A 70,527-nucleotide genomic window follows, 5' to 3' on the forward strand; every position below is an offset into this window, starting at 1 on the left:
GCGCGAGGCGGCGCGGCGGCGACAGCGGCAGTGCGAGCGCAGCGAGGAGCGGCGGCGGGAGCTGGCCGAGCGCCAGGGCCTGCTGCGGCGGGAGCGGGCGGAGCGCGCGGCCAGGGAGGACCGACTGCGCAAGCTGCAGCAGGAGCAGAACCTGAAGCAGCGGGAGGAGGGCCTGCAAGAAGGGCGCGAGCGGGCCGAGCAGGTCCGCAGGGAGCGCGCCCAGCGCGCCGTCCGCACGAAGCAGCAGCAGGAGGGCCAGCTGCAGCGGGAGAAGCGGGAGCTGAGCCGGGCCGAGCGGGCGCGCCACGACGCGCTGCTGCAAGGCCGGGCCCGGCAGGAGCACGAGGAGCGAGAGGGCCTGCGGAGCTCCCTGGAGGCCAGTTTGGGCCGCGCGCAGGAGAACTACGAGCAGTTGGTGGAGCAGCGCACTCGGGAGCTGCGGGAGCGGGCCCGGCGGGAGGAGCTGCAGGGTCGGCGGGCCAAGGCGGCGGCCGAGCGCAAAGAGCGGGAGCATCAGGCGCACCTGGAGGCGCTAGCTCGGGCCGGAGAGCGGCGGCTGCAGCACGCGGCGCAGGCGGCCGAGGAGGCGGTGCTGCAGAAGGCGCGGCGCGTGGGCCAGAGCCGATTGGAGAAGGAGCGGGCACAGCGCGCCAACAAGGAGAAGGTGGAGAGGGACGAAGACTGCCGCCGGCGGGAGCTGCTCCAAGCCATCGGGCGCAAGCTGGAGCGCAGCGAGCAGCTGACCCGGGAGCGGCGTAGCGCACTGGAGAGCGCCCGCTCCACTGCCCGGGCCTCCTTCCACGTGCGCGAGAAGGTGCGAGAAGAGACCAACACGCGCTCCTTCGACCGCATGGTGCGGGAGGCCCAGCTGCACGCCAGCCTGGATCGAAAATGACCGCCGCTCTGCGCTGGCCAGACTACCATTCTCAGCCCCCAGGGGCCTCCCTTACCCACTTTGACCAGACTGTGGGAGTCCCCCGTCGGGGCACAGCGCCTGGCCTCACCAGACTTCTGACCAATGAGGCATCGAGAGGATAGACGTTCGAGACCTGTCAGTGCGCCACCTTTGTTTTTAAAAACTGACTTCGTTTGGAGATGACATAGCTCAATCTGACCACGTCCACTCCTGGTGGTTCCCGCAGCGGCCCTTGCCAAGCTTTCCTGTGTGTCTTTTGTGTTGGAACAGAAAAGAGCTGGGAGAAAGGGGCTGGGTCTGGACTGGGGGGAGGGCCCCCCTCGGAGAGAGAGTAGAGGTGATTGCCCCCTTCTGCTGGGGTCACCCCAGACGCCTTTCACATATTGGTGTCTGAGACGACCCGGTCACTGCAGCTCCGGAGGCATCTCCCTGGCTCACCTCCGTCTCTTACAATATGGCAAGTTGCACAAAGCTCGGAGGCCTCGCAGAAAAGCACAGCCCTTCCAAGATGTTAGGCCACACCCAAGTGACCCGAAAAGCTATTGATTTTTGTACGCTTGGCTTTTGATCTGCCACTTGAGCAAATTCCGGTCTTAGGTCTGATAGTTTTTCAGTTGGTTCCCCTAGGTTTTCTGGTTAGACAATCACCTGCAAATAATGATCAATTTGTCTTTCTTCTCCCTCCTTATTCTCCCAAGTGACCCAAGAAATCGGTTGGTTTGGTGATGCTGTTTAGCTTGAGTGGAAGCCCCCAGCCCCTGGGGGAGGCGAGTCCCTTAGGCAGCAGTGTTCCACCCGATTACACTTTCTTACAGGGTAGTTTCAGGGGAGGTGGTGTCTGATGCCCACCTCCCAGTGTGGAGCCCGCTTCTCGCAGACAGCAGCCATGCCTTAAGCAGCAGGGCTACCTTATGTGCCTGCCCAGGCCAAGCCTGCCTGCATCTCCAGCCCTGGATGCTGTCCCGAGGGTGGGCCCTGGAGAGTTTGGAGTGTAGGATTCCCTCTGTGAAGGAATCATCACGACTGCTCTGAGGGCGATTTACTGTGAGGACTGAAGAGCTGGAATGGCCTCTTTGCTGTTGAGAGATGTGCTCCTTATTGTAGGTAGTGTAGCTTCTCCTCCTCCCTTCCCCCACGTGAGGAAAAAGAGAGTCTCCCCCTTGCATTCCTGGTTCCCTCTCACCTATGACTGAGAGGATTCAACCGGTCTGTCCATGCCTCACCTTTCCCATTGGCCGGGTGGGGCCATCAGTACTCTTCTCCTCAAGGTCTCCCAAATCCAAAGCTCCATCTCAGTATTATTTGTTGGTCTTCTTTGTGCCTTTCTTGACCTGGAGTTGGGAGGCAGGAGGGCTGCTGTTGGCCTACTTTGTTTCTGGGAATATGGATTCCTGGCGTTGGAAGGGTCAATGCGTCATGGACAGATGGTCATTTAGCCTCTGGGGGAAAATACTTGCAATACCAGGCCACTCCCTGGTCTAGAAAGTTCCATTTGGTTGTCTTCAGGCAACTTTAACCCTTAGAGTGCTTCCCTTCCGTGAAGCCGAAATCAGCCCCCAGCCGTATCCACGCACTGACTCTGCCTCAGCAGGGAAGGTGGGAAGTAAGACATTACTTTTTATATTAAACCAGGATCAGGAAATAAAAGTTACCAAAAAAAAAAAAAGAAAGAATCAGGGTAGAGAGCTACTATAGTAGACATATTTCATGTATATTCTGCTGGGCAGAATTGTCCCTAGAATGTTTGGTATTACACGCACACACACACACATTCCATCAGCACCCCCACTTCCCAATTACATGCCAGCAGGTACAGGCGTAGTGTGTAGAAAGAAACAGTGCCTAGGTGTCACACTTCAGATGTTTGTGAAACCGCGAAGGAGCTATGCCAAGGTTTATTTCTTGAATGGGTAAATTTTTCTCTCAAAATTTCTTCTTGTTGGTAACCAGGTTGTCAGTGAGCTGTAATAATTGGCATTGTCTGTGGGTCAGGGGCATTTAACTAAAAGGTTAATGTGATCCTGGTTCTTACCTTGTGGTTCCTGATTTGCTAAAGGGCTTTTGAAATCTGAATAGAAAGTTCCACCGAAAGCTACTTCCAAAGTATGTGCGTTCATTTGAGAACGACACAATCTGGTTTTCTGGATCAGGTGCTGAAAGGTACATAGGTAATCTTCCCTGGTTCTCTGTTCAGTTTGTTTTCTGACTTCCTGAGTGACTTTGGGTAGATCACCTCTCTGGGCCTTGGTTTCCCCACCTGTAGAATGGGGATCATGAGCTCTACCCTCCCCCTCACACAAACACTGTGAGGATGAATCAGAACCAAAGTGGTGCTCCCAGTTCCCTGACTTTGGAACTGCAGGTGCAATGGCTATAAACAGAAAGCACCATGTGACTGTACTCTGCCCAGAGAGTGTAACGTACTATCGTGACCTAACGCAGAAAGGAATGGTCTCAATAAGCACGTTGCAGGGCTGGCCCCCTGGCTTAGCGGTTAAGTGCACGCGCTCCGCTGCTGGCAGCCCGGGTTCGGATCCCGGGCGCTCACCGCTTCTCCGGCTATGCTGGGGCCGCGTCCCACATACAGCAACTGGAAGGATGTGCAGCTATGACATACAACTATCTACTGGGGCTTTGGGGGGAAAAAATTAAATAAATAAAATCTTTAAAAAAAAAAAAAGCACGTTGCAGATCATAGTGTCACATGTAATGCAAAGGTCTAGGTCTGAATGTCACCAAATTAGAGGTTTGCACTTAGAGAACAGCACTATGTAAAGTCAAAAACTTTTGGATTCTTAAAAAAATCCATATAGCTAAGTAGAATTGAAGGAAAAACAGAAGCCAAACCTAGTAATAGTAAAGAATGGTTTCTCCAAATTTCAGACCATCCTCTAGAATAGAGACCCATCTCTATACTCTAGGATAAGTGATCATGTTGCTTGTTGAGGAGGAGCAATTTCCAGAATCCTTTATTGGGCCCATTATTTATATTCTTCTCTTCAAAGTGATGCCAGAGAGGAAAAGTGTTTCTTATTCTGAAATGCAGCAGAGAAAGTTGGAGGGTAGGGGGCTGTGGGGACGATGAGTGGAGAAAGGCTTACTTCTTCCGATGTGAACATTCTAACAAGTGCCCAGAATTTGCCTCTGAGCACCAGGCTGGAAGTTTTCTTGCCATCCGGGAAATTGCAGCCTTGAAATGGCCACAGACCTTCACATTTGCCCTCTTGGAATGTTGCTCAGAAAAGAGAGAACCTGAAGTAGGGTGAGGAGGAATCGGAAGGGTTGGAAGAAGCTTTAGTTTGGTTCATTACCAAGGAAACAAGCAGGACAAAACCATTTCAGGTGGAATCATCAGTGATGCTGTTCCTGTGTCCTGCTCAAGCAATGACCAGTGCCTACACCACATCTGGACTGGAAGATGGAAGTTTCCTTTTGGAAGCACACAGACTGAGTCTTCAATGGGAGCAGTAAGTAGGACTGGCCAAAGACGAAGAGTCTGTGGGGTAGTGAAGGCATATGAGAATGCAATGTGTGTTCAGGCCATTCTGTGAAGCCCACCACTTATCATTCCCTCTCCTTTAAAAAGTCCTTTGAAACAGGGGTGACTGACTCTACGTAAGAGGCTCTATCTTGTTCACCATTAAATCTCCTGTAGCCCATGGTTTAGCACCTGACATATGGTAAGCACATGAATACTGAATGGAGAGAGGGATAGATGATGGATGGATGATGGACAAATCAATGGTGACCAGAGGAAATCTGTACAGAATAGATTAGGTGGGCACGCCTTCATTCATTTGACAGATTTGTATCGAGCATCTGCTCTGTGCCAGGCACTGCTCTTGGTACTGAGGAGACACTCTCTCTGATCATTGACCCTGGGGACCAGTTATGCTGCCATGTCATGAGCAGACACCTTTATTTCCCCATTGGGCTTAACTACCTTCCCACCCTGGTTTTCATCCACATGCAGACCTAATGGTCCTTCAAACACAAACTTCAAGACTTTTCGGTTTCCTAGAAACACACCATCCTCCAACCAACCATCATCTAGTCATGCTGTTAGCTTTCGCTCAGAGGAGCCTTGATTAATCAGGTCAAATTCATAAGGTCATGTACTTAATCAGCTTTAAATTACAGTAAAAAGAGAGACAGATTAATTACCTCCAAGGGCATTATTTGTCATGCCTTTAATGGAAGCAGCATAAATAATAATTGTTGACCTAGAGAACTGAGCCTTAGGCCGTGCAGAGTCCCAGATCACCAAAACGGTACCCACTCCATCATTTGACTGTTCTTGCCGAGACAAGAAACTCAACATTTCTGAAGCATTTCTGGTTTTAAAGTTGCAGCAAAAAGAGATTTCTGATCGATCCTAACTTGATGAGAACGTTTAGTGAACCAGGATATCCCACTTCTTAAGACCTCCAGGTGATTGAGGTCACCCACAGGTTGCTATGTAGAATTGCCTTTTCTCCACTGTGTGACTGCATCTCCGCCCTGTACATCCCAGGGAAACGTTTGGCAGAGGAACATAGGAAACGTGGCGTTTCTTGACACAGCCTGGAGAGGGGCATCAGGGACGTGGCAGATAACTCACAGTTCTGGGAATGTTGTTCCGGCCTTATATGTGACACATTGGCTTTGGGTGTCTGATGCAGCACCTGCAGTATTACACCTGATCACGTGACTCTTTACAGACGAGCAATTCGTCTGCTCACGTATGTGCTCTGTTCCGTGGAGTTCTGGTACTCTCTCTCATGCACCTCCCCCCAGCCCCGTGCAGACCCCCACACGCCCCAGCCCTTCATACTGTCCCTGGTGCTACTTTGGCTTCACGTCGGTCAGGGCTGGGACAGAGGGTGGTGTTGGTAGCTGTTAGGACACAGATGTTAGGATATAGACGGGGGATGTAGTTTGTCTCTGAGGAACACCGGTTGTCGTTGTTTGCAGTGTTGTTACTTCCTGATTTATCAAATACTGTCATGTCCCACATGAGCACAAAAACCTAGTCTGAAGTGATTTTTTTTTTTTAAAGATTTTGTTTATTTTATTTTTCCCCCCAAAGCCCCAGTGGATAGTTGTGTGTCGTAGCTGCACATCCTTCTAGTTGCTGTATGTGGGACTCGGCCTCAGGATGAACAGAGAAGTGGTGCCTCGATGCACACCCGGGATCCGAACCCGGGCCACCAGCATCGCAACGCGCGCACTTAACCGCCAAGCCACAGGGCCGGCCCCTGAAGTGATTTTTAAATTAGCTGCTATTTTGAAGTGTTCATGCCTTTCTTCCTCTCCACCAGTATAGTACTGATGGCATGTTTTTGTGTCAGACGCTTGCACAATTCACAAGACTGTCAGAAAGATGATCCATATCTACTCCTGTGTTTGAGTGTGCGTGTGCATATGCACACACATACACACACATTCCTACCAATCCCAGCATCAGTGTTCTAGCAGAGGGAGGGAAACTGTAGCCATCTTATTCTTCCAGGGAAGGGTAAGTTCTGGGAAAATTGAGCTGCCCTTTGATGGGGGTCCATGATTCCACCTACCTCCAGCGCCAAGGCAACTTCAGGCTCTAGCCTGAAAGCCTGGTGTCCATATTTCCCAAATCGGTCATTGAGCGACGTGGGTGACAAAGGATTTTTGTGTTGCCACTACACTTCTCCCCCCTACTTTGTAAGAGACTGATGGGAAATGGAATTTGGATGCCAAAATGTTGACATTCAGAACATTTCAGTGTGACAGAATGACTGATATCTACAAAGTTCTGAAAATCCAGTCCATGCAGTTACCATACCTTCAAGGCAAAGCATTTGGCAAAGGAGCAAGTGTCTTGACTTATTCAAACTATTACCCACTGTCCCACATGCCCCCTTGTCATCTGTAAAATAGGGACAATAAATCATACTTCGTGGGGAGTTGTTACATGAGTTAATGCTTGGAAAACAATGCAGTCCCTGGCACATAGCACTCAGTTTGTGGATACTGTGATTCTGAACTCGGGATGGTGGTAAAGGAGGGAATGGGGTAGTTGAACTTCAGCCAGGTGGTCCTGGTGGGCACCAGGCTTGGATGGCAGCCCTTTGTGGTTGTCTGTGTTCCTTGCTGTGCAGCAATCCCCCAACCGTTACAAAGGGAGGGGCTCTGGAATTATGGTTCACTAGGAATGTGAAGTCGTCTGGGGTTGGGAGAGGGGAAGGGATTACCTTGTTTACCAAATGTTCGGCAATAAAATTGACATCTGATGATAATCTTTGAAATTTTATTTTAAGACTTCCTAAATGATGACTAAAACGACAGAATGCTTTAAAATTTGTATATCTTTCTTGGGGAAAAGGGGGTGTGTTTCTGTCCTGGTGAGACCTAAATTCTATGGTAGCATCTTTAGCAGAACCAAGTAGGTGAGGTTGTGGGAGAACCACTGTTCTGGGGTGCTGTGGTACTGCACGACGTGGCACCTGGCAGGAATTCTGGGACCTGCAACCATCTCTGCTATGACCACTTGGGAATGAAGAAGAGAATCTGAGACAAGCCCAATGTGGGGGAGAGCTGATGGGCTCACTATAGGAGCAGATTTTGGAGCAGGAAGGAGAGAGGAGGGTGTGCATTCCATCGCTTCATCCTCAACAAATGACTTTCTCCGAAAAGGCTCAGAAAATGTCCCAATCTCCTTTCCTGCCCCCTGGCCCTGCAGACAGCTGCATGGAGGTTAGCTGGGTTTGTAGAAGCCCATTCCCCTCTCTGGACATATATCAATGCACAGAGGTGCTGAGCAGGCCAACCGGCAGTGCTCGTCCCGCTGTGCATCGGGAAGTGAGGATGAAGAGGGTGGCAAGCTGCTGAGAGGTCTCTTGCTTTGTCACTTTTCTTCTGCCCTTGGATATCCTACAGGGAGGCCCCAGGGGATGTTAGAGGCCTCCTGAGCCCTCACAAGATAGTAGAGTAGGCAGAGTGTGCCTCCCAGGAACATTTGCTTGTTTGAAGAGAACCCACAGGGTGACCAAGATGCATAGCCAAAGGGAACAATTTGCTAATACTGGGATTGCAGGGGAAATGACAGCTAATGCCCACTAAGCACTGACACCGTGCAGCTGACTGTCTTAAGCACGTAATCCTCACAGGATCTATGAGGTAGCTACTATTATTGTTCCCATTTTACAGATGATAAAATTGAGGCACCAAGTTTAGGTCACTTGCCCAAGGTCACACAGCTAGTATTGGGCAGAACTGGGCTTGGACTCAGTTATCTGGCTGTCTAGCAAATCCTTGTAACTAGTATGTTCTGTTGCTTCTTGAGAATCGGTGGGAAAGATATTTTTTGACAAAGTGGCCGTCCTGGAGCCTCCCCATGCCAGCCATTTGAATCACTGCTGCTATGCCCATGTGTTAGGCCTGCAGGGAGAAAGCTCACACCTCATCTGGACCAAGTGGGTCCTGCTGGCACTAAGGGTGATCTTGAGGCTCACTGCCCAGAGAAAAGATGAGGGACTCTTGTGCTAACCCTACAGCTTCCCCCAGCTGGGGTGGTGCATGTTCTAGAGCAGAGGTTCTCCAAAGGTGGTCCTGGGCCAGCAGGATCAGCATCAGATATTCTGGGGGTGGAACCCTGCAATCTGTGTTTTAACAAGCCGTCCAGGTGAGTCTGATGTCCTCTTCGGTTTGAGAACTACTGCTCTAGAACTGTGCTTTCCAATTCAGTAGTCACTAACCACATATGCCTATTTAAATTTAAATTAGTCAAATTTAAATAAAACTAAAAATTCGGCTCCTCGTTTACACTAGCCACATTTCAAGTGTTCAACAGCCACATGTGGCTGGCGGCCACCGTATTGGACAGCACAGATGTAGAACATGTCCATCATCACAGGAAGTTCTATTGAGTTGTACTGTTCTAGAACCTTGCTACACCAGCGTGTGGTCCACAGACCAGCAGCGTTGACATCATCTGGGGTGTGGCTAGACACGAAGAACTCAGGACCCACCCCAGACCTTCTGATTCGGAGTCTGCTTTTTGCAAAGTCCTCAGGTGATTCATGCTGCCCTTTAAAGTTTGAGAACCACTGCTCTAGAAGGCAAGCCCAAGTCAAGTTCATGTTGCATGTGTGATTAACTCCTATTAGTAGATTCTCCCTACCACCTTACCTCCTTGTTCCTTGGCAATGCTTTCCTTCCTGGCAACTGTGTATCATTTGGGACTAGGCTTCCACTTCCTAGGCCACTAGATCACAATGTTTTAGAGCTCAAAGGAAAGTTAGGCACCATCTGTCCCTCTGTCCACTTGAAATGATATGAATAAGTCCCCTCTCCTGGCCAGAAACTGTGCTAAGGGTTTCCACTCTAGACACTCACTCATTCTGATCTTTTTTGGAGGGGGGTTGCAGGTGTCAAGGACTTGGCTTCCCAACTCTTCCTAAGTATGTGGTTTTCTGGAAGACTACATCTTGCTGAAGGCAGGAAAAAAAAGCCACCCATTAGAGCAGTGTAACAAAAATCTCCCCTTTGCCGTCTCCATCTCTGGGTTATCAGCTGCCTGTGTTGTTTTCTGGGTGTTGCCTGTGCTCAGTTTTGCCAGTTATAACTGGCTACTCCTTCCTCAGACATAGGTTAAGTGCTTGTTGTCATTATCACATGAAGCCAAGGGTTCGAGTGAGAAAGTCTAGTGGTTCGCCTGCTTCCTTCCTGCAAAGGGCGATCCAGTAGGGTGGACTTAACCTCACCTGATACACACGTGTCATTTACCAGACCAGTATCCTGCTTGAGATTCACAACAAAAGGCTATTAGGAGTGAAGCAGTTTAATTGTTTGGTATGGGCCCAGCCAAAAGCTCTGGCCTTCCATTTCATAGTCTGCCTATGTTGCCAGAGGCAGGTCAAGAATTCTGCCTGGGCTCTCACTTCCACTAAAAGAAGTGGAAACAAATGACAGGGACGGGGGTAAGTAAGCTTCTTTGGGAAGAGAAACAGTTGATTTACGGAGGGTTATTAAAACAAGGAAAAGCATCATTATGTTCAAGAAAAAATAAAATGCAGTGACAGCATAGAAGTAAAGGAAGGGAATAAAAAGAGAGAGAGTCTGGGGAATACTAGGCTGAAGCCATAGACATAAAAATTCAGGCGCGATATATATCTTGTGAGTCTGAGCGTGGCTACATAAGTTGCCTCAAGAGAGGAAGAAGAGGCCCCTCACTGGAGGAGCCATCTTAAGGCAGCTGGAGCAAGATCCAGGGCGAAGAAAGGAGAGACCAGGTGTCTTAGAAACTGATAGTTGCTATTTAGGTCCCGACTCAAAATATGTTCATAGTCTATAGATGTCAGATCTACATAGACAAGGGGAGGCAAGCTGACTCGAAGGGGCTTTCCAAAAGTTGCCAAAACTTCTAGCAAAAAGAATGTACAAGTAATGAAAACATACAGTTACTTGTGTTGTGATTAAACCAATTAACAAACTGTTGGAATCCATTAGAAGATAGCTATTTTGTGATATCTCTTCTCTCTGTGGGAACTAGAAGAGATCTAGTTTCTACCTAAAGTAGCAGAAAAAGTACACAAAGCTGAGGGGAAAGGCACCATGATTTGTAACTCTGAGAACATAACTGGTAGCAGGTATATCATTTGGAAGGTGAAGACTTGAAACGTACAAGAGTGCTAGAATTTAGAATGATTTAGAAGGTAATAGATTATATTTATTGGGCAAGAGAAAATATTTATTACTGATTTTCTTTAATGTTTTTATCGTCTAATCCTGAAGTAAGGCACCAGATTGCCCTGAAGCTTTCAATTAGGCTGAACAATATGAAATTGTTGATATTCAACTGTCTTTTGACCTATAAAGCACCAGACAACAAGGTGAATAGTGCCCTACATGGGCTGTCTGAAGCCCTTGAAGGAACTGGGGGTGAGGGTAGGATGGAGTTGCCCAGATGGCTGAGCATCCAGGTCTCATGTGGAAAGAGATGTCCCTTAAGGAGCTGGCACAGACAGGTCAAGGGCAGCCTGCTGGCACACATGGGCAAAGGGCAGCTTTTCTACCTGCATGAAGCATAAATTTACGTCAGTGCATCTAAGTGGGAGCCCGCTTGCTCTCCCCACATAGATTGGGCTGCACAGCATTTCATTACCCTAGAATCTGCAAACTTTTCTGCAGAGGCCGCGGCCTTCTGTCTGATGCACGCTCCCAGGAGTCCTGCAGCAAGCAAGTTGATCAGCACACTGCTGCCTGCCCAGAATACCAAACAGCCAATAGCAGTGCAGGCTCCCATCTCTCTGCCGCAGCCAGCTACCCTGGCACCAGCTCCGCCCTCTAAGAGCCCTTTCTCTCCCTCCACTGTGGCTTTTGTACAAACCCACTTGTTTCCAGGTGGCAGAAATACAGCCGCAACACGACAGTATGTTTCTAAAACCTTCTCCATGACAACGCAGGGCCATGAGCAGGCTGCCAGTTCAGAGCTAGCCAGAGAACGGCTCTGGGGGCAGACAGCACAGAGACAGCAAAGGCAGCTGGGGATGCCAAAATTCTGCCTTAGCAGTAAGGCAGTTTGGGGGTTAACACGCTCCAAATTCTGGGGAAGCAGTCTGGGGAAGCAGTGAGCACATGTCTACAGATGCCAACCAACAGTGATAATTCATAAACCTTGATTTCAGCACAGAAGCCAAATACTCCAAGGCAGCTTGGACTTCCTTTCTTGGAAGATCTTTTGCAGCTGAACTAGAGGAGAGAAAGCATGACAATCCAGCAAAAAAGGACCCTGGTTTTTGTATGGGCTGCTGGTGCTTGGTGATTGGATGAATTCTTTCTAAATCTCAAGTGCTGTCCAGATGGTGTGTCTCACTGATGTCTCCTCCCCCCACCCGCCCACACCACCCTCAGCCCCAGTTGATCTCACCGTGGCCAGAGCCTAAGAACCAGGATCTCCACTTTCCTCCCTAATATGTAATGACAACATGAACCTTGGGGCAGAACGTCGGGCACGGCAGAGATGGCTGCTGGAGACCCAGCCTCCACAGAGAAGCCTGGAGACAGCTTGTTGTTGGGAGTGTGGAGTGTCATCAAGAAAAATTATAAACAAGTGAGAAAGCCAAAGGAGCATGGTAGGGGCATATCTGTGTGTTGGAAAGAGGAGTGAAGACAGGAGCCAACCCAGACAGCACCGATTCTCCTCCCCAACTCTGCCCTTCACTTTAGCTTCTTTATGGTTAAACCAGGGGCAGAACCTCCAGGCCTCCAGGTGGCCTTTAGTGGGGAGCCAGGTGCTTCCCCTGCCTTGCTCATACTGCACCCCTCCCCAGCCTTCACCCCACCTGTTTACGCAGAGCCCTCTCCACTGGTGTGGTGGTTCAATGGTTTGGTTTCAAAACAAGGGGTACCGAAGGCTCTGAACTCCGACCTGGGATCAGAAGGACATACTCACATCAGAGGCATTGAAATCAGACCATTTGCCACCAGTCACAGCATCAAACAAACCCAAACTCAGGGAACCTGGAGCCCCCTATTCCCGTTCTCCTGAGGTTTTCAAATAGGGTCAAGGGTCCCTCCCTCTCCATTCAACCCTACTCCTCTGATGGGGTCGGTGCTGAGGCTCCTGCTCTGACGTCAACACCAGCCCTCGCTGCCTGGCGGGAAGTGGACGTCTCCTCTGGGTTGCCTCCTATGGTCACTTACTCTCCACACAGAGAGAGTGAGTAGACAAGGGGGTGCCACAAGCATGTCAGCTTTGGCTCTGGGGTAGATCAAGGCTGTGGCTACTCTATGTCATAGTGTGTGATTTTTATCTCCTAAATTACAGGACCAGCTACGTAACTTGCAGGTGCCCTGTGCAAAAGGAAAATGCATGAGCTCTCATTCAAATATTATTAACAATTTCAGGACAGCTACCGTAGAGCATTAAGCCAAGCATGGGACCCGTCTAAGTGCAGGACCCGTGTGACCACACACGTTCCACCGCCATGAAGCCGGCTTTGCCAAACAGCAGGAGATAAAATTTCTGGAGTCTTTAACTTTGAGAGTGATTAGGACGTTTACAGCTGCAAAACCAGACTCATATTAGACAAAAGAAAGAAACTCAGACCCCACTATTTTGTTGTTTTTATTTATATAATGCCTATTCAGAGCCTTCCCTTATCATGAACACAAGAGTTGGGAAGTGTTTTTCTAGGACCATTCGATATGGGTGGTAGGACACAGCCTTCCCCAAAGTGGGCGAACCTGGGTTCTGTCCATTTCATTGGGAATCGGCCCTCTTGCAAAAATTGAGTAGTGGTTAAACCTGTAGAGTCAGACACACCTGGCCTTTGGGTCACCTTGGGAAAATTATATAATTTCTCTGAGCTCAGTTTCCTCATCTATAAAGTGAGGACAATAATGGTACCTACCTCACAGGTTGTCATGAGGATTAAATGAAATAAAGCATACACAGAGAATAGCACAGTGCCTGGCACATAACATGTGCTCAATAAATAGCTTTTATGATTAACCTCATGATTTTTTTTAAGTAGGTGGTTCTAAAAGTTGAGCTTTGTTGAAACAGAAGTAACCGTGGACTATTTCTTTTTTTTTTTTTCCCCCCAGAGCCCCAGTAGATAGTTGTATGTCATAGTTGCACATCCTTCTAGTTGCTGTATGTGGGACATGGCCTCAGCATGGCCGGAGAGGCGGTGCGTCGGTGCGCGCCCAGGATCCGAACCCAGGCCGCCAGCAGTGGAGCGCGCACACTTAACCACTAAGCCACAGGGCCGGCCCACCATGAACTATTTCTAACTTCACTGTCAGAGAGAAAGTGCTAGAAGGGATGCAGAGAGCCTGGCTGGAGGTGTCCAGGGTCAACCCAAATCACAGACCCTAACAGTCTGTTAGGATGGGGTCACTGACCCTCAACTAAGCTCCTGAGGTGTCCCCCCCAAAAGCCAAATAAAGATAGTTCTCTCCTCAATTCTCGGACAAAATTAAGTCAAAGCATAAAACTGTCTTAATTTTAGATTTCCCCAGTGATGTTTTTCTTAAGACCTTGGTACATGCTTCTGGATATCTATACCAGAATATAGTATAAAATGGCGACTGTTTAAAACCAACAGATATTGAGGCTTTTAAAGTTTAAGACCACAAAGATTCATGACTTCCACGTGCTTTGTCACCAGGACACATGTGAGTGAGGTGAACATGAACTTCGGAAAAGTGACCGTGCACCAACATTAGCTAATGTGAACCCAGGAGGGTGACCAGAGGGGTGAATGACTCCAGACAACCCCCCTGTTTGAGGCTTATTTGAGGGTGGCCTCCCATCGTACCCCCCTTCCCTGTGCTCCACCAGGGAGGAAATCTGAACACGGCCTTCAGAGCCTGGATCCTAGGAGGCTCAGCCCTTTAGAATGAAAACAGGCCAATATAAAACGTGGCTGGTGTGTCTACAAAGGTACAGGATTCTGGTCCAAACACCAGGGACAGTTAAACCACCATATGCTCGTGGTCACGGTAGAGGACACGCCTGAGACAAGTGTGGGGTCTGCATCCCCCGCTCTGAGGAGGACTCTCCTTCTTCTCAAAAGCACAGTCTCCTTCTTCTTAGGCTAAAGGATACAGGCCCCTGCTCTGGGGCAAACTCAACTCCTGAAGACTTGCGTACACCCAGGCTGAGGTCACTGGGCCCACCGAGCCCTTAGGAGAGCTGACACAGTTTCTGAGCCCCTGGGCGGTGGGATCACAACTGTACATGTTTGGAGGTCGATGTGGGAGTGTGGATGATGCTCGCACTCAGTCCCCAAAGCCAAGGCTGATGGGCGGTGAGGCAGGCAGACTGTGCTCTTCTGAACCCTCAGGCTGCAATGAAAGCCGCTGTCTGCACAGAGAACCCCACAGAAAGGTCTGGCAAAAGAGAAGGAAGGACTCATAAAAAGCAGCAGCATCTAACTGCGGCCAAGGCCAATGCTCTTGGGAAGTGTCTTCACGGAAAGGCTGGCGGGGGGCCAGAGCCCCAGCTTCCAGAGTCGGCTGCCAAGGCCTTGGTCCACTGGACAGTGCATAGTTCCCTCTACACAGTGACCAGAGAAACCCAGCAGGACTGCCTGTCCCAGGTTTGCAGACCTCCACAGCTGTATATAAGTTGAAAACAAATTATAAAAGAGTTTGCACACCTTTTCCAATTAAATTTGATGTATGGATTTTTCCCCTTATTACCAAGAGACTCTATTTTTACCCAGGTTTTCAAGGCAAAAATAATCTAGTGAGGGTAACTCCTGCTACACTTCACAGACCTAATCAAAACCCTGCTGGGTCTCACGTTGGGGTGGAGCTCTCCCAATAACAGGGGTCTTACGGAAATACACTCCCACCAACTATGGTCCGGCACTAGGCTGTGCTTTGGCCACAGCCAACAAGCCCCCTTGGGGAGCACTTCTTTCCAGGGCCTGGGCTGGCCAACTGGACATGGAAGAAAGCCCTGGGTGTGTTTGGAGAAGAATGGGAATTGTTCTTCTGTTCTTGCCTAGGGTTAAGCACATGGTGCTTAAGATCCCTTTAGCCAAGAACCAAGGCAGTTTGCAAGTGTGTGGCAGTACTATTGATTTATTCAGCATTTACTAAGTGCCTACTGTATTCCAGATCCTGAGAAAATGAGGGCGGAGGAGATCGTGGTCCCTGCCGGGAAGTGCTCCCAGTCTGGCAGGGTGGCAGTCTCTGTAGGACACTAGGATGTGTGCTTCAGTGAGGACATGGGAGGGTCAAAGACAGCTTCCTAGGGGAAGTGATATCTAAGCCGAGGCCCGAGGGATGAACAGGAGGCTGAGAAGAGGCGTATCTTTCTCTTGCACATAGTCCATGGGCAGGCAGGTGGTCTAGGCTAGGTAGATCGTCCCATGTCATGAGGGTGTCCAGGGCCCAGCTTCCTTCTATCTTACCTTGCCATCTTCTAGAGTGTTTTCCTCATCAGCACCACCTCCACTTTCCAGGAAAAAACAGGAGGCAGGAGGCAAACAATTTCCTCTTGCAGAGGTTGCATACGTCACTTTTGCTTATATCTCACCAGCCAGAACTCAGTCATATGGTCATTCCTGGCTCCAAGGGAGACTGGAGAATGTGGTCTCTGGCTAAATAACCATATGTCAAGCTAAAACTAAGAGAGAAGAAGGGGAGAATGGGCACTAGTGGACAATTAGAAGTTTCTATCACAGCGGGGTCTATGGAATAGCATATACCACAGTCAAGGGCAAGAAGCAAAAGAAATTACAATGGAGAGGGTTGTGCTAAGCACTATACTAAGTACCTTATCTACATCATTTCATTTAAACCTCACAATCCTGTAAATAAGTAGTGTTATTATTTTCATTTTACAGAAGAGGAAAGTGAAGATCAGAGAGATTAGGTGATTTTCCCAAGGTCACACAGCTGTAATGGTGAAGCCAAGATATTAATCTAAGTCCACTCAGCTCCAGACCTGCTGGTCTCTCCATGAGGCTACACTTCCTCTCTGTAGAGTCGGCTAGAAGGTAGGAGAGGCTATGGGAGACTCCAGGAGTCACCAGCAGAATGATGCCAACAGTGGGGCACTGCAGGGAATTAATGAAGACTAGGAGGGAGGGGATTGGCAACAGTTGGCAGGTGAATCCAAGAAGCAACATCTGATAAAACCAACCATTCTTGAGTCTAAGTGAATCAAAGTTCAGATTCTGCTTTGAGACCAAATCATCCCTAGTAGCCGAATCCTAGAATTTTAAGGCTCTCGGATGTGAGGATGATCTTGATCCCCAAACTAATCAACAGGATGGCTTTGAATGCTCGTCCACAGACATCTAGTCCAACCCCACTCAAATCAGGAGCTCCTCCTACAGCATGCTGATGGTTGCTCATCATTGCTGATGCAAACACTTCCTGTGCTGGGGAGCTCACCACCTCCAGCCAGCGTCTCAGTCAGAAAACTCTGGCTACACTGGTCCCCTCCTGAATGGTACAGCTGAGAAGGAAATAGATTCCAGCAGGTGTAGAGGTTGAGTGAGGCCCAGCTATCTGCTGGTGTGTTTGATCTATCAATCCACAGATTAAAGAGTTAACAGAGACCAGGGTTCCATCCACCCAAGGCCAAGGCTGTGTGAATCCCGACACACAACATTTCTCTTCGCTGCGCTTGTCCTAGGACCTCATGAGACAGAGACACTAGACTGGCTGGTTTCTGATGGTATTTCTGACCTCCACGTGTGTTAGGCATGTTCATTAATCCTTTCACCCATTCCCTCACAACCACAACCTTGAAGAAAAATCACTCTGAAATTTGCAATAGATTTGGTCTATGAATAATTCAGCACAGCTCATGACTCAGGGGAAGTATTCGGTTTCTGAGGCTTCTTAACCTACAGGAGACAGTAGACAGCACGCTGCAGGGATGCATCTACTTAGATTTGAGTGAATGGATGGGAGGAAGGAGGGCGGAAAGGAAGGATAAAAGAAAGGAGGACGGGGAGAACGAGAGAGAAGGGGAAGGAAAATTAGATATAGAGCACATTTCCTCCTTCAAGTGGTCTCAGAAGCTCTCGAGGACTTTAGCTCATGCTGGTAACAGGTTCTGGGGAAAGAGCTGTGGTCACAGTGTGGGAGTTGCCTCAGTGACAGGCCACCCTGTCTCCCAGGGCAGCTGCAGGAATGTTAATGATTGAGCGTGGAGCTCATGCACCATGGCACCGTGAACCCAAGTGGGAACCTGGGACCAGTGTGCAAAGCTCCTCCCAGAATGCCCAAGGTTGTAGTACCATCCCCTCATTTTGACTTGGTGTTGTCTCAAGACTAGAAGAGGCAGAAGGAAAGAGATGGGGACTTGGGCTGAGTTCCAGCCCCAGGTCTACCTTTTGTGGCAGTGAGACCTTGGGCAGGTCACTAGTGTGTGGTGTGAGCAGACTGAGGACAGGGTAATGGTATCTGGCCAGAGACACTGTATCCTCCAACCCTATCCCATCGCGGGGCAGACAAATGCGAACTCTTTATTACTGAAGCTTGTCTGCCCTGGTGGACCAAGCTGCCCCATGTAAGGGACTCCTGAGGGCTCACTTAAGGAGCCTATTTTTCTTTTCTCAAGTCCCAAAACTACTTAACACTCCCATAGGAAGGAAAGGTGAGTCCCAGGAAAAGCATGACAAGGAAAAATGAGCAACAACTTCTGTCCAAGACCCAGGCAAAGCAGGTCCAATACACACATCTCATGTTCACTGAAGGAGGGAAGTGCCCGGGCATCAAGAGCCCAGGGAGGGCCGGCCCCGTGGCTTAGCGGTTAAGTGCGCGCGCTCCGCTGCTGGCGGCCCGCGTTCGGATCCCGGGCGCGCACCGACGCACCGCTTCTCCGGCCACGATGAGGCCGCGTCCCACATACAGCAACTAGAAGGATGTGCAACTATGACACACAACTATCTACTGGGGCTTTGGGGGAAAAAAATAAAAAATAAATAAAAATAAAATAAAAAAAAAAGAGCCCACGGAGGCCACCTTCCCATCATGTAGGCTTAGCATTACGTCCTTCCCCAGGCATTGGTCACTCCTGGCGTCATCCTACTCCTTAGGGATGGGAGAGGAGGGTGAGCAGGGCTGGGCAGAATGGGATTTCAAGCTTCTCTTGAAGACAGCACTCTCTGACCTCTGTTTCTTCATCTTTAAAATGGAAATTGTAAAAGCATCAGCCCTGTTTCCTCATGGGGTGACTGGGGGGTAAACTGAGACAATGGAGGTAAAAGTATGTTATCAACAGCAAGGAGCCTCACAATATTGGTTATCACTGTTGGGACCGCCAGTCCCCATTTCAGTTAAGCCCTCACTGGGCTGGAGATGGATAGTGAGCATATCCTGGCTGCATCAGGCTCCCTGGAGGGGCACACGGTGTATAAAATACAGTCCCTGTGTGAAAGATGCCTAAATGCTCATTGGGACCAATAGGTGGTGGTAGACAGTCTGGTCCAGGTTCACCCCTGCAGATAGATGGCTGTATGCGGTTACCGTGATTGTTTTAGAAGAGTCCCACGACCTTCTCCAGTCAGGCACCTGGCGTCTTCCACACCTTGATGGGGTCATCACCACTCCTAGCCTGGTCCTTGACTCTGCAGTTCCAAAAACTCTTTCAGAAACTGATCCACCCTGAGAAAGAGGTTCACATCAGCCACCCCCCCACTCCAGATGCCAATGCGTCTTTTACAATGGAAAAGTACCCCTTCATTTGCACAGAGACACATCCTTCTGAGATGGCATAAATCTATTCAGGGGACGGAGAGGTTTCTTTGAGAGATCAGAAAGTCTCTTTGTAAAAAGAATGAAATCAGAGGGTGCTGGTCAACCTCATGGGTCTCCACCCATTGCATAGTGATTGTCTCTCATACCCTTCTCTTGATTAGAGTCTCTTTGTCTCTATTATCTTAGGAACCCTGAGTCCTCATGTGGATTGGAACAGTCACTCTCCTGACAGTCCTTTGCCTCTCCTTTTTCTGTCTTCCATTAACCATTCCGCCAAGAAAATCCGCAGTAAGTTAGATATCAGTTGCCTGGTGGTGTGTACACACTGGACATTGGCCTCCTTAATAAGACTTCCAGTGAGTCAGATCTCCAAGGGCCACCCCACTCCAGACTTCCAGCCCCAGGGAATAGCAGTTCCTTCTGCGATTGGCCATGCTGTGGTCACTGTCCCAAGGACCAACTCTATCCTTCAGGGGAGACTCCACCCCTTGCACTTACCAGCAAACAATCTCTTAGACCCTGATTCTCAACATTTTTAAACTCATAGCTACCCATAAACATTCGATCAAGCTTTACTACCTGTGGTTTGAAGGACAAAAATGCTAGATAATGATGATGATGATGATCATTTTAAATTATATTAGAATACTGGATGTATTTTCAAACTCTGCTCTACCTGGTCCACAGGCTGACCCATTACCCGCTCCCAGAAAACGTTCCCTTCCACTCCCACTTGTCGTGAATCACCGTTTGGGGGTGACCTCTTCAAACAGCCCTTCTAGCTTTCTCTACAGTGATTCAATTCCACAAGCATTAGGAGGGCCAGGCTCTGTGCTAATAGCACCAGCCTGTTTGTGGGTGGAGGGGGGAGGGGAGGGGCAGATTTTCAGAAGAAATAATTAGCACAAAATTCAATAATGAGAGAGCAACTTTTCTTTATTTTGTTTTTGAATTCTGAGGGTGGATCTGGGGGTGAGGGGTGGCACCTGACTGAATATAGGAAGATCTATTCAGCTGTAGAACGGAAGATAAGGACACTCTGCAGGGAGCTGAGGGAACACTGGGTAAGGGTGCCTGGCGCCCCCCAGCTGGACCACATGGTGCTGTGAAGGGAGAGGTAAGGGGAGCCGGACCGCCTCTCCAGGACTCCACCTCTCCAGTGGAAGCAAAGAGCGGCTTTCACCCAGCACAGAGTCCTCCAGGGGACCCTTCGCTGCTTCTGCCTCACTCACAAGGCAGAGGAGAGCCTGAAATCTCAAACTACTGGTGTTCCTTTCCAGCGGCTTTGGGAGGACAGGTGGAGCATCTCTGGAAGTTTTCTCATTATTAATCATCCTGTGAAGCCCCTAAGGCTTATCTCTGCCTCGAGTGAGAAAATGAGTCGTGAGCATCACCAACGCTGTGTGAGTCATGGCAAAGAGTGAGGCTGTTTTCCCGTGGGATGTTTTCCTGTGGACTTGCACAGAGCCGCACTCCAGGACTAGTGTGGGGTGCAGGGAGCCGGGAAGGCTGACTGACGTTCCTCTGGCCTGAGTAGGTGAGGACATAAGATCCTCTGGTGGGAACAAGCCAGGGAATGGGAGTGGGGAGGCTGCCAAGCCGGGGATCCACAGGGAGGAGGAGCAGCGGGGCAATGCCCCTCATGAAGTGTATCAAAACGGGGCATGGGGGGGAAGGAAACCTCACAGGCATTTGTCCTACCCCTACAAGCTGGAAATCAGAGGATGATCAGAGTCAGAGCTTTTAGCTCTCATCTCAGATGTTTATGCTTACCTTAAAAAAAAAAAAAAAAGGTCAAAGATTTGGAAACATTGAAAAACTCTAGGCCACAGCATAATAATCTTAGAAGATGGCCTGAGAATTGGACCTTGTAAGGAGGTTAACAATGGTGAGATCAGAAACCTGCCCCGAGAAGCTACGAAAGTGGTCTCTAGTTATCAATCTCCATTTTGTCCTCCTTTGAGAATGCTGACTCTGAGCGTAACAGCCTTGTTCTCAGTCTCTCTAACAGGCTCCTCCTGTTGTTGGGGTGTCCCAGGGACAGACCTTCGTCCTGACCCTTCTCTCACACCCTTGATTATCTCATCCTGTCTTCATGGCTTTAAATCTATGAGATGACTCCCAAATTTACATCTCCATCCCAGATCTCTCTCTCAACCCCAGGCTTATATGTTCAATGACCTACCTGATATATCCACTTGGATAGTTAGCAGACGTCTCAAACTCAGCCTCCCCAAAACTGAAATATCTGGTCCTTTCCCCTAAACCTGCTCTACCTGCAGCCTTCTCCATCTCCACTGATGGCAACTCCATTCTTCCCACTGCCCAAGCCAAAATCTTGACATCATCCTGACTCCTCTCTTCCTCTCACACTCCATGTCCAATTTGTTAGGAAATCCTGTGGGCTTTCCCTTCCAAAAGGATACATACTCTGACCATTTCCACTGCTTCCATTCTTATGACCCTGGTCCAAGCTGCCATCATTCCTTATCCGGATTTCTGCAGAGCTTCCTAACAGACCTTCCTGTGGCTACCCTTCCCCCCAGGGTCTAGTCTCAATACAAGAGCAGATGGTCATTTAAAACATGTCAGATCATGTCATGCCTCTGCTCACTTCCCTGTGATGGCTCCCATCTCTCGCAGAGGAAAAACCAAAGCCCTTACATGGCCCACAAAGCCCTGGAAGATCTGGTCCCCTTACTTCTCTAACCTCACCTCCTGTGCTGTCCCCTTGCTTATCCCCCTCCAGCCACACTAGCCTCCTTGCCATTCCTCCAACATGCAGGCACATTCCTGCCCCCAGGGTCTTTTCTGTAGCCATTTCATTGTCTGTCATGCTCTTCCCCCGGATATTCCCTCACCTCCTTGAATTCTATCCTCAAATTTCACTTTCTCATGAGGGTTGTTGCCTGAATGGTGTCCCCCCAAATTCATATGTTGAAGCCCTACCCCCCAATACGATGGTCTTTGGAGATGGTGCCTGAAAGGAGGTAATAAAGGTTAAGTGACATCACGAGGGTGTAGCCAGAATCCGATAGGGCTGGTGTCCTTTTTAGAAGAGGAAGAGAGGGGGCCAGCCCCGTGGCTTAGCAGTTAAGTGTACGCGCTCCGCTACTGGTGGCCCAGGTTCGGATCCCGGGCGCACACCGATGCATCGCTTGTCCGGCCATGCTGAGGCGGTGTCCCACATACAGCAACTAGAAGGATGTGCAACTATGACATACAACTATGTACTGGGGCTTTGGGGAGAAAAAGGGGAAAAAAAAAAAAAAGGAAGAGGATTGGCAATAGATGTTAGCTCAAGGCCAGTCTTCCTCAGCAAAAAGAGGAGGATTGGCATGGATGTTAGCTCAGGGCTGATCTTCCTCACAAAAAAAAAGAAGAAGAAGAAGAGGCAGAGACGCCAGAGCTCTGTTTCCTTGCACACAAAGAAGAGATCGTGTGAGCACACTGCAAGATGGCAGCCGCCTACCAGGAGAGAGAAGAGCCTCAGAATGAAACCTGCCCTGCTGGCACCTTGATCTTGGACTTCCCAGGCTCCAGACTGTGGGAAATAAATTTCTGTGTTTTTTTAAATTAATTTATTTATTTTTCCCCCAAAGCCCCAGCAGATAGTTTTATGTCATAGCTGCACATCTTTCTAGTTGCTGCATGTGGGACGCGGCCTCAGCATGGCCGGAGAAGCGGTGCGTCGGTGCACGCCCGGGATCCGAACCCGCGCCGCCAGCAGCGGAGCGCGCACACTTAACCGCTAAGCCACAGGGCCGGCCCCTAAATTTCTGTGTTTAAACCACCAGTCTGTGGCATCTTGTTATGGCTGCGAGAGCAGACTAATACGAGGCTGAGCCTGCTACTCTAGATACGATTGCCACCCACCCACCCTGCCTTCCTGGGGCTCCCGAACTTACCTTGCTTTACTTTTTCTATTTACCATAGCCCTTAGGGCCTCTTAAAATAGTATATAATTTAGTTTTTTCTTATATTTATTGTTTACTGTCTGTCTCCCCTGCTAGAACATAAGCTCCATGAGGCAGGGGTTTTTGGCGACTAAAGTATCCAAGTGCCTAGAACCGTGTTGAGTACATAACAGGCATTCTTTAAATCTGTGTCAAATGAAGGAATGAATCACCCTCCTCCAAGGCTCAAAAGGAACTAAGGAGAAGGGCTTTTATTTATCTTAGTCTGCTTGCCCCTAAAGGGAAGCAGCCCAACCTGGCAGGGGGAGGGCAGAAGGGTTGAGCAGCCTTGGCCGTGGCCTCAGGCGCCCAGAGGGGAAAGTGTGGCTCCAGAGGCTCAAGGCAAGGCCACTCCATTGGTACTCTCCTCGTCAGAGAGTCACACGGATGGGAGGAGTTGTCACACTCTGTTTAAAGGAGGCCACCTTCTCCTGTGGAAGCAGGAAGACGGTTCGAGCACACAGCGTGAAGCCACCCGGGAATACGGGTCTGCAAGGAGGGCCAATGGAGGAGAATGATAGCTAAGTGGAGAGTCAGAGAAAGGAAGATCATGAGGACAAGGCGTGTCAAGCCCAGGTACTTGAAGCTGATTCCGCTGGGAATCGGGAGCCACTGAAGGACTTAAGCAGAGAAGCAACCTGACGGGATTGACCTGTTGGGAAGATCACTTGGGCAGCAGTGGAGGATAAGAGGCTGGAGGCAGGGAGACCATATGGCAGGGTATTTCACCAGCCCCGTGTACTTCATGGCAGTGCATGTTCATCTCGTGCACTCTGCGAGAAACCTTAAGTGCGGAAACACACATCTTTGTTAACCCATAACAGCCACGCAGGCAGAGCTGGCGCCAGCCATCCCCTGCAGCCTCAGCAAGGAAAACCAAAACTCAACCCCACACCCCTCTACTCAGAGTGAGACGGACCCAAATAGCTGGGCTTTGTCTTTCTTTGGCGCTTAGCAAGAGAGAGACTCATCTATAGGCAAATATTGTTCAAAACATTCCAGCCTCAGTCTTTTCCTTAAGACCTCCCATCAAGCTGTTGCCATGACAACCATTGCTGACCCAGCCTTCAGGAAGCTGCTGGAGCCCAAGGAGGATGTGGTCCTGCTGCAGCCTCTGCTCCTCAACATTGCTCACCCCGAGATGCAACAGTCCCAGCACTTCACACACACACACACACACACACACACACACACACACAGACACACACACACACACAGACACACACTCTCCTCTGCATCTATCCTCTGCACACATTCTTCCCAGCCCGCTCTGTACTGGTGGATTGCCTGGGCAATTACAGATATGCGTTCTCTCCATTCACAACAGTGATTCAAACAAGTAGTGGGCATATGACCTGAGCTGCAAGACCAGTTCATTCCCTGGGATGAATACAGGGAACCTCAGTAAAGGAACTCTCTCTTTCCTCTAGGGTGCCAGGCTGGGGCTGCCAGTGGCCATGTCCTCTCTCAGACGTTTGCAGTGGGAGAGCAAGGTCAACACACAAAGAGAAGCAAAGACAAGCAGAGAGAGAGCCAACATCCTGGTTTCAGAGTCCCCAGTTCTAAGGCCTGAGGCCCTAGTTCCTGTGGCTAATACTTTGATTCAGAACCTTTCCCAGCCCCCTAAGCCAATATGTTCTGTCATCACAAAAGAAATGTCCAGATAGGCCCTCCTTCTTTCCAAGTGAATTTTTCTCAGTTACCTCCCATCCGCACCTTGGGCCCCATCTGAGGAAATCCCTTCCCCTGTTTGTGCCTCAATTTGCACCCCTCTAAAATAGAGAGAATGCATCTTATCCCCAACCCCTCTCCACTCTAGGGACTGTTAGAGGAGCAAGAGGAGACTGCGAAGGCTTGGAAGGCCCCGGAACTCGGGAACAGGCCACGGGATTCAGGGAATGACAGAAATGGTTCATGTTGAAGAGTGGAGCTACAGAAAGGAGCCAACCCACAAAGGAAGCAACCCTGGCCTGAGCAGGGGAGACAAAGCTGTGTGCACCTGGCATAAAGGCACCTCCTGGCACTCCCAGCCATAGCCAGGCACTGCCAACGAAAAATGCATTCAGCTGCCACACAGGATGAGACAGCAGCTACAGCCCCAGCTCTCCCCCCTTTCCTGAGGATTTTCCACTAATATTAGGCTTGTTCCTCAGCCTTGACTTATAGGCTTTACTCCGAATACCAAATGGAACAAACCCCACTGTGTGTGTGTATGTGTGTGTGTGTGTGTGTGTGTGTGTCTGGGAAGGAGAGGTAGAGGCTTTCAAACAAGTGGCTTAGAAATGTCAAATCAGATGTAGTGAGCATGGGTAAGACCACCCTCATTCACTCAAGGAGCATTCAGGGGTCCCACCCAGGGGCAGACGCTGTGCTCTCCTCGTCAACACAATACGAGTGTTTGTATAAAGCTTTACAGTTCACAAAGGCGTCCCCTGACTTCAGCTCTCTGGATCCTCTCAGCAACCTGTGAGGTAGTGAGGGCAGGTGCTACAGCTGCATCAAAATTTGAGGAACGTCCATTTACACCTGAGGAATCCGATGCCCAGAAACGTTAAGCAATTTGCCCAAGTCACACAGCTTGTAATTGGTGAAACCCCAACTCCTCCGCAGGCCTTCTGTTGCTCTGTTCTATATCCTGAAGGCTGGAGCTCTGCGTTCCAAGTCACTAGCACATACCCTACTGAGCAAGCAAACCACTCCCTTCCAGCCTCTCTGAGCAGGCAGAACGGTGGTATCAGCAACTGGGGCTTTCCAGGCACTCCTGAAAAATATCTTTTGCCCAAATATAGCTCAAGTAGAGATTCATGGTTTAGGATAAGCACTACAGGCTCCATTAACCCATCAAAACTAGGTCTATTAAAACCTGGTTACCAATGGAGCTAATATTCTGAGCCATGAACACCTTTCTATTCGATGATGTGTCTGACATTTGGGACAGCATCCCCAGACAGACTGTGGTAGGATGAGCAGGTTGGTGTTCCTGTTTCCTTTTCTTTAGGGAGGACCTGGGCTGCAGGGACTCTCTCCCACCTCCACATATTGCTTACAGAGTGCGGCACAGACCACTGGCTGCTCATCAGTACCTATATTCAACTTTTTTCCTGGGGGCTCAGCCAAACTACATTTCCCAGACTCCCCTGCAGCGCGATGTGGCCATGTGACTGAGTTTCAGCCAATTAAATGAGAACAGAGGTGCTCTGGGCCACTTCTAAGCACAATGAAAAGGGGAAATCCTTGTGGATGGCTGTAGACTATGACCCCAAGGCAACTTTGGAAGCCTCTGGTTCATAAAAAGTGGCTGTCATATAGCTCCTGAATGACATGTATAGGACTCTCCACAGTCAGCCTGCACGAACAACCAGGGTTTTGTCTCTTGTTCACTGTCATCTCCCCAGCAGAACAGTGCTGGGCACACAGTACATATCATTTAACTTAAGACATCACTGAGTATAAGGCACACCATTATTTTAGGTACCACTAAGAAATAAAAAATTCTGCCAATTAAACTACGGCACTACGCTTTCACCCAGAATTTTTATTTTACACTTATTGAAAGAACTCTTAGATTCAGTTAGTCACAGATTTTCATCATAAATCACTCTTGTGCATAATAAAATGGGAAAGAGAAGTGAAATAAGTGGGCTAAAGTATTTCTAGAACTTCCTCTCATTCCAAATCTGACACCTTTCTCCTTGACTGAGAGTGACAATGACCATCTTTTCACACGCTGCCATCCGCTGAGGCATCAGGAGTGTTGATGACGCAGCATTTCTCAAAAGGATCCATAAAAGAACCAAGTGTCATATATGCTGGGCTCTCAAGCCAGTTTTACAATTTTGTGGATCCAGCCACTGCACAAGTGATGCCAAACCTGTCTGATTCACCACCTCCCCCACTACCGTTTGATTCTTATTTGTTAAGAGCGTGCTCCATGAGTATTTTGGGATTTTGCTTTTTTTTTTTTTTTCCAAACTATTGACACTCGTTCTGTACATTTTGGATGCCTGCAAAGGCAATGACAACCCCACCAAGACTGCCATGCGGCCAGCAGCAATCAAAACATGCCATCAATGTAAGATACCTTGCAATTTCAGAGATTTTGAGTTGTAGGGGGGGAAATGTGTCACAGAGTTTTTAAAAATATGATTGTAGGTTCTCAATAAATATTTGTTGAATGAATGAGTAGATGAATTCTAGTTCCCAGTCTGATTGAAAAATGCTTTGACTTCCTTAGGAAAATGCCTTCAGACTTCGGGGATCACACAACAACTCTGAAAAAGCTAAGGTTACCATCGATTGGGCAGCTCTTGTCCGAAAATTACAGAAAATCCCATCAAAATGTCCTAAACAATAAGGAAGGATAAATTAGCTCACATAACAAGAAGTCATGGAATAGGGCAGAGCTCTGTTGGTCAGCTCAGTGACAACTCAGTGAGGACCAAGCCTCCTCTCTGTCTGTCTGTCAGTTACCCGAGGGACATGGCTCAGTCCTCAGGCCAGCTGCCCTCACAATCGAAAGCTGGCTACCTTGGTTCTAGATGTCATATCTAGACACAAAATGTCCAGTGGAGGTAAAGGGACTGCATCTTCCCTAGGACTCTTGAAAAGTGAGGAAACCTGTCCCAGAAGTCCCCCAGCCGACTTCTCACCTCATTGGCCAGCCTGGGTCACAAGCCCACCCTCCAAGCAATCTCCAGCTGAGAATTGTGATCTTCAGAATTGGAGAAGGGTTTTGACAGCATCTAATTCCACATCCTCCTTTTACGAATGAGAGGTCAGATGGCTAGCCTCTCTCTCAGGATTAACCACTGGCTCTGCAGGACCACCCACACTCACAGCCCAGGGCTTCCCATTGGCTGCCTCCTCTGTGAGAGGATACTTCTGCTCCAGAGGGCACTGGGCTGGGGAGCGTGCGGAAGGCCAAGGAATATGACGGTCAAGTGACTGCCTGCCTAGAAATGGTCGGAGGCAGCAAGAAAAGGCCTGGTTGCTTTGCAAAGTCTTTAGGATGAGGAGCTCCGACCCTGAGGCCCTGCGACATCGGACTAGCCAGACTTTTAGAAAGGAAGAGTTCTTGGAGGCTGTCAATTTCCAAGCAGCTGAGTCAATCCCTTAAGAACCCGTAACAGAAAAGATCTGAGTGGAGATTCTTGGGGCCTAGAACATAGAGGAGCTCAACATATTTGCCGAAGGACGGAAGGAAGGGAGGCAGGAAGGGAGGGAGGGAGGAAACTCACTAAAAATAATTTACATATAATAATGTACATACTTACATTTTCATATAATGATTTACATATTAACATGTCACTATTTACACATTTGCATATGCTAGAAAGAACCCTGGCCTTGAACTCAAATAGCTGAACCTCTACTTAGAAGCTGTGTGACCTTGGGTAAGTCTGTTAACCTCTGTGGGTTTCATTTTTCTGTAAAACAAGAAGAGGCATGTTGAGAGGACAAAAAAGAGAAATCAGTGTGTAAGTGCATGGTGTATAACAGAATCTTAATAAATGATGGTTGAAGCAGAGACTTTTGTTTCATATCTTAAAGAGGAGAACAGCTGGGAGATTCAACACCAATAATGCAGAACCTCGGCAGTGTCACGAAGCCCTCCCCTTTGTCTGGGAGCCTCCACTCACTTTCCCACCGCAACCAGCTGGCCCAGCTCAGAGCATGCTGCCATCTGCTGGGAAGAAGGAAGAAGTAACACCAAAGCGTTCCTTAACCATCATGAGGAGCAGCCTGGAAAAAGGGAAGTGTAGGGACCCACCTTCCCCTCAGCTATGGCTCTCTCATCCCTTATGACAGGCAGGGCCCTCACCATTGGCCAACAATTTGTCAGAAAACTTATAGTTCAATCAGTTTTTCTTTCTAAAAGTAAGTGATAGGATATTACTGTATTCAGCCTTAAAAATGAAGGAAATTCCGACACAGGCTGCAACATGGATGAGCCTTGAGGACATTCTGCTCAGTGAAATAAGCCAGTCACATAAAAGACAAATACTATATGAATCCACTTATATGAGGTACCTAGAGTAGTCAAATTCACAGAGACAGAAAGTAGAATGGTGGTTGCCAGGGGCTGGGGGAGGGGAAATGGAGAGTTAGTGTTTAATGGTTTTGCAGGATGAAAAGTTCTGCAGATTGGTTACACAACAGTGTGAATGTGCTTAACACTAATGAACTGTACACTTAAAAATGGTTAAAGGGGTAAATGTTATCTTGTGTATATTTTACCACAATGAAAAAAACAACAGTAAGAGATAGGGATAATAAGGACTTGGTAGGTCCTTGACTTCATGTAATAGAACCACCCTAAATATTTGTTGAATGAAGATGGAAAGAAGTGATGCTGACTGATGGTCTCAGACACCAGGGTGAACATGAGAATGGACATCTTTCCTTCCCCAGGAAAGCCTTGCAAGCACCATAATTAGTCACAATTACCTTTTCCTTTTGGTAATAAATCAGTTATCAGTTCTCATCTCAAGACTAAAATGTTCCTCTTTTCATCCCATCTGACAATGGCATGGCACCAAGTTCAACCAGAGCCAGAACATTCTCCCTGGGAATTGTGTCTTCTTTTTTTTCCCCCTCCCCAAAGCCCCAGTACATAGTTGTACATTCTAGTTGTAAGTGCTTCTAGTTCTTCTATGTGAGCCGCTGCCACAGCATGGCAATCGACAGACGAGTGGTGTGGTTCCGCACCCGGGAACCGAACCCCAGGAGAACTGCGTCTTCTTGATCAGCACCGGCAGCCACAGCCATGTTTCTGTTGATTCCAGGGCTGCAACTTCCCCAGTCATAGAACTTCAGAACTGCGAGGGCTCGGAGCAGCCTCGTGAGATTTAAGAGGTTCATCTCCTACCTAGCAAGAAATATATAAATATATAAAACATTTTAAATAGTGACTTTCCAAAAGCCACAGAGCTGGTAAGCAGCAAAGCAAAGGCCTGACATTTCCCCGTTGGTCCCCCACCTCCAACCCCGTGCAACAGCAGGCAGAGTGTGGGGCAAGTTCCTCCCCTCAGCTTCTTGTCGACCAGGGCACTGCTCTGCGGGAGGAATGGTTCTTTTTGTGCTTAGTGACCCTCCAGGCCCATCAGCCATAGTTTTTGCTGGGATAGCAGGGCGGTTTGAGTCTGTTCACAGCAGGACTCCCAGCCCCGAGGCAGGTGTCAGAGCCTCCAGGGGAAGCAACGCAGAGTGCAAAGACAGCATGAGCCCCAAGGGCACCATCAGCTGGCTCTGCAACTGCCTGGATAGCTCCTGGAACCCCGAGGTTCAGCCTTCTGCCTCGGAGCAGCCCTGACTCACCCCAACTTCCCTGCCTGACCACTGAGTCTCACCCAGGGGCAAAGCCAGAGGGACACAGAGCCAAACCATATTTAAACATGGGGTGATGGTTGCAGGTAGAATTCACCACAAGGGGTTTTACTTTATTAAGACCCCAACCCCCAGGATTCCTGGGCTTGGAGTGCTTTCTGAACTTCCCCTGAAGGCCTTTAACACAGCAGAGTGGAGAGGGAAGCTTGTTTCTGGGTCAGAGCTGCTGGTAGCCGTGCGTAATAGCCCAGGTCTAGGGGAGGGAAAGGGAGATAGGCTGTGCAAGGGGCCAGGATAACTGAACCTGGAGCATTTACACCACACCCATCTACACCCACTTGGAAGTCTGAATAACCCGTTTCTCCCAGTTGCTTTAGATGTCTGGGAGTGAATCTGTTTCCAAGCAGCAAGAACAACTACTGATCCTCTCCCGAAGTCTTGCAAAGGACACCTCTTCGCCCTTGCTCACCAGCAGTGGGCGAGACAAGTCAGCAGCTTCCCCCTGAGTCAAAGTCTCCGGTTTCTGACTTTGGGGAGCCCTGAGGGGGACCTTGCAGTGGCCTAGAGGTCTGAGCAGCTTCATCCTGGCTCATCGCAGAAGCACAAGGTTCGCCAGGGGCTGCTGGCCCTTCTCTGAGGGCTCCAGAGCGCTCCTTTGTCTGGTGGGTTTAATAACTACCTTCCAGTTAGGCCAAATCTGACACACTGGGGGCTGGCTCCCTGAAACTTGAGCGAGTTTCTGTTCCACCATCATCATTCATTGTGCACTCCAAATTTCACTTGGACGGCACCTGCTGCCCAGCATGTAGAGCTGGGTGGCATAGGATGGGTGGGGGGCAAGAATTACATCCCTCCAGAGACAAATACAGGCAGTGGATCCTTCCCAGGGGCTGGGAGCTCGAGCGTGGGCCCGAACCCAAGTGTTTTACAGATCTTGTGCTTCATCCATTAACATATCACTGGGGAAAAGCATTTCAACCAGCATGACCACGGAACTATCATCCAAACTGGGACACATATGACAGCAAAAGGGGAGCCATTAATAATGTTGCTGAGGACCAACACAAACCAGGAACGGTCGGGGCATGATGATAGATCATCCATCCTATGAGGAAACAAACAAAACGTATAGGAGGAGAATCCAGTCATTCCCATTTCTCACTCTCTCTTATACGATTAGGAAACAAAAGCATAAACCTCTCCTCATCAGAGCAGGAAAAATCGTCAATTTCCAGTGGAGATACTGACACTAAATGGCCATAAAACTAGGTTCCTGTGTCTCCCTGACGCTATTCCCACTGGCACAGTCGGCTCTGTCCCTTGGGTCAGTGCTCAAATCAGAAGAAAATCCAGCTGATAGTCCTTGTTATGTGAGGACAGCCAGGACCTCAGGGCGGGAACGCAGATTTTTCAGTTAATTATTAAGAAGCCACTCCCGCGAGGTGCAGCAATGGGGGTGCATCGTCGTGTGTAGAGAACCGCGTGGGCGTGTGGAGTACAGGCAGTCAATACTGTAATTCCACATTTGGCCTGCAGAGGGCAACATCTCTCTAGCAATGACCACACCACAAGCCAGACTGCAGGAAACACATTTAATTGGCCAAGGAGTAAGGGTTTAAAAAAAAAAAAAAAAAAAATCAGATCAATATATTTCCAGCAAGCAATTTCCACCCTTTCATATTTTCATATAGAGATGTTGCTCTTTTTCTATTTACAGTGCTGGGTACATAGTGAGTTTTTAACAAATACTTACAGATTGATTAACTGATTGAAGATAACCCCGCTTGCCTGGGGCATGGAAAGTACAAGGTGAAATAGGAGAAAAGGAATCAGGGATTGGTGAATGTGCATGGAAAAGCACGCTCCTTTCTGGTTAATAACTTGCCCAGGGGAAAAAAAAATGCATTTGAAAATTTCCAAAAGATCTTTCTCCATGAGCAAACCATTATTAATCTAATTCTTTAAAAACAAACAAAAAATAAAACAGTAATTGGTTTTATAAATCTTCCTCTTCACTGCAAAGTCCATCCTACATACATATTAAATGAGCTCCAGATTTATGCAGATTTCTACGTGAGCTTTTACATTTAGACTCATCCTTTTCAGATGCCTCCTCCCCTGTCCCCTCCTAGACTCCGCAGAGACTGGCTGAAGCCGGCAAAGTTCACCGCCCCCCCCCTCGAGAACGGATGGTGGAGATTAGTTTCACCAGGCAGCCGTTAGCCCAGAGCCGGGCAGATCCGCCTGGTGGCTAGCCCAGCGGTGGACATGCACTGCTTGAATCAGCAACACTCTTCCCACAGACCAGGATGCAGGCTCCCTGGGGCTTCTGTCCATCTCTGGGCTCCTCGCTCAGTTTTCCAAGCAGCAGAGAATCAGCACCTTTAATACCCCCAGTGTCCCTGAGCACCCCGATCGCAGGTAGACTCCTTTTCTGGGGAGACCTCAGGCAGCTTGGGAGGGAGAGCCTGGAGGGAGAAGAGCAGGGCCGACCGTCTGTCCACGGGTGAGGGACACACCCCCAGCCCTCAGCCCCCTGCAGGGTGGTGGTCTTCCACACAAGCTGCACATAGTGTTTCAGCTTCACCCGAGGACACAGAGCCACCAATGGCTACCGGCCTTGTCACGGTCCAGGCCCCCATCTTCCAGGTTCGTGATCATATTGCCTCCCTGGGTAAAGCTTCTGCAGGGAGAGGGGGCAGCAAGGCGATGGAAGCAGGGGCAGCTGAGAGGGAGATTTCTGTGATCCCATGGACCAGCAGGGCCCCCGTAGCCAGAGGGAGCTGCCTCCCTGCCCAACCAGGAGATCATGCAGGAGCCAGGGCCGCCTTCGTCCACTCCCTGACTTGCTACGCGTCCTCTAGGAGAGCCCTCAGCATCGCCGCTGGCCCCAGCTCCCAGCCAGGGCCCAGGACCCAGGGTCCTAGGTACTTATGCAGGAGAGATACAGTGGGGGTGGGGGGGTGGGGGGGTTGTCACACCACCCTCATAGGGTGCTGAGGCTGCAGGTGGGTGAGCTCACCTGAGGAGGGGAGAGAGTGGGTGGTCCCACAGCCAGGGCCCAACCTCAGGAAAGGTGGTACCATGGCAAGTGTGGTGTGCCACGAGTCCAGAAGCTGCTGTGCTAGGTCCCTTTCTTCCCTACCCATGATGCGGTCCAAGTGAGGGGCCTTGGCTGAGGGATGTCTATGGGTCTCTGAAGGGTTAGGGACCCCAGGGGAGGCAAGTGTTGAGGTGGGGAGGGGAGGCCTTCACACACGAGGATGGGCAAGGTGTCAGAGTCACAGAGAGGCACAGTGGGCTCCCCAACCAGAAAAAGTCCCCACCTACATCCAGGACCCTTCCTCGCCTCACTGTGACAACCAGGCAGCACCCAGCTTGGGCCTGCATGGGCCCAGTGTAGACCCAAGGGTAGGGTCTGGGGTGGAGGTGAGGGGGGTGGTGCCCCTGTGCTTTGAGGGAGAGGCTGACCCCAAGGTGGAGCTCTGGCCCAGAAGAGAGTGGAGAGGAGCCAGGTAAGAGTCAGGCCTCCCCCTGCCGCAGCTTCCCCGCCCACACTGAGGAAAGACTTGGGAGGCAGGGTAGGAGAGCCCATCACTTCCCGCCCCGGGGAAGCGCTGAGGCTGGTCCAGGCTGGGTCGCCATGATATGGTAGATGGATTCCCGGAAGCGCTGGTCTCGGCTGAGCCGCTTGGCCACCTCCTTCAGCTCCTCCATGTTGTTGGCTTCCAGCTGGGAGGTCATGAAGGACTGAGACGGCTTCACTGGGGAGACAGTGGCCCCACTGGCCCATGAACAGCCCTCCCTCCACTAAGGCTTGACCCTGTCCCCAACTCCAGCCCACCTCCCTCGCTCCCCATCCTCCCCATTGCTGAGCTTCTCCCAGCCCCTTCCCATCCATGGGCTCCCATAATCCTGGGAGAAGCCCAAGGCTGGTGGAGCCAGGTTCAAGGCCACACTGTGGGCCTCAGAGCTGCGCCAGCCCTTGCCACTCCCTACCCTGCCCTCTTCCTGCCTTGTCACCAATGGCCTGTGACCACCCCCACCCACCAGGGCACCCAGACAGCCACTCACTGTCATTCCAGGAGGTGCTGGACCGGCGCCGGTGGAAGCGGCAGCTCTTGATGCGGCGAGTGGCCGCCTTCTGGATGTACACGGAGTTCTTCATGATGACCGGCATCTTGGCCTCCAGCTCCGCGTTCCGGATGCACTCCTCAAAGAACCCTGCGGACGAAGTTCGACTGATCCTTCCCTCCCACCCCGCCCGCCCGCCCCTCCCAAGGACCCTGGTGGGGATGAGTGGGAAAGAGGTGACCCCTTCCCTTGGGACACGAGAGCCACCTGCTAAAGGGGGCAGAACTGCAGGCCTTCCCCCCACACCCCCCCCTCAGATCCAATAGCCAAAAGGAAGCCGTGCCAAGGAGATGCCTGCAGGCAGGAGTCTGGAGAAGAAACTCCATCAGTATCTACGGATCAGCTAATGCACACCAGGTCCTGTGGACCAGGCACCGGAGGGCAAGGCTTACTTTTCAGATGGCTCACGTCAGCCCGCATCCTCTCCTCCTTCTCCTTGTTCCGCACCTTGGAGTTGAGCCCTTGTTCCAGGCTCCGCAAGGCCCCCTCTGCCTCCCGCAGACGCCTCTCCAGGTCCATGCGGACCTTCACCTCAGCCTGAGGGAGAAGAAGGGAGAGGGAAGTGGGTCCTGGGGAGCAGTTGCCATCTCCCCTGGAAGCCTTCCCCGATCACCCCCGGCTCAAGTGGGCTTTGTGGCCTCTGGACTTGGAGGGAAGTTACCACATCTCGCCTCGCGTCTTATGCCCTCGACCAGATGGCCTGGACTCGGCCCCTGCACCTGGCAGGTGTTGACATGATGCCCCCCCGAAGCGGCAGGCAGTGAGCTTCCCCTCGTGGAAGCTCCATCGCCTGCACCTGGCTGATCAGATTGGCAGAGAGAACTCAGGTAGCCGCCCGGTAAAGTGCAGGGGTGTGAGGGAAGTCTCCAGCTGTGGGGAGGTCCCTGAGTGCAAGCAGCCTCCAGGGGGCCGGGCCAGCACCTTGAGCTCCTGCTCGGCCTGCTGCTTCTGTGCCGTCAGCTCCTGCAGCGAGTTCTGCAGCGCCTGGGACTGGCTGGAGTAGAACTCCCGCTCCTCCTCCAGGGCCCGCGAGCGCTCCTCGTTCTCCTTCATCCTGCGAGGCGGGCGGAAGAGGCCCTCACTCAGTGCTCACTCGCCAAAGGGGGTTTCCAGTGGGAGGCAGCCCTTTGTAGAGACCTAGCTGGAAAATCCTGAGACCAGGCTTCGTGAGTCCTGAACTTCATGGGTCCTGGCATCCAGGTGATGAGAGGGGTGGGGTGGCCAGTGAGGGGAGCCCCAGGCTCAGAGTCAGAAGACTGGAGTCCTGGGCCCAGGTCTTGCTAGTTGTGTGACCTCAAGGAAAGCCCGATAACCACTCCAAAGCTCAGTTTCCTCCTCTGTAAAAAGGGGCTAAGAGGGCCTGCCCGCCTGCCACAAAGCATTGTTATACAGACCCAGTGACCATCTGTGTGGCTCACACCAATGCAAGAGAGAATTATCAAGTCAGCTTTGGTTAGAGAAGGTTCTCTTCCCATTTGCCTGGTGAGGAAACTGAGCCTCAGGCAAAAGGAAGTGAGTGACCTATGTGGTCAATGCCAACCAGAACCCAAGAGTCCAGCTCAAAGAAAGTCACCAAACCCCAAAGCCCATCATGGACGTGAGTCCCGAGCTCCCTCACCGCTTCTCCGCCAGGAGCTTCTCCTCCAAGAGCTGCTGCATCTTCTCCTCGATCTGCCTTAGGTTGCTATGGAGACCCCCGCTGGGAGGGGGCTGCTCACTCTGACTGGCCAGTGTCTGCAGTTGGTTCTCATTCTCCTCCAGCATTTCCAGGGTTTTCTTCTTTTCTATGGAGAGTTCCTGGCATGAAGCGGGGAAAGAAGGGAGAGAAGGAAGAGAAAGAGCCTAATTTAGGTTCTCCACCATGGCTGCCCTCACATGCCTTTCAATTCCAGAAAGGAATGCCCTCCTCTTTCAGTTCTCTATGAGGGACACCTGAAAGGTCTTCATTCTTCCCTTGAGGTAAAAGGCCAACCAAGATCTCCTTCCTCACAATGAGGCAAGGTTACTCCTCCATCAAGGGAGTCAGGGAGGGCCCGATGCAGCTTCCAGTGGAGGTGGCATCTACTACAACCAGAGCCTGAGGCCAACGGCATCATGACCTTCTGGGGTCCTTCCTCCTCCAGGAGCGAGTGAGGGAGTGTGTTAGGCTCATGTGAAAAACACCCAACAAGAACCAGCCCAAGAGCAGCTTTAGACATTGTTGGACTGGGATCTTGCACTACCCAGAAATTCTGGAGTTGAAACTATCCATGACAACCACCTCCCATGATGTGAAGTGGAGAAAGATCAACAAATAAAGGCACTGGAAACAAAGCCCCAGTCAGTCAAGGGAGAATAGAGACCCCTACAGTCTGCAAGGCAGCTCATGAATTCAGTCAACATTACAGATCTGCCAGGACCTGCTGGGCTCGCTCTAGGTGCCGGGCTTGAAGAGACCTTAAGACACAGTCTAGTGAAGTCCACAGTGTCAAAACCACAACCTTGTGTGTTAAGTGCTAAACAGATGTAGAAAGTGCTGTGGGAGCCCAGAGCTCAGAGAAAACTCCTAGAAGAGTCAGGGAAGCTTGACTAAGGTGATGTTTGAGCTGAGTCTTAAAAGGATGAAAGTTCTCCAGGCAGAGAGGTGGCAGGACATTCTGTGTAGAAGGAATAGTGTGGGCGAAGGTGTGGAGGATGAAAGAGCTTGGCTTCCTCGGGGCACGTGAGCTCAGGGGTTTGGAGTAGGGGTGGGGTGTCTTTGTGTGGGGGGCAGAGGGGCAGCAGAGGGAGAGTGGGCAGCAGGGGAGGAGAGGCTGGAGCCAGAGTTTGCCCTTGCATGCCATGCTAAGGAGTTTGCACTTTGTCCTTGACGCACGCCACCTCCTCCTCCCCCTCAGAATCTGTGGTATCAAATGGAGGCGACCCGGCGTTGATTTCCCCTCATGCTCAATTTCAACCACGAGCAGCTAAGTGAATGAGCCACAAGAAGGAGGTGGTAGGTGGCCCTGCCGCCCCCTAATCAATCCTCCATCTGGTATAAAAATATAAGCTCTGAAGAAGGTGGGTTTCCTGAGGCCACAGTCACAGCAAGGGCAAACTTGAATTTGCCCTTCTGGGTCCTGCTTCAGGCCTCAGGTGTTGGCTGGAGTTCCCAACGGTCCACAGAGAAGAGACCCTTTAGATCAGAGCCCCTTGGTGCCCCAGTTCCCTTTAGACAACCTTCTGGGGAAACCCTGATGGAAAAACAGCATCACGTGGCCCAACCCCCCAGCCTGCCTCCCAGTCAACCAGCCCTCCACAGCCCCTCACCTCCAGCGTCTGCTGCAGGGACTCTGTGAGGCGCCTCAGCTCCTTTTTCTCTTGCTCCACACCCTTGAGACATCTCGCAGTCAGTTCCAGCTCCCTGCGGGGACAGAGGGCTGGCTATGGCAGTGCCCACCCCTCCCAGTCCCCTTTGTACACAGAATAGCTTCTGCGTCACCTCCCGATCCAGCTCAGAGTGGTCCTTGGAAGGCCAGGCCCTCTGCTTGGCTGGGTCCTGATGGCAGCTGCAGGGGCCCGGGGCTGACAGGAGATCCCGGCCAAGTGGGTTTGAAGTCACTTGCTCCAGGGACACGTGAATCTGTCAGTTGGGATAAATCCAGGGCCACTCCCCAGGCAGAGAGAAGCACTGAGAAACAAAGGGGTCCTGGCCTCACCCCCTGTGTTCCTGGACAGCCCTGCTAGACCCACACTCATGACACGGGACACGGCTGAGGCCCTTCTCTGGGGTGATAAACTCCCTGGTGCTTTCTCAACAAGCCTGGGCCATCTCAGGCCTTTACACCCGGTTTCCCCTCCTCCTGTTTGGAATGCCTTTCCCTTCTCTTGCCAATCCTCCAACTCTGACCCATCCTTCAAGGCCCAGCTCAAGCTGACCTCTGCTCAAGCCCATAGGGATCACGCATGTATCTTAACTCCTCTAACGCAGGGAGTCTGCACCACACCTCCTAGCACCTGTTTATATATTACTGTGTTGACGTTCCCTGGGTGTGAATCTGGTTTTCCCAACCAGATCCTCAAGGAGATGACTTATCTTCTATTCCAGCATCTGGCACAGTTCTGGAAGTGAGCAGGAGCTTGGCTATTTACTTGGTAAGATCCTCTGAGTTCTCCTTCCCCCAAATACATGTCTAATGACTTCCTTTTATAAGATTGTTGCAAGAAAAATCTTTCTGGGCTATCACTGATGATCAATAGTGATGATGATGACAACGATGACGATGACAACCACCACCACCAACAGTACCCAGATCAGCAGTCCCCAAATTCCTGGATATGCTGTATCAGAATGTCCTGGGGAGCTTTTGTAAAATATAGATTTCTGGGCTCTACTTTCAGCAGATTCTAATTCTGTTGGATGATTATAATGTGCAACTGGGTTTGCAAACCATACGTGGGACTAAAGATCTCAAGGGACATCATTAGCCAGAGTGTGAAGGGACTGTGCAGGAAAGACAGGGAATGTTGGGGGTCTTGCTCGGTCTTGCAAGGTCCGCTTGGTCCTGTCTGCCTGGGGAAGTAAGGTTTGACGGAGGCAGGAGGGGCTCGTTGTTTGGGGGAATGCCTGTCCACACCTGCCCATGCCTCGTGCTCCAGTGGGCAGAAGTGGCCCATTTGTGTGGGGTCTACAGCTTTTTCTGGGCACATCCCAAGGCCTGGAGCCAAACCATAGACCCAAACCCAGTCATCAAGCAGTGAGCATCTGCTAGGCAGAGGCCTCTCCAGACCTGACCAGGACCGTGGGTTCTATGTGCCCTAACCAGGTACACCTTCCTCCCCTCCCAGGGCACCACCCCCACCTCTTGATCTGCTCCTGCTCCACTCTCAGCTCCTGCACCACCTCCTCGAACTGCTGCTTCTCGGCCTCCAGCACCTGGTTAAGGCGCTCGAGCTCCTGAGGAGAATCAGAGAGGAAGAGAAGAGTCACGGCAGCAAAGGGCCCTGAGGTCAGGAACTTCACTCTAACCCAGGGGACCCTCTGGGATTCAGTCTGGGGCACACACTGGACCAGACTTGGAATTAAGTCCTGAGGAGCCCTGGCCCCACTCAGTGACACACAGTCTCAACAAAACCGAAATCTGTGATGAGCTGGGCTCATTTAAAACACATTTAGCATGCTGCAGGCAGGGTGTAGAAATGATCCCATCATTTCCTGCGACTGGACATGATGATAATTCTGAATGTCTACTCCGCTGGGCAACTCCAGTCGCTCACATCCTAAGGCGTGTTGGCTGGCCCTCAAGCCCTGGAGGAAAAAGCGGGGAGTATGTATTTCCATTAAATATCCCTGGAGTGACATGTTAGAACTGGCAAAGAAAAGCCATTTCTAATCCAAAAGTCGGAGAATAAGGACTCTATTTTCTCAAGGCATGTGGGAAGCAAAGGAGCACAGGTGGCTGCAGCTTCTCCTATACTCAGCCCCAAGGGAATAGGAGATCCAGAAAACTCAGGACAGGCGGGCCCAGGGGGCCCAACCAGTCCCTTCAGGAACGCCGGCAGGCACAGTGTTTCCCAGCGAGTATCTGGCCTCCGGGGATCCGTTTTCCTGGGCTTCAGTGGCTGGTGGTGTTGGGGGTACTCTTCAAGTGAAGCTTAGCTAGAAGCATTTTTGTGACAACTGCTTTGTTCCTCCACATTTTATACTGGGGAGGATATTATTTCTAGATCCACTTTCTTTCTCATCTTCTAGCTCCAAATTACACTCTCATTTTTCACCCAGGGGCTTTGTTCTCAAGGATAACAGAAACCCTGCCAGCGAGTGGGGCTGCCTGTAGGGAGAAGTTGCCATTGGCTTTGAGGAGATACAGAGAAGGGATGAAAGGGAAGAGTCTGAAGGAAATGGGAGAGTCTGGTTCTAAACACCTTGCTCTCCATCCCTAAACTTCTTACCCAAAAAGTTGCTATTTCTTTCCTTCTAATCATTATCGGCACTTGTGGCGTGGCTCACTAATGGTCACCACTAGGGCTGCTCGCTGGCATTCTGACGCACCTCCTGGCACACTGCATGGCCACAGTGTACCTGCAAAAGTTGGGTGGGCCCATGGGACTTGGTAAGGCCAATGGATTGTAAGCAGAAATGTGTCACTTCCAGGCAGACACCTTTAAGAGAGAGGGCATGACATGCTATGTTCCCTTTCCACTGCCATGGCAGCCAGTGTTGTTGCAAACGGTGGAGGCTCCATTAGCCTGGATCCCTGAGAAAGGAGACGTGGAGCAGAGCCCCTAGCTGACCCATGCAGCTGAGTGACAGACAGATCTTTGCTGTTCAAAGCCATGAATATTTTGGGGTTGTGTGTTATTGTGGTAGATACAGCCATATATAGACATAATATAAATATAATTAAAATTTTATTCTTGTAGACCTCCCCCTTCTTAATGAAAGAATAGTTCAGAGCTTCAAAAAGTTTGAAAACCTCTACTTTAATACATTCTCACATGGTATCGCTAATGATGATAAACCTCTCTGTAGCCTCAGATTCCAAAAACCTAACTTATTTCCTCTCTCTGGTGGCCTCTGCCTGCTGTGGCAGGGCTTTTCATGGGACTGGGGAAGTTATGGGCTGCAAGCATCCCTGGGCTTAGACTTGAAAAATCACAAGGGCACCTGACTCTTATAGGCACCTGGCTTCTGCTGCTCCGGAACAGATCACGCAGGACCCAGCTGAGGACACCATCCCACAACCTTGGCTTCTCCTCCCTGGAGAGAGCCCCTTTCTCCAACACTCCAACTTGTGAATATTTCCCTTTACTTACTATTCCACTGGGATATCTTTTTGTAATTGAAATGGGAGAAAGTAAATGTAAAAATGTAAAAAGTAAACCCATGGAAATGTCCATACACTGCTGATGGGAATGTAAATAGGTACAAATTTTCCGGAAAGCAATTTGGCAATATGCATCAGGAGTCTTAAAAGTTCTCACCCTTTGAGTCAGTAATTTCATCTATAGGAATCTATCCTACAGAAATAATTGGAAAAGTAGCCCAAGATTTGTGTACAAGGACGTTCACTGTGGCATAATTTATGATAATGAAAACAGCCTAGATGTCCAAAAATAGAAGATCAGTTAAATGAAACATCACATATGATGAATCAGTACACGGTCATTAAAACTGATGTTTTCAAAGTGCATTGAATAACATGGAAAATTGCTGAAGGTACAGTGTTAATGATGGTCTAATAAAAAAGCAGACCATAAAACTGGTATCTGATATAATCCTGTTAGGTTTAAAATATATGTAAGAATAATAGACTTTTTAAAAAGACTGAAAAGAAAAACAATGAAAAGTTGACAATAGTTGTCTGTCAACTGTGGAATTAAGGACAAAGTTTGTTTTCTAGGTTTTCTACAAAGAGCGTGATTTCTTCTATTAGTAAGAAGGTTATATATTAGAGGAATAAGAAAGAGAATCTCCTGCCTGGTTGCTCACTTCTTTCCCTCCTTTCATTTCCCCTGTATGACTCTCATATAAAGCTGATGTCCAGCTGCAGCCAGTACGGACTAGAGTGGAACCCACAACTTCTAAACCTGGAACAGCCAGAACCTTCTGTTCCTGCAGCCCAGGATGGTACGACAGTTTGTAGAAAGCCTGCCACAGACTGCGGTCAGCCAAGACCTCCTGCAGCTAAGCCTTCCTCCGCCATATGGTGCTTATTCTTCTGACTCTTGGACCTGACTTAAGTTGCAAGAGTATAAGGTTGGAGAGAAGTCACTAGAAGGCAAATTCCAGCTCAATGAAAGGAAGAGCTTTCAAATAATGGAGCAATAAGGCAAAGGACACCTCCAGAGGGAGTGAGTTGCCCGTCGCAAAATCAGGATCAACATCCATCAGGGAGGTCGGCAAAGAGCCTCACCTTGAAGTGGGAGCTTCTTTCCAACTCCAAGAGTCTGTGTTCTGAGCGGGAGCACCCCAGGCGGCAGGCGCCCTGCCTGACTGGCCCTGGGCAGTTCTGATTTCCCATATGCCTGGCCACATGCAAGGCTAAGCTGTCACAATTCATCCAGAAAAGGAAAGGTAGGTAGACTGCACTCCTCCAGAGGATGAGAGAGCTGAGGCCACAGGAGCCAGGCACATCTGAGGTACCTGCATCCAAGGAAAGACAGGGTCTGCTGGCCTCGGGCAGATGAGCCCAGGATGGCTGCCCTGCACTCTGCTCGTGCCCCTAGAGTCCCAGGCTCTTTCTGCCACATGGAAGATGTCAGGGATGCACCATCACAGTGCGCACATCTGCATGGGCCTGGCCCCTCCACAAAGCACTCCCCTGCATCCTATTTCACTGAGCCTCTTAGAGACCAGAGAATCTTCATCTTATGGCTGGGCCATTGTACCAAACGCCTTTGCAAGTGGCCCAAGGCACGCCCAGACAATATCTCTGTGACCCGGAGTGGAGACAGGAAAGCTGCAGGGGACACGCAGACCCATGATGTGGATAAGCAAGTTAAGGAAGGAGAAACCTTGACAGAATGACTCAGTGAGCTCTATTCCTGATCTAGAGCAAGCAGCTGACCTGGGAGTGTGAATCCAGGCACCGTCCTCTCCTCCCTGCCTGCCCAGAGCAGCCTTCACCATGGGTACCAGCTGGGCCCGAGTGAGTCTCTCTCATATCTTGTACTAAAAAACCGGGGAGTTCACAGCTGACAGGTCTCCCTCCTTCAACATGCTACAGCTTTAAGCGAGGTCTCCTCTGTCCTCATTTCCTGGCTAAAGACCTAGATAGAGTGTCTAAATTTTCCTCCGGCTGACTGCTGCCCCAGATTTAGCCTCTCTGATGGATAAGTCTGCCTCTCTCCCTGCCCGTGGCTGTGTCTGTCACTCCATGCCATCCCTTGGCTTCCTGAATTATCTGTCTTTAAGTTGCTGACGACCCACCAGAAGTCTCACTTCTCAAAATGTACAACACTGTATGAAGAAAATGCCAAAGCTTTAATGCGGGACCTAGACTGAAAGCCTGGAGACACGGAGGCCCATACGCTGCCGGGTGGAAGAAGGCTCGGAGCTGTCATGCTGCGAATCCTCGAATCCACGCAATCCTCACACAAATCCTCGATAGGTTTAGGGTTCTGTTTTTTGTTTGTTTTGGTTTGGGTTTGTTGTTGTTGTTAATTGACAAAATGATTCAGAAGTCCAGCTGGAAGAATAGACGGGCAAGAATATCTGATAATATTTGGAAGAAGAAAAATGAGGGTGGATTGTCCTACTGGATTCACAGCAAGATCTGATGTAAAATTACAAAAATCAACAATGTTCGATTATTGAGTCCTTGCACAGACATTTACCAGCACTCCTCCTGGGCCAGGGGCTGTGCCAGGCCCTGGGAATGGGTGGGGTACTACGGGCCATGATGCTTCTCGACTGTACGGCCTGTTTCAGAGCCCAGTGAGGGGTGGATGGGAAGGGTGAGGAGGCAGCAAGAGTCAAGTTGGAGAAGCAGCACTGAGCCAAGGCTGATGGGCCCACCCTATGCCTTGCCTGGGAGAGGACGAGGAAAAGCAACTGGACAAGAGAAGTGACCCCCTTCTGAGGGCTCCTCTGGGCCACTCTGCAGCTTCGGGCCTCAGGCAGTTCACATGCAGGATGGGCCCATAATTGATAACATGATGGTAATACTAACAAACACAGATATTCATTAATCACGTATTGTATGCCAAACACTCTATATATAAAATCTCATTTAATTCTCACAATATCCCCAAGAAGATGGGTTCTATTATTATCCCCATTGTTCATGTGAGAATATTGATGTTCAGAGAGGTTAGGTAACTTGCCCAAGGTCACACAGCTAGAAGTGGTGATGGTCCAATATGAACAGGCAGCCTGGCTCCAGAGTCCACACCACTAACCACTACCCTACCTTGCCCTTCAGGGGAGGTAATGACTCCTCAGAACTGGCAAGGCCCAGTGCTGCATGGAGATTCCAAGTAAAGTGGACTGCAGCAGCTCCCCACCCTCAAATGAGGCAAGGGTCTCCCTGAGCCCACAGGCTGCCTCAGGCAAATGCTCGGCCCCCTTGGGACTTGTATTATGGACATCTAGAGAATGAAGGAAACTCTGAGATCATCCAATCCCATCACCTTTATGGGGCCAGAAGCACCTCTGTGGGTAACAAAGGCCATCACAGCCTCCCGTGAATGTCACCAGGGGCAAGCAGCTCATGACCTACGGACACAGCTTATAAAATTTTTTTGTGTGTGTGTGAGATCAGCCCTGTGCTAACATCTGCCAATTCTCCTCTTTTTTTTTTTTGCTGAGGAAGACTGGCCCTGGGCTAACATCCGTGCCCATCTTCCTCCACTTTATATGGGACGCCGCCACAGCATGGCTTGCCAAGCAGTGCGTTGGTGTGCACCCGGGATGTGAGCCGAGGAACCCCGGGCCGCCGCAGCGGAGCGCATGCACTTAACCACTTGCGCCACTGGGCCGGCCCCCAGCGTATAAAATTTTTGATGGCTCTTTCTCCAGAAGGTGGTCACCTACCCTTCTTACTTTCGTCCCTGGGGATTGGGGAGGAGAACTACACTTCTTGCCAAGAAGCTACAGCAAGTCCCAAGCACTGCCATCTCATTGGCCTCCCTGCTCAGCCTGTCTGCTTTTCCAGCAAGTTCTCTAGGTGCCCAGCTTTCCAACATCATTCCCTAATTCCCTAATTCCAGAAACACAAGCGGGTCCATCTGGGCACTGAGGGGCCCACAGCGCGGGAGGTGGGGCAGGGTGCAGCGATTCTGAGCGGCCCCGGTGGCACCTACCTCTCTCTGCTCCCTCTGAAGGCAGAGTTCTTCGGTCTCTTCCATCAGTTTGTCTGCCAAAGCGAGCACACACACTCTCACAAGAAGCTCCCTCCAGATCCGGTCCTGAGGGGCCAGTGCTGTGGTAACGCTGTCACCCTCAGCATCTCCTAAGAGGTCAGCACTGCCCTGCCCAGGCCAGCCAGAGGGAGGGGCCGGCTCCTGAGGATGGCAGGAGCCACTCTCCTTTCCCAGCCCTGTCCCTGCTTTGCACATTCACAAGGCAAAGACGGCCTCGTTCTTGGAAGCTCAAGTGTGTCTCTGCATCCCAGGGGTGCTGTTAACCTCTGTGCTAGTCTGGCTACTTGGGGAGGGTAGATGTCTGGAGCAGGCAGAGGGGAACCAGGGCTGGGGCCCCAAGAGTCTAAGGAGGCGGCAGGGGAGAGGGTCCTGGGCAAAAGACCAAACTCACTTTCTTTCCCAAACAGCCTGTTTACCAGCCAGTCACGGGCACAGGGGCCTGGGACCTTGTGGTCAGGTTTAAAGTGGGCGGGGGGGGGTGGTGGGGGAAAGTCCAGGATCTGGGGCCCAGGGCAGGACAATAAGATCAACACGATTTATGGAGCCCTTACTGCACGCCTGACACCAGCGCATACAGGCATTGTCTCATTTACCCCAATCCCCCATCACCTCTGAAAGCTAAGGACTAGTTTTGTCTCCATTTTAAGGATGAGGAAATTGAGGCTTAGAGAGACTGTACTGCCTAAAGACACACACAGTCGACAGGTAGGCGACCAAGCTGGGTCCGGAGCCCAGGCTCCTAACCACTAGGCTTTCCCACCTTGTGTCATGCTGGCCCAAAGGACATTTATTACGCCATAAAGCCCTCCAGGGTCCAAGCTGGTGTCCAGCTCTCACAGCCTGCTGAGCCCCTCCAAGACACCCCCTCAGTCCTCCAAGAAGCCCCTGGCCCTGAGGGGCTGCCATCAGCGAATCTCAGCCCCCAGCCCACGCCTCCAGCCAACCTAAGTACTCCTGCTTCTCCTTGGCCAACTGCAGCCCCTGGGCCTCCAGGCTTTTGATCATGGCTTCTCCCAGCTGGGCGTTCTTCCAAGTCCTGGGGAGGGAGGGCAGATGGGACAGAGGAGAGAAGAGGAAGACACATAAAATCGTTAAAACAGAAGGGCAGAGGAGAAAGACAGTGCATGTTTTGTACTCGCCCATCCTTTTTCCTCCGGAATCCCAGCTTGCATTCGCTCTGGCACCCATGGCTCTGGGCACGCCACCAGCATCGATCAGTTACAGTCCCTGGAGGCCGGCCAAGGCTGCAAAGTGGGCCACCGTGGGCTGGGCCAACGGCGCTTTTGGAGCAGGGAAGAGATTGCAGCCTGGGCTGCTTCCTACACCACTGCATGCCCACCACCTGGAGCAAGGCCTGGCACGGACATGCACTCAGTGTTATTTGTTGAACTAAAAGCGTGACCCAGCTTGAATAGGCAGGTGCTGGGACAGGGGTTTACGTGCAGATAGACTGTGTTGGGCTGGAGGTTTCTGTGATCTGGACTCTGATTTACGAAGTACTACTCTGGTCTGTGCTAGGATTAATTAAGGGCCTGGGGAGGTGAGATGGGTGTCATCAGGCAGCCAAATCCTACTAGTGATGCTGGATTCGATCCCAAGAGTTGGAGACAAATGGTGTCGACGTCTGCCACCTGTGACTCTAGGCGAGCAAAGCTCGCTTAGGAGACCCTCACAGATGCTCTAAACCTGGCCTATCTCCTCTCGCCCCTCGTCCATAGCCCTGTCCTCAAGGAGACCCAGACATTTTCCTTCCCACTCTGCCTGCTCCTGGGGTCCTCAGTGCCCACCGGGATCCCAGCAGAGGCAGGGAGACCAGGGTCGGCCCAGCCCATACCCTTCTCCCCTTCTGGACCCTCAGGCTGCCCCCTCCTGCCTGTGGGCACTTACACCTTCCCAGACTCCTGCAGCATCTCCAGCCACTGGGTCTGCTCAAACTCTGACTCGGCAGCCAGCAAGATGTTTCCCTGCCAGGAAGAGGAACCATGGGTGTACCTGAGAGGAGGCTACTTCGAAGATGATGGAGGCTGCCCCCAGGCCTCAGTAGGCCCAGCTCTGCTCTCCCATCCCACATCCCTATGGCACTGACACCTTTCCCAGGCCAGGCCACTGGAGGGGTTTCCCCCAGGGACCTGGGGGTCCCAGAGAAGCTGGTCTGCCCCAGCTGAGCCCAGGCTGAGGGGAGAGCCTTACTCACGTGGAAGTCCTGGTGGGAAATTTTCATGGCGTAGGGCATGCTGGGCTCTTCCTTGGCCTCCACCAGGCAGCCCCCCAGAGGGATGACACCCTGAGAAGGAATTGGAACAGGCAGCCCCCACCCCACCCAGCCCCAGTCACTGAAGTCCTCTGGGAGCCCTCAGCCAAAGCCAGGTCCTTCCAAGGGCCCCAGGCCAGAAGCCAGACCAGAATTGACTCCCAGAGGGGAGAGGCAGGGCCAGGGCAGGATCTGTGGCCCAGGAGGGTGGGGGGCCCAGCCCAGGAGGGGCAGGGGGTCTTGTGCCCCAAGAAGGATTTGTTCTCCAGATTCCCTGCTAGACCGGAGCAAGAAGAGATGGTCCCCTACCCTCACAGGATACCATCCCCCTCGTCCCCTCCAGGCCCTCCCCCACTGTGGCCCTGGGAGAGGCTGCCTCACCTTAGGATGTATATTGAAGTATTTATTGGTTTCAAAACTCTTTTTTTCGCTCTCAGAGTAGTAAAGAAGAAAGCTCTCTTTGATGATGAAAAACCTACAGGAGGTGGGGGAAGGAGGGCAATCAGGAGAGAAGGGTGAGCTTTCTTGGGACAACAAGAGCACCCTTGGGGGCCCTGCACTCACCTGGGGAGCCAATGGGGACGCCAGCTCAGACTCATCCTCACCAACTCACCTGCCACATCCGGGCAAGGCCTCAGCTGGCCAGCTGCCCACCACCAGGCTGCCCAACCCTTGCACAAGTGGCCAGCTGACGTGGAAGGCCCACAAGTGGCTTCCAGGTCTGGCTGCCTCCAGCCCCCCAAACCACCACCCTTGGCACAGGAGGGCATCTGTGGTCCTTCCTCACAGGGATCTTCAACCCCTGGAGCCATTATCTCCAGTCCCTTAGAGTCTACCCCAGGAGGGGTGGAAGTGGAGAAAGAAGACACCAGATTCCAAGATGGGTCTTTTGACAAGTAACCATGAAGGTTAGTAACTGAATGAAATTTGGGCACCAGGCTGGCAAGGCCAGCCCTGCAGTCTGCATGTGACGCCTGCATTCCCTTTGGTCTCAGGCTCCACAGCCTCCTTCGGGGACTCAGGTCTAACAGGATTTCCGGGACCTTGGTACATCCTGTTAGGGAGATGACAGCCTTGACGCCAACATGTGGAACACTTAGACCCACCCTGGGGACCCTCACAGGACTAATGATTGGAGCTGACTAGGCTAAGACAGCGGGTGTCCGCTGGGGGAAGATCCAATTGGGCTTCAAAGCCCCCGGGCTCAGGGACACCCAGAGTGGCTGGCTCCCTCCTCCCAGGCCTCCGGCTAACGCCGCTGTTGTAGTGATGGGACTGAGGAAACAGTGGTGTGCTGGAGCTGACTCAGACGGGCTCACGAGAGCAACGGTGTGACTCTCCCCTGCTCTGCGTTCAGTGACCTGCGTTGGTAGGTAGATCAGTCATAGTGGGAGTACTTACACCATGAAAAGCATCAAATGCTACAAAACAGTGCTCCCCTCCGCACCAAGAGAGCCAGTTGTTAAACATTTACCAGCACACCACTGGGTGGACGCGCCCTCTTGTGAGGGGCTTGAAAAGTTGCTGCTGGGCACCACGACGTCAGTGAATCTCTGAAGGTTCCACCAGCCACATGACCTTTCCTGAGGCCACAGCTGCTGTGGGGAGGGTCCATAGCTGCCACCTTTCCCCCAGGAAAGTGAAGCTCAGCTTTGTGTTCGGTGTGAGCCTCACGCCAACCCATGCTCTTTATCCGCACCGACCCTCTCGGCCCAGCCGGATACCGAATGGAACTGTGGACCTCAGAGGCGACCTCCTACTAAGGCCAACTCTTCCCGCAGGCCTTCCTGCCCCCCGTGGAGAAAGAGCATGCGAATACCACCTTCTGCAGAACTGTGGGCACCTCTGGGCCTCCGGCGCTGAGCTCTGTCCACCTCCTCGGCTTTCCCGCCACTTCTCCCCTCCAGCCTCCCTCTCCAGGTGAACACCGTGCTCACTGCCTCCCCCTCACCACGTTTGCATGATCCTGCAAGGGAGACCGTGCAGTTCTCCCCGGAATGCCCTCCTCTCGCTCCTCATCTGGCTGGACCCTTCTCCCACTTGGTGACCAGCCCAGCGCACACCGCCCTCTGAGCCCCTCCTGCATTGTTGACTGAGCCATGCACTCGCCACCTCGTGCCACTGCCACACCCCATCTTCTCATCTTGTCCCAAGGGGATGCTCGGCTCCTGGAGGACGGGGCCATGCCCTCTCATCTTGTGGGCCGAGGGAGATGTCCCCTGCCTGTTTCAAGGGACCTTCACAGAGTAGCTAAGAGCACAGGCTTTGGCATCAGACAGGCCCACCATGTCTCAGCTCAGGGGCCTTGGGCAAGTAGGCTCACCTTTCTGAACCTCGGTCTATTTGTCTGTAGAATGGGGGTGATAACACTGACCTCTACGGGTCACTGTGAGGCTCAAATGGGACTGTGCTTATCCCTCCACCAATTCACAGAGCACCCAGGACAGGACTGAGTGGCACAGTCCCATGGTCTGAGTACCCATCACCCCTAGGAAGTGAGACAGGCTTCCCCCAGGGCTTCCTCCTCCCCTTCCAATGGCTTCTGAGATACTGCTGTGGACTGAATGTGTCCCCCAAATTCATGTGTTGAAGTCTTAACCCCCGATGTGACTGTCTGGAAATAGAATCTTTAGGAGGTAATTAAAGTTAAATGAGGTCCAGAGAATGGGGCCTTAATCCGATAGGACTATGGCCCTGTAAGAAGAGGAAGCTTTCTCTCTTTCCCTCTGCCACGTGAGAACACAGGGAGGAGGCAGCCGTCTGCAAACCAGGAAGAGAGCCCTCACCAGAACCTGACCATGTCGGCACCGTGATCTCAACTTCCAGCCTCCAGAACAGTGAGACATAAATTTCCGTTGTTTAAGTCACCCAGTCTGTGGTACTTTGTTATGGGAGCCTGAGCTGACTAATACAAATCCCTCTTGCCTTCCTGATGCTTCTGGAGCCCCCTCCCCATTCAGAGCAAAGCACCCAGCCAGGGCCTGGAGTGGGAGGAGTCGACCATTAGACACACAGGCAGGGAAGGATGGGGGCTCTGGGGTCAAACAATCCCGCCCCTCAAGCCACAGCCTCAAGCAATCTCGCAGCCTTGCTGAGCTTCCCTTGCCAAGCTCCTTTATAAAATGTGGGTGCAAATATCTGTCTCCTGGGGGTGCTGTGAAGGTTCATTCACTGATTCAACAAATAACTGCTGCCCTCCTGCTCTGTGCCAGACAACATCCCAGGTGCTGAGGACAGAGTGTGGACAAGAGACACACAAACACCTGTCCTCATAGAGCGAACACGCAAGTGAGTGTGTGTGTAATGGAGAGGCAGACAGTAAATAAATGCCATTTACCAGATGCTGATAAATGCCATGGAGGGTAAGCGATGGGTGAGGGGTGGGTGGGGAGGTTTCGATATTAAACAGGGTGGCCAGGGACAGCCTGATTAAGAAGGTGACAATCTGAGGAGAGGGAAGATGTTCCAGGCAGAGGAACCACAGGTGCAAAGGCCCTGGGGTGGGAAGTATGCCTGGCTCTGTGCGGCTGCAGCAGCGGGGCCAGATTGTGTAAGGCACTGTAATGACAATAATGATAATGTTTATATCAATAAAGCTAATGTTTATTTAGCACTTACCCTAAGCCATGCCTATTCCAAGCGGTTACCTCTGTTAACGCATTTAACACTCACAATTATCCTATGGGGCAGGTGGTGTCTGCATTTCATATGGGCAGAAATGAAGCAGAAAGGTGAATGACTTGCTGAAGGTCACACTGCTCATTGATAGAGGCCGGTTTTTCCTCTGAGTAAGGGAGACAGCCACAGAGGGTTTTGAGCAGGAGTGACCTGATCTGACTCACATCGCAAAAGACTCAGCCTGGCCGCTGTGCTGAGAACAGACTTTCGGGGGGACAAGGGCGGGGGATCCTTTAGCGGCTGTCACCACAATAGGGGACAAGAGATCTGGTGAGTGAAGGCATGTCAAGTCCTCAGCACTTGTCTGGCACACAGGATGTGTCCCCCAGACATCACGCCCTTCCTCCTCTTGCCCTCTGAAGGAAGGCACAGAGAGACGCAGGGGAAGACGGACATCCAGGGCAGCCTTTGCTCCAGGCTGGCCAGGCTTCAGCAGGCCTGGGGGCCCCGTGGGCTGCAGGGATTGTGAAGGTCCCACACACCATGCATGCGAAGCCTGGCCCAGCTCCAGCTGTTCTCAGCTTGGTCTGGGTGGGGGTGGGGGCCAGGGAGGGGAGCTGCAAGACCTGGAGGAGGAGAGCGACTCCTTGGCTGGCAGGGAAGAGCATCACCAACAAAGGGCACACTTGGCAAGCACACTTCTAGGACCCAAAGGGCCAGCGTTGCGTATGAATCTGTCTCGGGGACCTTCCACTGCTACAGCTGATGTCAGCTTCTTCTCAGCACGTGGGGGCCCAGGACCTGAGTGTCCCTGTGCAGAAGGTCGTTTCCTCTTCCTGCCCCTTCCTCCAAAGTCCCTGAGCTCCCAGACGCTCTCATTCTGACTGCAGGCCAGGGGGCACCTCCTTCTGGGCCCTGCGGAGTTGGGCTGGCTGTGCAAAGGCTGGAGAGTCACCGTTTCCTTAGCTGTTCTCGGGGGGTCGGCCCCGTGCTAAGTGCTTGACACGGATCAGAGTACTTGATCCATGTAACTATCCTGGAAGGTGGAGCTGTCTATTCCCATTTTACAGATGGGGAAACTGAGGCTTAGAGGTCAAGTAATGTGTGCAAGGTCACACAGCTAGGGCAGAGATGCAGCTGGGACTGGAACCCACGGACGACAGTCCCTGCTCCTCCTCCCCACCCAACGCTGCCTCAGGAGCTGCTTCTCCCTCATGCCAGCATCTGGGCAGGAAGCAGATGGGCCAGAGGCGGGAGGTGTCAAGGCTGGGGTAGCCGAGAGTCAAGCTCGGCCACTTAGCAGCAGCATGACCAGGGCAAGTCACCTGGCCTCCCCAGGCTAACGTGAGGATAACAGTATCTACACCTTTCAGGGTCGTCGGGATAATTAGATGAGTTTCCTCACACAAAGACTTAGAACAGTGTGGGACACATGGTAAATACTCAGTAAATGTTTGCTTATATTACTACTATTATTGTGTATTATTATTAGGTGCAGTGTCTGCCGCAGCCTCCCCAGACCTCCTTTCCCACTGGCACCCACACGGCTCCTACTGGCAGGAGCTCTTGGCTCCAGCCCACGTGGCCCGCTCCCTGAGCAAACACACGGCGCTTGCCTGCATCTGCCCCGCCCTCCTGTCCAAAGCCCGCCTCCTGTCCGGGGCCAACCTCAGCCCTGGGCGAAGCTGTGTCCCCTCCAGCCCTAGCCCTCAGGACCCTCCTGTCCGCCCCACTGGGCTGTGAAGCCAGAGTGTACGTGTGAGGTCAGGGGTCTGAGTCAACTTGGCGGCCTCCTCTCTCTGGTCTTAAAGAACGGTCTTTTCACCTCCAGATTAAGGAGCATTTACGAGGCGCCAAGACACTCACTTTTCTAAGTGTTTTATTGACATGATCTTATTTAAATCTCTCACAACAACTCTGAGAGATGGGGGTATTTGTTTTTCTACTTCACCCGTGAGGAAATTGAGGCCCAGAGAGATTCAGCACCCAGTAAGTGGCAAACTTGGAGCTCAGCTCTCTCTGCTGACAGAGCCCCTGCTCTCAGCTGCCGTGCTCCCTGACGCCTGGCACTCCTCAGCACTCATGATGTCTGTCTTCCTAGCTTGTCTCTGCAAGGTCAGCTCAGGTCAGAGAGCATTAACAAATCGCCTGACACAGCAGGTGGGCCCCGGGGCTTGGGATCCCTGCCCTCAAGGAGCTTATAGTCAAATGCAGCAGAGAGAGCGTAGAAATCAATAATTTAAAAAATAACTAATGCTTATCGAGGTCCTCCTTTGTGCCAGGCACTGTTCTAGTATCATCATTATGTGTGTTAACTCACTCACTCCTCACATGAGCTAGGTGAGGTATGTGGAGCACAGAGAATTTAAGTAATATGCCCCAGATCACACAGCTGGTAAGTGGGGAGCTGGGATAACTGTAAAGCACCAGGGTACTCTGAAACACTGTAAGTTTGTATGAGGCACAGGAAGAGTACAGACCAAGGAGGAATGAATGGTTCAGACGTCCAGCCAAGGGAATTCTCTGAGAGGAGGTGACAACTGAGCAGGGTTTTCAAGAATGAATAGGAGTTATCAGGAATCTGGGAGGAAAAGGAAGGGGGAAATGCATTCTACGCAGAAGGAACAGCATGTGCAGAAAATGGTGTGTTCAAGGTTATGAAAATATGTCTGGTATTACTGGCAGAGAAGTACAAGAGGGGAGGGCAGTGGTGCAGGAGATGGGGAGTAAGGGGTGAGTTAAGGTCAAAGAGAAGCAGGGACCAGAGCAGGGCGAGGTATGAAGTCCTCACGAGAAGTCTGGGCTTCTCCTTGCAGAGGAGGAGGGGAGCTGCCCATGGGTTTCTAGCAGGGCACCTGTGAGGTCAAATTGTAGTTTTAGACATGGGTAGGGTGGCTTTGAGGGGTCCACAGCCAGGCAAAGGGGCAAATTAGAGTTATTGGTGATAATAGAGTTATTGGTTATTGCTGATAAGTCAGCAGGGCTTGTTGAATAACTAGACGAGGGCAGGGAGAGCAGAGTCTGGGATGACATGAGGGCCAGGACTCCAGCTCAGGTGACAGGGTGGGCATGGTGCCATCCAACAGGAACTAGGGGACCCAGGAAGGATTTCCCTAAGCTTTGCTCCACATTTACTGCCCTCCTCAGAGTTCTGGATGCACCAAGGGCTCAACCGGAGGTTGATGGTCAACACTGGCCTCACAAAAGATCCAGCTGGAAGGGAGGGAAAATGCTACTTAGACCCACAGGTACCTCTAAGCTGGGAGAGTCCTGTTAAAGAAAGGCCCATCCACTCTGCAGAGCCCCTTAACGTCTGGAGATGCAAAAGCGAAGTTTGGGAGTAAGGGCTGGAAAGGGCCTTGCATCAGAGAGAGAGAAATTTGGAGTTAGGGAAATCCTGGAGGGCACTGGGGAGGAGGGGTGATGGGAGAGTGCAGAGGAGAGAGGATCCAGGGAAGATGCAAGAGTCCGGGGCCTACAGTGTTGAGACAGGGGTGAAGAATCCCATCTCTGGTGGTGGTGAGATGGGGTGCCTGGAAGGCTTGAGAAACCAGGGAGCTAGCACTTAGTTAGCAAGTGTTTGCACCTCTGTGATTTCAATGCCTCCTCCTCTTTGGCAAACCTGCTCTTCATCACAGTCTGCTAGACTCACACACACATTGTGTGAGAGGCTAATATGTCCACGTGGCAGTGGGGAAGAGGGGAATGAGCTGAGTTCCACGCCTGGTTGTACAACAAGAACCACCCACAGTGGACAGCAAATAAATTCATAAACAAGGAAACAAGCGTTTAGAGCCTCTTGGGGATTAGCAGAAACCCTGGTGCAGGTTTAGACTCCTCAGGATGTGGGGTTAGACCTTGGGCCAAACTTACCCCACTCTCAAGAGGGCAGTGAGAACCCAGGGGACGTGGGAGCCACCCATGGGTTACATTTCACAGAAGGGTGGGACAGCCAGTCTGGCTGACCTTTCTTCCCCTTATCCCTGAACCCCTCAGGCCCTGAGAATGGGTGTGTGGGGGTTGGGGCCAGGTAAGTCCCAGAGCCGGGGAAGGACAGTTATCGGGAGTGTCCTTTTCAGAAGGCAGGCAGAAATGACACAGCACCCAGTGTGTCCCTTTTGTTCGTTCTGGGTGTCCTGGTATGCTCAGGGAATGCTCATCCGGCCACTTGTCTGGCAGTAGGTCTGAGAGGGTAGGACCACAGGACTTGACCTGTGAGGCGCACGAGTGATGACAAGTTAGAGCTTATGCAGAGATCTTCAAGTCCAAGGGAGTTAAAAAAAAATGTTAGCAGAATTCTTCAAACAATACAGTAAAGACAAGCTGAATATGTAAAACAGGTAAGAGTGCAGAGGCTCTGGGTAAAGTGGGTGAGGGCCTTGGAGCCCATGCCCTGCTCCCTACCCTCTTCAGTAGGGGCCAGCCACCTCTAGAATCACCCATGGAACAGTTTAAGAACCATAGTGTGACCCGCTCCCACTTTGTACGGGAGACGCTGCCGTCAGTGAGAGGAGACTGCCACGCCCGGCCTGCATCCTGCAGCTGGTCACCGGCAGAGCTGGGGCTGGAAGTCAGAGCTCCCGCCTCTGAGCCCAGGTTCACGCTCCACCACAGCCACAGCTGCTCTCAAAAGGAGGGCTTTATTATTCCCGAGTCCTGCAGGGAAGGAAGCTGCGACACCTGCAAGGGCCCTGCTTGAGGTCCGGCCCCTGCGAGGGGAGACTCATCCTCAAACAGGACAGCAACAGCCGCTAGGGACAGCTCTGGGGGTGGGGGGGAGTCTGGCTTGTTTGCACAATCAATTCACTTAACTTCAGCCAGTTGGTCCAGGCGAATCATCCCATGACCCGAGGGAAGCCTGAAGTCCTGAGTGTTATTTCATTGTATGGCTGTGATCCAGAGACTGTGCCCCTGTCCTTCACCTCAGGACTCAGTGTAAGCTCGATGCCACCACCTCAGGGGCGGGGGGGGGTGATGGACAGAGGGATCTGGGGAGATACCTCAGCTGCCACCTAGCCACTGCCCATCCCCAAATGCTGTCACTCTAGAAGTTGGGGAACACTAATTGATTACAAAAAGAGGGGCCTGAGGGCACCCTCCGGCAGTGATAAAACAAGCAGCAAGGCTACAGCTGTGTTTGGGGGTCACCTCACACAGCCAGCTGTGGGTGTGCCATGTGAGCCAGAAAGTGAGACCAAATCCCAGTGTCACCAGAGTGAGGTGTGTGGAGGTGACATGCTAGGCTCTTCCCCTCAGCCCTCTGGGACAGCTGGGTATTGCAGTGTCACCTCTAGGAAGCAGTGCTCAGAGCCAAAGATGAAAACCCTAGACCCAAACGCCTCTGGGAAGACAGTCTCCCCAGATCTTTTTGGTATGGTGACCACCAACTGGCCAGATCGCCTTTCCACTTGTGCAGGTTGTGGCCTGAGATTTGGGAAATGTGCCCACTGTCTCCATGGTCCCTTGGCACTTAGTGGACACTGTGAATCTTAGCTCCCTGAGGCAGGGACCCACCCACGTTCCACGAGAGTGACCTGCGGCTGAGCTGGGCTCAGGCCGCACTGGCCACCTTACACCAGGCGGGGGAAGGAGGGACAAGAAGGAGTGTTGATGCCCCTGGCTGGGCCCTCCTCCTCGGCGGCTCCCGCCTGGGAGTTGTTCAGAAGGGATTTGGAACGGGGACTAGAAGGCTGGAGACAGTATTAAACCCTGGGAAAGAGTTAGTCTGGCCAAACCAGCCCCACCATGCGGCTGACACGGCGAGGCTGAGGCACTCTGCTCCTCCCTCCTTGTCTCTGAGCTGCCCAGGTCTTCGCCAACAGCACTCGCGTCTCTACTGCTCATAGACTCAGGGGAAGATGGAGTCATCAACCTTACCCTCTAGACACCTCTCCCAGATTCTCTCATCTCTGCCAAGTGATGTTTTTGATTTCTTTCCCCTTTTGTTGCCCCTGGCAAAAAAGCTGACCCTTTAGCTCAAGGTCATCGTCCCACCCCAGGAAGGGCCAGGCTGCTTGGGCAGCAGGGTTGGAGGCACCTGCCCTGAGACTTACCCTGAGCCAAAGAGGTTTTACAAAACCCAGCTGGCCACAGCCGGTTCCATCCTGCCCATTTGTTATTTATGCAGCGCAGGAGCCTCTCCAGGCCCCCTCCCCTTAGCTGCCCCAGCCAGGGCATCGATTGCACTAATGGCAAGGCTCCACAGCGGCAGGCCTGAGCTGCCCCCTCCCCAAGCCTTCCTGTGGCCACCAATTAGCTGAGGTCCAGAGACTCCATTTCACAAATGGGGAACTGGGGCCCAGGGGGCCCTGCTGGGAAGTGAGAGGGGGCTAAGCTTAGCATCATGCCCCCCCACCCCCAGACCCTCTCTGGCTGGCTCTTTCACTGACCCAAGGCTAAATCGTGTGTGTCTGTGTGTGTGTGTGTTGTGTGTACTCCCCGAACTGTGAACATGGACAGCAGTCCAGAGTGGGCAGGTGGGATGTCAGCACTTTCCTAAGCCCAGGGAGGGGCAGTCTTTGCACAGGGGCAGCTCCAGAATTCTTATAAGGCAGGGAACAGAGGTGACCACCTCCTTGGAAGGAAGGGGGCTGGAGGACTTGACTTGAAGCTGTATTTGCAGAGCATGTACACTGTTCTTAGACTGGATGTTTTTTGAGTGGCTGTGGAGGCTGAGGGAGATTCTTGGGGTGGGGGGTGCTAGCTCTCCAAGCTCCCCTCCCAACCACTGTGCTGTTAACTGGGAGCCTTTGCCCCTGACACCTCCCAGCCTTGGAATCAACTGTGGGTGCAGCGGCCAGGTCCCCACAACTGTGGGTGAGGTTAGGGGACATACCCTGGCGGTCACGGGCCCCAGCATTTACTAGGGATGCAGTCAGGTGAAAATGCCTTGCAGGAGAATTCTTGGAGGACAAGGCCCAGAGGCAACGCCAAGGACAGCAGCCAAACCCAACGGGGAAGGAACGTTGGCTGCCTGGAGCAGCTGAGGCAGGAGCGGTAGGGGGAAGAAGGACATCCTGCTAATGGTACTTGAACTTACAAGCAGACTTCCCACCCCCACTCGAGTGCCCTGGTAGACAAGGCTGCTCCTGGCGCTGCAGCTCAGGCAGCACCGCCCACGAAGCCCCTTGCAAGATGCTCTCCATGCTGCCTCAGGCCTCCATTGAGAAGTCCAAAGACAGAGGAACTCAAGGGGCCTATGTCCCATTAAATCCCAGAGAGAAAGCAGGCAGAACTAACAAAAATATGTGTTATGTCAACAGCTATGTAAAATGTGAAACACCCTCCACAGCCCCATTTGTTCTGCGGCCTTGTAAAAATATTAAATTATTCATCAAAGTAGAGCATCGGAACCAACCACTACCACATCCCTGTGATCTGTGGTCCTGGGAACATTGGAGGCCCGCCTGCTCAGGCCCGACTCATGACAAGGGATGGGCAGGGGTATCTAGACACACTCCTAGTTTCCTGGCAGGGTCACACCTCCAGGGAGAGGCCAGATGGGGGTCTGAGTTCTATAGGCCATTCCAGCAGCAAATCTCAGAACTGAGATTGGCTCAAAGGTGAACACTGTCCAGAAGATGGTCCACAACACCTGAAACCAGCAGTGGGGACTTTCTTCAAGTTCAGGGTTGTGACCTCCCCCTTCCTCCAATACCTTCAGGGCCCATTTATAAGCGGGAAGTGGCTACTGATGTCTGGGGAGTTGCCTTTGAGTTGGGCACCAAAAAGAGGGGCTCCCGGGTGTTATGACCCTTCCCACTACCCCTTCCAATGGATCAATCCTCCAGTCAAGCCCATCCATCCCCTCCCCCACTTCCCTCAGGCTCTGCCCCGTCTCCACCCAGCTTAGTTCCTCCATTCCTTTCTGGCTTCTCTGCCTGAGGCACTGGAGTCTCTTTTCCCTTGGCACAGATTTTTCAAAAATTATTTCAAGGGACAGTTGGAGGAATTGCCAACATCACTCTGCCAAGGTTGGGCACAGAACCTTCCTGGCCCTTCCTCCCTCCCCTGGCCTGAGCCTTTCAGGAGGGCCAGCAGCCCAGCTCCCTCAGTGTGTACCGTTTGGGGGTAAACGAAGCAGGGGGGATGGGGGGCAGGTAGGACACCCTTGCCCCACCTCTAAACCTGCTCCTCGCGGCCTGGGGGAGGGGGGCTTGTGTAGATGATGGAATTGGCAATAGGGGTCCCAGAAGGACGTCTTTGGCTGGAGATGCGGCTTCTCCTTCTGCGGCAGTGTCTGGCCCAACCTGACCCAGCTGGACTCCCACCACGGCCACGATCTCTTCAGCCCGCACCCAACCTCCCCCCTCGGACTTAGATCCAGTCCCCAGAGCATTCACCACTACCTCCAAGGCCGGTGGTCCCACCCCAGCTCAACCAGCCCTCGGGCAGAGATGCCCCCAGCCCACGCTAGGATCCACATCTTGTGGGGTGGGGAGTGGTCAGCGCAGAGTGAAATGGAGCGAGGTCAAGGTCATAAAGGAAGGCAGAGGCAGGACAGTGACTGAAGGGGTGGTGGGGGGTCCTTAGGCCATGGGCTCCCTCCCTGGGGTCCTCACCGGGCGCGGGAGGCGCACTCACCGCCGGGACCACTTGGCCGACGGCCTCCCGAAGGGCCGCTTCCACAGCACGCCGTAGAGCTGCACTTTGGTGCTGATGTCCAGCGCGTCCGAGTCAGCCTGCTCCAGGGACGGCGAGGGCGACACCGAGTTGGACTTGGACGTGAACATGCTGCCTCAGCGGAGCTGCCCCCGGCCCGGCCCACCCACCCCCGGGGCCGGCACGGACGCGGGGCTCCGGGGGAGGCTACGGGGAGGCGGCGTCGGCGGGCGGCTCCGGGCGCCGTCGGGGCGCGCAGCCAGCGGAGACGCGGAGAGGCCGGGCCGGGAGCGCGGCGCCGAGGGGGCGCGGGGCGCGCAGCCTGCGGCTCGGGCTCGGGATGGAGGCGGGCCCGGCGGGAACTCGGCAGGGAGGGCGGCTCAGCCTCCAGCCGGCAGCATCTTCCCCCTCCCCGCGACAGCCCCAATTCTGGTGGCCCCGATTGGCTGGGAGGGGCAGGTGAGCCAGCTGGAGGCCGGCCGCGAGCGCCAATCAGTGCGGGCGCCGGCTGGAGGGCCGGGCTCCGTGCATCCGGAAGGTCCCGGCGGGTCGCCCTGCCCCGGGATGCGGCCACAGCACTTCCCCACCCCCACGCCTCGCGTCCGCCTCTCCCCTCGGGGCCCTGTCGCGTGCAGCGCCTACATCGAAACTGAGAACACGTCTGCTTTGTGACGGGCTTGGAGTCACTCCTGCAGATCCCCAATCGCCTCTGGGTGGGGGAGAGCAAGGAGCAAAGGTTTGGTGTCAGACCACGGGGCTTGGAGTCCCACCTCAGTCCTTACACAGCTCCGTGAAGCTGCGGTGAGCCTTGGTGCTCTCACCTGTAAAGCGGAGATGCCTGTACCTCCTCAGGCAGGGCGGTGGCCAGGTGAGACTTCGGTAAGTGCCCGAAGCGCGCGCCCCGAGAGGAGGCTCCACCAGGGCCGGCGGCCGCTCCCTGCCCCTCCCCGTCCCCTCAGGTGGGTTTCACTGTGCACCGCCGCCGCCTCGCGCGGATCAGATTTCTTTTCCCAGAACTTGGCCGTCTGCGTCGGCATTTGGCACTCGATGCCAATCCCGAACTGTCAGTGCAGTTTGCGGCCGTGATTTATCTGCACGCCTGGCCCGTGCTCCTGGGGCCGGGCGCTCTATCCACTTCCGCTCCTCTCGAAGGCTCTAGGTGACCCGCTCACTTTCAGGCTGGGGCAGACGTCTGCCCCTGGGGACCGCCCGCCGAAAGGCTGTTAGCACCGCTGCCTGGCGGCACCGCTCCAACGGCGAGGAAGTGAGTTTGCGCAGTAAGAGGTAGCCCGCTAGCCCAGCTGCAGTCGCCCTTTCCCAGGCTGAGGAGCCGCTGGGCATCTCTAGGCAGTCAGGATTCACCTGCGCCCTTGCGAAAACCACTTTAACCCCTTAGGGTCTCTGATTCCTCACATTTAAGATGAAGTCGGATTGGAACAGAAGTTTGCAAATGGGTAGCCTGAGAGCCAAATCAGTTTATATACCTTATTAACTTGCCCAAGTAAAGAAATGAGGTATAGGGCCGGCCCTGTGGCTTAGCGGTTGAGTGCCCGCGCTCCGCTGCTGGTGGCCCGGGTTCGGATCCCGGGCGCGCACCGGCGCACCGCTTCTCCGGCCGTGCTGAGGCCGTGTCCCACATGCAGCAACTAGAAGGATGTGCAGCTATGACATACAACTATCTACTGGGGCTTTGGGGGAAAAAATAAACAAATAAATTAAATTTTAAAAAAATTTAAAAAAAAAGAAATGAGGTATAGTTAATATAGGATACAATGCACAGATCTTAAGTGCATATTAATTTGATGTTTATTTGATGAATGTATACACAAGCAAGATGCAGAACATTTCCATCACTCCAGAAAGTTCCCTCATGCTCCTGTCTAGTCAACTCTCCATCCCCCCTCTCCCCCCCAGGGCAAGCACTTTCTAACTCTTCTCAGCATTTGCACACCTTTTTAAAATTTTAAATTTTAATGCTGAAATGGCATTCTCCACAGAGCCACCTCACTCATTTATTACCCACCTGGCTCCTCCTTGTAGGCATTTGAGTTTGTGATACTCGCTAGAGGCTCCCCCAGGCCTTCCCAGGTCTAACATTTTATGAGTCTAGATAAGAAGGGCCCTGGCAGAGCCAGCTTGGTAGTGTAATGATTAAGATGGGGCGCTCCAGACCCCAGGCTTCAGATCCCAGGCGTGGACTTAGGCACCACTCATCAAGCTATGCTGTGGCTGCATCCGTATACAAAATGGAGGAAGATGGGCACAGATGTTAGCTCAGAGGTAATCAGAATGTTTGCTCAAAGCCAGTCTTCCTCATAAAAAGAAGGGGCCTGGCACCCTTCCCCTACCCAACTCTGGGGTTGCCAAGTCCAGGCAGCATCCCCTTGGTGCTCACTGCCCAAGGGGCCCCATCTGAATTCCCTTGTGCCCCTCATGGCTCATGTGCCCCTGCAGAACATCTCAGGCCCAGCCTTAACACAGGGCCCAGGGTCCACCACGTGGGAGGAGACAGGACTAAGAAGATGATAAGACCTCATGGATAGAGTGCAAAATGGACATTTCACTCATTGTTTGGCTGTTTTTCCCAATGCTTGGAAAATTTCCCACTTTAGGAGTGCTGCTTTCCCCAGATGGAAGCTAGAAAACTTGTGTTAGAAGCCTGAGGTGTGGAGGTCACTGGTCAGGGGCACCGGGACAGGACTTTGAGTTGCAGGTGACAACACATGAGGAAAAAGCATGTACAGGCATCAGTTTCTCAAGGGAAGGTGGTACCAAAGGCATCTGACTTGTTTTGGGGGTCAGCTGGGGCTGCAAGGTTTCGTTCCCAGTGCAGCAAGCAGCTCTTGCACGGCTGCAGTGGCAGTCACAGGTGAGTGGCTCCTGGCAGCACACAAATGGCAGCATCAAGTGCTCTGTGGCAGCAGCTTCCTCATCAGGCTGCTTCTGCAGCCTGGTTTTGGGTAGCATTCCTGGAAGCTTCACCTCAGGTCAAGCCTGGCTCTTTAGCCCTGCCAATATCCTTCTAATAAATTAATTCCTCTTCTGCTTAATCAGGTCAGCACCAGCTTTGGCTGCTTGTGATGAGGAACTAGTGATGAGCTCGTGAGCCATAGGTGGAGAAAGGCAGTATACCTGCAATCGTTTTTAAGAAAGGCCTTCCCAAGGAGAAGGGCTGAGTGAGCTCAGATGGTTCCTGGGAAAGATTCAGTGTCTTCAATGGAAGAAATAGAGGACGCACTTCTTCGGTGGCAAAGGGAAACCAATCTTTGCCCATTCCCTCTGCATATAGGACATCTGAACAGACCATAGATAATGGCGGCTAAGGCGGGGTGGAAAGACTGCCCTGAGGCAACCAGCATGAGTTTAGTGGCTCTCTGGATACCTAGGTGGCTTCTGCTTCCCTCAACTAACCAGTCCAGATCATGCCAAGTCAGCCTTGGAGAAGCCATTTCTGCTTCCATTGTGTTCTCTGCCCCAGCTGGTGGGAGTGCTGAATACCTGGCGGACAGTTCTACAGAGACAAAACAAGCTGGCTGCCAATGCAGTGCCCTAGACCAAGTGTGGGCCGGGGCTGCCAGGTCTTATCAGGAACTAAGTGAGACCAGTCAGCGTGGAAACTCAAGGTCTTGAGTGCCCTCCATGCTCAGACACAGCTGATGTTCTAAATATATAATTTACATCTTATCTATTGCATTTAATGGTTGAAACAGCTCCAATGAGGTACGTATTATTTTTAGTTTTCCAGATGAGAAAAATGAAGTTCAAAAAAGTTGTCTACCTAAGATCACTCAGCTGGTCATTTCCTGGAACATGGTAGGCCCTCAAATATGCATTGAATGAGGGAAAGTGCAGGATCAAGATACATCATTCATTTGATCTGAATGCTGCGACCATACCTGTCACACAGCAGCACACTGCCATGTGACATGCAGTCTGGGAAAATGCAGACCTCTCTTTCAGCCTTTCCCTTTTTTTCTAGTAATTTCTCTCAATTGCCAACTCACCTAAGGCTCAAAGTTCCTGCAGAACTGAAGATGCAATTCTACTCGCACTATAAAATTCCAGCCTCTCAGCTGTGTGCAGGCATAGACTCCTAATAATGAGCACAGTTTTTTTCTTATAGTTTTAATTTTTTCTCCAGCTTTATTAAGGTATGATTGACAAATAAAAATTGTATATATGTATTTAGGTTATACAACATGATTTTTTAAAGGTGTACAATGTGATGATTTAACATATGTACACACTGGGAAATGCTTATTATGACCAAGTTAGTTACCAAATCCATCACCTCACACTGTTACTGTTTTTTCGTGTGTGTGGTGAGAACACTTAAGATCTACTCTCTTACAAATTTCAAGTATATAACACAGTATTATCAACTGTACATTAGATCCCCAGCACTTATTCATCTTATAACTGAAAGTTTGTACCTTTGACAAACAGCTCCCCATTTCCCCCACCTCCCTGCCCCTGGTAACCACCATTCTACTCTCTGGTTCTTAGGAATTTGACTTTTTAGATTCCACATTTATAAGTGAGATCATCCAGTATTTGTCTTTCAGTGTCTGGTTTATTTCACTTAGCATAATGTCTTCCAGGTTCATCCATGTTGTTGCAAATGGCAGGATTTCCTTCTTTTTTAGTGGTTAAATAATATTCCATGTTATATATATATCACATTTTCTTTATCCATTCATCCATGAATGGACACTAGTTTGTTTCCCTATCTTGGCTATTGTAAATAATGCTGCAATGAACATGGGAGTTCAGATACCTCTTCAAGATAGTGATTTCATTTCCTTTGGATATATATCCAGGAGTGGGATTGCTGGATCATACGGTAGTTCTACTTTTAATTTTTTGAGGAACCTCCATACTGTTTTCCATAGTGGCTGCACCAATTTACATTCCCACCAACAGTGCAGCAGGGCTCCCTTTTCTCCACATCCTCGCCAGCACTTATCTCTTGTCTTTTTAATAATAGCCATCGTAACAGGTGTGAGGTGATATCTCATTGTGGTTTTGATTTGCATTTCCCTGACTAGTGATGTTGAGCACATTTTCATGTACCTGTTGGCCATTTGTATGTCTTCTTTGGAAATATGTCTCTTCAGGTCATTTGCCCATTTTCTAATCAAGTTATTTGTTTTTTTGCTATTGAGTTGTACAAGTTCCTTATATATTTTGGATATTAACCCCTTATCAGATAAATGGTTTGCAAATATTTTCTCCCATTCTCTAGGTTTTTGCATTTTGTTGAATGTTTCCTATACTGTACAAAAGAACATACGTTTTCATAATATTGCTTTTATCAATAGTCTGCAGGCTCATGTGATGGTCACCATTGTTCCATGAAACAGGCATTAGCATGGCCATTTTATATACTAGCCCATGGTAGTTAAATGTGTGAGTAATGGCTGGGGTCCAGCTCACTTCAGCCAGAGTGAGCCAGACACAGAGTCTTACTTAACCCACTCCAGCCAGGAATGGGCAGGAAGACATTCTCAGACAGGAAACAGTGATGGGTCTCCCAGGAGTCACACCCTGATTGGGCCTCAAAAGCTCCCAGCAACCTGGACAAAAGTGGCTCTTCCCTTAGTGCAACCTTCTCAGCTCCCAGCCCTCTCTGTCCCTGACCCCACCCTCGGGCAGGCTGGCCATGCTGGTGCCAAGTGAAGGACGCAGGGACGCTCCTGCTATAAGTTCCCTGAGCTGTCCTGGCACCCATGTCAGTCTGGTGGCTGGGCCAGCACAAGTATCCCTATAGGGCCCAGAAGCAGAAGAGGCAGACAGAACTGGGCTCCAGGCCAGGCTGTGCTGCAGCATCAGATCTCTTCCACTGAACCTCTCTCCCCCCTCCAATTCCATCATTCAGGCTCCTCCTGACTTCCACAGGGTATGGGACCAATTCACTCCTCTTGGTTCCTGTGGACCTTTGCCATCCTTCCACTCTGGCATGTGTGTGCATGCCTTGTTTGGAGTTTTTCTCTGTGTTTATGTTCCTTCCAGACTGTGAGCTCCTTGAGGACGGAGTCCAGGGCATATAGTAGGAGCTTAACAAATGCTTACTGTCTTGATTTATCTTCACTTGGCCCTGTTCGGTTGCTCCAGTTTCTTGTTTCAGTTTGCCACCCCAACAGAGACTGACCTCTCAGACCCTCAGCTTTCCCTCATCTGTAAAACAGAATCTGTGGGCTGGCTGGGAATGTATGTGAAAGCAGTCTTTAGATGACTTTTCGTGTTAAGGTGGGTTTAAGTCCAGGCTCTGCTGTTAGCTGTGTGAACTGACGACAATCACTGGACTTCTCTGGGCCTCCCAACTTGCTTCATGTGGCCCTCTTCCACCTGGACTATGCAAATAGCCTCTTCAAATGAGTATCCCCACTACAGCAGGATCCCCCAAGGAATCCCTGCTCACCATCATCATTCATGTGATCTTTTCAAGGCCCAAAGCTGATCATGTGAGCCTACTGTTTAAAACCCTTGGTGGGAGGGGCCGGCCTGGTGGCATAGCAGTTCAGTTCGGGCACTCCACTTCTGTGGCTCGGGGTTCACAGGTTCGGATCCTGGGTGTGGACTTACGCACTGCTTATCGCGCCATGCTGTGGCAGGTGTCCCACATATAAAGTAGAGGAAGATGGGCACGGATGTTAGCTCAGGGCTGATCTTCCTCACACACACACACAAAAATAAATAAAACCCTTGGTTGGGTCTCCATTCCTTCTACTCCAGCTCCCGACTCCTGACCTTTGACAATAACACCCTCCACAATCTGTTCCGGATTTGTCCGGGCTCACCCCGGTCGCTTTCCTACCCACTCTCTGCTCCAGCCACACGGGTTCTAATATCCTGAGAAGCCACCATGCTCTTTCACATCTTCTTTTCCCTTGCTGTTCCCTCAGTCTAGAATGCTTTTCTTCTTATCTTCCCAAAGTACTACTTCAAAATTCGGCTCAAGTGACTCTTCTTTTGTGAAGCCTTTTCTGATGCCATTCCCTCCCCCCTTCTGAGGATTGAAACACTTATCTCTTTTTACTAAGTTGTATTCCACTTTGACTGCAATTCCTAAGGCCAGGGGTAGGTCTCAGGCTCCTTTACCAGTCTCAAGGCTTGGCTGCCCCCAGGGAACCTGAGAGGGAGGGGAAGTGGGGTAGAGGGCCCCGCATGTAGTTTGGAAGCCAGTAGGCCAAAGGACTAATGGGGTAGGGGAGCCAAGGGAGAGAATGTGCGGGCACAGACCAACTGCCCTATCTCCAGGCAGTCCCCCATTCCAGATGTCCTAAGACTGAGAGTCCCTTGCACAAGACGAGATAGTTCTGTTATCAGCAGCATCAGCCTCTTGCTAGATTTCTGCTCTCTCTCTGCCCAGCAACTGCTCACACCCAAGGTTACCAATGGAGAAGTGCTTCTGGGGGTAGCCCAAGGACCTTGCTGCCCTGCCAGCCTGCCAGCTGCTTCACAGCACTAACATGGGCTCTTGGCATCCAAGGGCATCGCTGTGGGCAGCACACTGCTCAGAAACACTGAAGGTATTCGGTGCTCCCTCTTGTGGGTGATGTGTAGATTAAAATGCATACATGGTGGCCGGCCTGGTGGTGTAGCATTTAAGTTTGTGCATTCCACTTCGGAGGCCCAGGGTTCACCCGTTCGGATTCTGGGCGCAGACCCACTCAACGCTCATCAAGCCATGCTGAGGTGGCATCCGATATAGAAGAGCTACAACTCTACAACTATGATACACAACTATGTACTGGGGCTTTGGTGAGAAAAAAACAAAAAGAGGAAGATTGGCCACAGATGTTAGCGCAGGGCCAATCTTCCTCAAAAAAAATAAAAAATAAATAAATAAATAAATAAATAAATAAATAAAATGTATACATGAATTTTACTTCTAAGAGCAAGTACAATATTTCATTGGGGTGGGAGGACGTGTTCAGTCTGGCCAATAAGCCCATAGCCATTTATTATTTTGTTTTTTTCTTGTGAGGAAGATCAGCCCTGAGCTAACAGCTATTGCCAATCCTCCTCCTTTTTCTCCCCCAAGCCCCAGTAGATTCCTGTACGTCATAGTTGCACCTCCCTCTAGTTGCTGTATGTGGGATGCCGCCTCAGCATGGCCAGACAAGCGGTGCGTCGGTGCGCGCCCGGGATACGAACCTGGGCCGCCAGTAGCGGAGTGCGCACACTTAACTGTTAAGCCACGGGGCCGACCTGGCCCATAGCCATTTATTGTTACAATCTCACACAGTCTCCTAGACCGTCTGAGCGAGAGCTAGGGTGCTGGTTTCTCATCTGGAACAGAATTAGCAATTCATCAGACCAGGTGCCAGGGGCTCGGGCACCAGTCTGAGCTCCAGCCAACGAAAAGACCTTGGGCAAGTTACTTTGAAACCTTTGTGGCTTCATTTATCAAAAAGAGGCCCTTCCAATTCTCAACATTGCGCTATCCTTGGAATAGTTTTTCCAGGTCCAATAGCATGTTCTTTTCTGGTTTCTCAATACTGAACAAGGCAAAGGTGAGGACAGAAGAGAGCATACCACAGGTTCTACTCACATTCCTAAACCCCTCTTGCCCCTGCCCTCCCCCCAGGGGGAAGACCCAATTCTCGCAGGGGCTCGAAGGAAAGGAGAGGTGGAGGGTGGAGGCTTTGGTGAGACAGTGATACTAGAGGTCTGAGCACACAGACGAAGACACTGGGTGGGGATGTTTTCTGTTCCAAGGCATATCCCCTTAAATAAACCAGAGAGCTGATGGTACAGGAGTGTGGGGAGGGAGAACCAAAGGATGGAAGGAAGACTGGACACCCCTCCCAGGCAGAGTCAGGTGCTCTGTATATAACTGTAACACAGATGTTGGGAGTGGAATGAAGGGAGTCCTTGGGCTCCAGCCAGGTAGTGGGGGAGACAAGCAGGGATGAGGGAGGGAGGAAGTCACCAGGATCCATCTCAAGGTGCCAGGGGAGCCCCTGGAGGGCAAGGATCTGGAAACTGCAGACTACCACATCCATGAGTCATCCGTGTGGTAACAGGAACTCAGAGGCCAGCCAGGACTGCACCTGGGAAGGGACCCCAGTTGAGTTGAGGCAGGAGTTACAAAGACCCTGGTGAGGCCCAATTATCTGTAGAATTTTAAATCTGGAAGCTTAGAAATCATCTAGGGGACTGACATGTCTTGAATGCCACCTGTCCCCTCTCCTTCAGCCAGTGGACTCTTCTACGCAGAGTCCATATTCTTACAGGCCACCAGGCCTTTGCCCCTGTAGGTCCTTCTGCTCAGAGAACCTTTCCCACCTTCTTCACTAGCTCATTCTGCCCAGCCTTTTTTTTCTTTTTTTTTTTTTTTTAGTGAGGAAGATTGGCCCTGAGCTAACACCTGTGCCCACCTTCCTCTATTTTGTATATGGGAAGCCACCATAGCATGGCTTGATGAGTGGTGTGTAGGTCCGCGCCCAGGATCTGAACCTCTGAACCCCAGGCCACCGAAGCAGAGCACGCAAACTTAACCACTATGCCACGAGGCCAGCCCCTCTGCTCAGCCTTTGAATTCACTGCAGGTCCCATCACCCTCTGGATGTTCTCCCTGAAGCCCTACTCTGGGTTCTTTGCCCCCACATGTTCTCTTAGTGCCCTGCACTTCCTTGTCTCCCTGTACTTGCCTCACTATTGGCAACTGTGTTTTCTTGTTTGCATCCCTCACTGAACCACAAGCTCTTTAAGGACTGGAACTGACCCTTACTCCTTTGCACACTCAGCACCTAGGAGTGCCTAGTCCATAGGAAGGGCTCAGTTAATGCTGCTGAATGAAGAGGTGGGTGGAGGAGAGGCAGGGCTCAGCTTACTTCTGTTCCCCTCTCTGGAGAACATAGGATATATGCTCTCCTGCACTGGACAGCCCTTTAAGAATCTGATGATGGTTATCAAATCTGCCCCCAAGAGCATTCCAGAGGTAGACAAACAACCCAGTTCGTTCCAAGCATCCTCAAATGCCCTGACTTCCCATCCTCTCTCTATAGGACTCCCTCCTCTGACGGCTCTTGAATTTGTCAGGATCCCTCTATAAATGAGGCAATCAGAGGGGGACACATGCTTTCACTCACATTCCTACCCAAAATTTACAGAACTGGGCAATGGCTAACATTGCAACAGACATCAATAGCTGAGCCAGAAATGGATCCAGATTTTCAGATCCCTAAATCGGTCACATAGTACCTTACTACCGTTAGTTAGTCCTGGATTAGTAACCTGAATCCAGTTAACTTCCCACCTGCACACTCAGTCCCGTGCCCTGACTCCCACCCTCTTCACTGACATCCAAGCAGCCCTTACTCAGCATGAGACAAAGGTGGAGCCAAACAGAAGGCTGCAGCTGGGGAGGGGGTGGGGAGAGCACAGATTAGAAAAAAGGGCTCCCCCAGAACAGACCAATTCATTTAACATATATAAACGTATGGAGGACCTAGCTTCCTGGAGCTTATATTTTTAGCAGGGAAGAGGGACAAAGTAAAGACATCTATTATAAAGCAGAGTAAAAGGTGATCAGTGCACAGAAAAAGAGACAGAACAGGGTAAGGAGCATTGGGGTGGGAGTGGGGCAGATTACCATTTTAAATAGGGTGCTCAGAGGAGGCCTAGTTGAAGGAGACTTTGGATCAAAACCTGAACAAAGGAAAGAAGCTGGGAGAAAGGTATTCTAGACGTAAGGACAA

At 51.4% G+C, this 70,527-nt stretch overlaps 2 protein-coding genes across 2 annotated transcripts in view; one reads left to right on the forward strand and one right to left on the reverse strand.

The window, feature by feature from the left end:
• The window catches only part of CCDC177 (coiled-coil domain containing 177), a 5,958-nt gene extending 2,365 nt beyond the window's left edge, over positions 1-3,593 (forward strand). Inside the window, exon 2 of the mRNA XM_004426289.3 lies at positions 1-3,593. This exon is cut by the window's left edge and continues 1,230 nt beyond it. Within this exon, the coding sequence (XP_004426346.3) occupies positions 1-895 (895 nt within the window). The 3' untranslated portion in view covers positions 896-3,593.
• A 28,370-nt stretch (positions 3,594-31,963) lies between these two features.
• PLEKHD1 (pleckstrin homology and coiled-coil domain containing D1) lies at positions 31,964-60,053 on the reverse strand. The gene is made up of 13 exons (XM_004426288.3): positions 59,801-60,053; positions 47,981-48,074; positions 47,543-47,632; positions 47,236-47,312; positions 46,293-46,384; positions 45,289-45,341; positions 39,345-39,439; positions 37,813-37,906; positions 36,143-36,321; positions 35,446-35,578; positions 34,917-35,061; positions 34,465-34,614; positions 31,964-34,154 (listed from the first exon to the last, which is right to left on the reverse strand). Exons 1-13 carry the CDS (start codon positions 59,947-59,949, stop codon positions 33,985-33,987), a joined length of 1,521 nt encoding a protein of 506 aa, XP_004426345.1. The 5' UTR covers positions 59,950-60,053; the 3' UTR covers positions 31,964-33,984.
• Between the last annotated feature and the right edge of the window lie 10,474 nt (positions 60,054-70,527).

The sequence above is a fragment of the Ceratotherium simum genome, chromosome 24 (assembly GCF_057802395.1).
Source record: "Ceratotherium simum simum isolate JZ-2026a chromosome 24, ASM5780239v1, whole genome shotgun sequence".
Taxonomy (NCBI): Eukaryota; Metazoa; Chordata; class Mammalia; order Perissodactyla; family Rhinocerotidae; genus Ceratotherium; species Ceratotherium simum.

What these genes read in the sequence shown, in the direction of transcription:
- PLEKHD1 (XM_004426288.3), bottom strand. Translation starts at nt 59,949, where the DNA reads ATGTTCACGTCCAAGTCCAACTCGGTGTCGCCCTCGCCGTCCCTGGAG. An exon ending in ACTTCAATATACATCCTAAG is followed by an intron (nt 47,633 to 47,980) that starts GTGAGGCAGCCT and finishes ATTCCTTCTCAG; the next exon opens with GGTGTCATCCCTCTGGGGGG. An exon ending in AAGCTCCTGGCGGAGAAGCG is followed by an intron (nt 35,579 to 36,142) that starts GTGAGGGAGCTC and finishes CCCGCCTCGCAG; the next exon opens with GATGAAGGAGAACGAGGAGC.